The following is a 58809-nucleotide window of genomic DNA, read 5'->3' as shown; positions in this document are numbered from 1 at the left end:
CAGGGACCAGGCCGTAAATGTCCTAAAATATCTTAAGGGTGTAAGAGTTTAGGTTTTATCCTGTAGATAACAACAAGCCACCAGTGGTCTTCGAATAGAGGACCACTATGGAAAGATGTATGCTTTGGAAATATTTCCAGGTGGCAGAATCTCTCACTATAACCCAACTCCCTGTAAATAGGCCCTAGTAGAGACAAAAATGGTAACCAACAAGGATCAGACTTCCATGACCCAACCATATACAGATATAGCAAAAGGACAGGAGTAAGAGAAAAGATGAACTCTCCTGGAGCACATTCAATTCTTCCTCAGGCAAATATGGAAAAGTAAATCCACATTTGCAGCCCTTTGAGGTACTTCTAGCTCCTTACCTCTCTAGGAAGACCTTAATAACCAGACACCATCATTATCTCAACCACTCTTCATATGTCATATTACCTCCTCGTATTAGCTTTTCCTTACCCTACAACTGATCACAAGACCACAACTGACATTTACAACTCCTTCTTCCACAACTATTCCATGTACCCTTTTACATAACTTCAGCTAGATTCAACCCACATTCCTTGTGAGTCTGAATCCTCAGTGTTACTGTTTTTCTTGGGTTGCTATAATAGTGTTCCATTAACTTTTACTAAGTGACAGCCAAAAGAATCCCCTGCATATCAGATATGGTCTTCCCTCTCCTCATTATGCAGAGAAACGCAATTTTCCATTGTTAACTGGGATTGAAGTATCCCAGGCAGTACAGTCAACTCCTTTTTTGCCTACTGATTCAGAAACATAAAGAACCAAAATTGCCAAATGGCAGTCTTAACTTTCAGTAGAATGGAAGCACTTCAGGTAAAACATTCCTTCCTTAAGAATTGTATCAGACACTTCTTGTCTACCACTTCAAATCCTCTCAGCCGTCTTCTCTTATTCCAGCCACGGTGGCAATAACCAATTCTGCGCATACTTTGACCAGCTTCACATAGATTCAGTCTGACAGTATTACCTCAGGCCTATTCCATCTGCTTCTTGTGCCCTGCCATAAGGTTCCTCTGATTCCATGGAGTAGAAAATCATGGAAAAACAGGCCAATGCTTACACATACATACACAACCAGAAAGTACAAGGCCATTGTTGCCGTGTTGGTCAACCCTTAAATACAGGTGCTGGGAGCTTATGCATATATGCCTTAGTCCCTCCTAGTGGTTGCCAACTCAATAAGCCATCCTAGTAACTGGTATCCCCTCTTCCCTATTTAACACCCCCTCTATTCCTTACTTCTTCGCATGAGGTAAAATTCTCAAATAAACTACTTACAAATAAGACTTTTTCGAAAGTAAGAACCGTTAATCAACAGAGCCCAAAACTGTGGGGGTAGGGAGAAAAAGTTCCGTGGGTACATTAGTTGCTCTAATAATGAGGAAGTCAGCCCTGCTACCACTCCTTGATTTCCAGACTCGTGAATCATGGTTATGGGAGAAACATGATGATATATGGGTTCCTGGTTCAAAGCACACCAACATTTCTGGTACCCCTAATTTTTGTTACTTTGTGAGCTACTTTGTCTCTATCATTTGCAACAATGCCTGGCACAAAGCAGATTTTCATTAAATATTTGAAGTAATTAAATGAATCCCACAGACTAGCAGTTCCAGAACAATGCTTAATAATAATATTGACAGTGGGCACACTTGTCTTTTTCCTGATAATGCAAACACCTCTAAAATACCTCTAATATTTCCCCCTTAAGCCCAATGTCGGTTTTTGAGCTAATTCAGATGTATTATTATCCCATATTAAATAAGCATCATCTATTCCTGTTATAGTGAGTATTTTTATCTAGGATGGTTGTGAATTTTAGCAAATATATCATTTTAATAAAAACATTAAAATTACACTGCAAAAACTCCACGTTTAAAAGAATTCAAATACTTTAATTCAACAAGTGAAATACAAGAAAACAGTAGCTATAAAACTATGGAGATGGTAAATTAAGTAATAACAGAAAACTGCTATAATTTATGCTATTTAAACTTCCTTTTATCACTTTAAGTTTCATTCATCACATTAATATAATACCGCATCTCAACATCTGCAATTTTGACAAATGCCTGGAATGATTTTTGTTCAGAAACAGATGCCGGTCTGACAGAAACACATTTGAAAATGTTATTTTTCTGGTCATAGTTGCCAACACATCTATGAACTCGGCCTCTAATCAGTCTTGGAAGTTCACGATCCTGTTTTTCAAAAAATAAATATCAAAAAATTAGTTATTACTTCATCTGAATTTCAATTTTTTAAATATTTATATTATCAACTAAACACGTGTCATCTCAAAATGCTGTAAAAATTCCTTCATGTGAGTCAGGGCCCCACTGCTAACAAGACAATGATAGTTATTCACCTGGTGCCCTGAAACAGATGAAAGACCCTCAGTTGGTAGGGCTCTTACAAGCTAGCAAGTTGTTGCTCCTTCAAAGACTGAATGACACATGAAATTACCCACTCTTTTATCAGATTCCCAGGGTTCTACTTTCAGTAGGCAGCAGACTGGGTGATTCAAAACAGCTCATCAGATGACAATTAGGATAGCTGGATGAAATGTTTTGTGACGAGTTGATGGGTGCAGCACACCAACATGGCACAAGTATACATACGTAACAAACCTGCACGTTATGCACATGTATCCTAGAACTTAAAGTATAATAATAATAAAAAAAAATCTCCTCGTAAGCATCAGAGAGATATCAAGACAGTGAGGAATTACAGAGAACCCCCAGCCCTCATCTAGGATAGTATGGGAGTCTCAGATGAAACCTGATTTAGGGGGTACTTTCTCCCTGAGATGTCTGCAAATTACAGAAAGGCAATTCAGAGTCAAAGAAACTGAGCAGAGCTTTCACAGACTTGTATAGTTGGGAAACAAAAAAATGGAATCTTAGGCCCCCAAGGAAAAGAGATTCTAGTAATCATCCCCACTCTGACCTGAAGCTTAAGTTGAGACCCAAAAGTGCGATGCCTTTAGAGACAAATCAGAAAAAGATCAGCAATCTCCAAATCTTCTCAATTATGAATAAAATTAAAGCATTCTGAAATTGCTTTCACTAAATAGTCACAAAAAGCACTAATTATAAGGGGAAAGACTAATTATTGATAAAAGGATTATATGAAAATGAAAAACTTCTCTTTATCAAAAGCCATCATTATTAAGTGGGAAAAAGCAAACCATCGATATGAGAAAATATTTGCAATGCACATAATGGACAGAAAACTGATTCCCAGAATAGTTTTTTTAATTCCTAGAATCAGTAAGAAAAAGACAAATAACTCAAGAAGAAAACAGCAAGATGCCTGAACAGACTTTACAAAAAAGATATCTAAATAGCATATGAAAAGGTACTCAACCTCATTACTCACCAGGGAATTGTAAAGAAATGACATAACACTAAACTGACTCATCAGAATGGTTATAATAAAAAAGATGGACAATACTAAGTGTTGGTAAGAATGCAGAGCAACCACAACTCTCCTACACTGCCTGTGAGTACTTAAATTGACACAATCCTTTGAAAAATTATTTGGCAATAACTAATGTATTTGAATATACACGTGCTCTATGACCCAGCAATTTTACTTCTGGGTATATATCAAACAGAAATACATGCAAATGCATAAGAGACATAGATAAGAATGTTCATAGAACATTATGCATAACAGCCAAAAATCCAGAAACCCAAATGCCCAACAACAGTGAAATAGAAAACTGTGGTATATTCATGCAACACAATGTTATACAAAGCAATATAAATGAGTGAGCTACAGCTACACACAACAATATAGATGAATCTTACAAACATTTTGTCAAATAAAGGAAATCACATATTTAAAAAGACATACTGTGTGATGCTGTTTTTATAAAGTTCAAAAACAGGCAGAATTAATTGATGACATTGAAAGTCTGGTTAGTGGTTACTTGCAATTAGAAGACAAGAGGCAGTGAATGGGAAGAAGCACAAAGGTATTTGGGGGGTGATGGCAATGTTCTATTTCTTAACCTAGGTGGCATTCACTTTGTGATACTTCATCAAACTGTACGGTTATGACTTTACACTTTTCTGTACATGACAATAACAAAGTTTTTTTTAAAAAATCAGACTAGATAAAAATAATACACATTCAACATATTACAGGAATTGACAATTTTCTTGATCACCTACTATGTGTCATGCACTGTATATTCATGTTTCTTCATTTAATCTCCTTAACAACCTTTCAAAGTAGGAATTTGTCTCCCCATTTTATAGATTTTTTTAAAAATCTGAAGTTCAGGCCGGGCGCGGTGGCTCAAGTCTGTAATCCCAGCACTTTGGGAGGCCGAGACGGGTGGATCACGAGGTCAGGAGATCGAGACCATCCTGGCTAACACGGTGAAACCCCGTCTCTACTAAAAAAATATAAAAAAAAAATTAGCCGGGCGATGTGGCGGGCGCCTGTAGTCCCAGCTACTCGGGAGGCTGAGGCGAGAGAATGGCATAAACCCGGGAGGCGGAGCTTGCAGTGAGCTGAGATCCGGCCACTGCACTCCAGCCTGGGCGACAGAGCGAGACTCCGTCTCAAAAAAAAAAAAAAAAAAAAAAAAATCTGAAGTTCAAGTAATTTAAGCAGCTTACTTAAGTCATAAAACTAGAAAATGTTGGAGTAAATGCTGGAATCCAAGTCTGATTTCAGAATTGAGGCCAATGTCAGAATTAAGGTCAAACTTTATAAAGTTTATGTAGCTCTTATACAGCCTCAATGTGTGTAGGTCTATAGCCTCCTTTGCAAACTCCAGACTTCTTTGTCACCAAGCCTCTTCCTTATATCCCAGCCCACTATGCTTTCCCCCAATTTCAGAACCACTACCCTTACCCCCATCAGTTCCTAACTCTTCACTTTGGTAATTTATAACTACTTTCAGTTCCCTGAACAAGTGAAGCTCTCTCTTAGCTTCAAGTCTATGCATATGCTGCTCCCTCACCTTAAACCATATCCTTCTTTCCCTCGCCAACATATTTTGGCTTAGTTGCTTCTTATTGGCCCTTAAAGATCTAGGATAAGTTACCAACTTCTCTGAAAATCCTTCCCTGATCTGCCCCTTCCTTCTTACCTACTTCTCTAGCACCCTGCACATACCCAGCTCCACCATGCTGTTCACCATACCACAGCGTAACATTTCTGTACCATTCTACTTGGGATTACAAACTCTTTGAGAGAAAGAGCCATTTACCGTTTATATTCCACTTTATATCCCTCACACCTGGCACATAGTAGGCTCTTCATATTATACAAATAAACAACTTTCATATCAGAACTAAAACCAAACAAAGTGTTAAAAGTACTAAATTGTTAACAGAATTCCTAGTTCAACTGAATTACAGCCTGTATGTTTATATTCTGTTGACGTACGCTTTGCGAAGAATACTTTAAAAATACTCACGATTTCATAAAAGACACAAGGCAGAGTATTTTTCCCATCCCTCATAAGAAAAGTCTTCGAATAATATGGGCCAGGTGTAACAGCTGAATCAAGAACAGCTAAGCAATATTGAAATGGGAGAAAAAACAAATGTTGGTAAACTGCAAATAAAATTTAACAAAGAGAAGATGATGTTTAAATAACTATTCATATCAACCTCTCATAGTTCTATTTATACAGTAATAAAGAAGACATTTTAAGAAGAGAAGATATTTCTCAAGCAGTTTTACAGGCAGGAAAACAAAACTTCTGACTCTCTCCAACTTAGGAACAGATTATATGTCAAGCTCATATAATTGACAATAAATGACCACCTGAAACTCTTTCCTTAGAATGTGTAGTATAGAGTGGTTAAATCCCCAGAACAGTCTACAACATTACAATAATAAACTGCACATGTGTAACAAATAAGCATTATAATTTAATGAAAAAAGAAACATTGAATTAGAATCAGGAGTCATGCATTCAAGTCCCAGGTACTTCAACTTACAAATATTTTGTGACTTTCAGCAAACTGGGTTTTTATTTTTTATTATATACGTTTAAGGTATACAGCATATTTTCATATATATACAACATATTTTCATATACATATAGTGAAATCATTTCTACAGCGAGCAAGTTAACATACCCATCACCTTCCATAATTATCCTTTTTGTGTGTGACAAGAGTACCTACAATCTACTCTTAGCAAACTTTTAATATACAATAATTTTAACTACAGACCTCCTCTGTGCATTAAGTCTCTAGACTTATTCATCCTCCATAATTGCAAGTTTGTACCCTTTGACCTACATCTCCCTATTCCCTCGAGTAAATTGTTTAACCACTTTCAAATCTGTTTCTTCACCTATAAAGCGCAAATTGTAATTCATGTTTATCTCAAGAAACTATTATCAAGTGACAGCATTATTCATTTATTTAATAACTACTGAGTACTGGTAGTGGACATTTGTTATTTTGAGGCTGGCCTCCATTTCTGCTAAAAAGACCCAGATTATCCTTTAGGAAAATTCCATTTTTAGCCATATTATATGGATAGGATTTGTCCCCATCCCCAGATCCAGAAGTGAACTGTAACTGACTTAATCCAATCAGCATATTTTATTGCTCAACTACATAGTTCAGGATTTCTGCAATGGGCATGTCACCCAGTCAGAAATGGTTATACGCAAAGACTCATTTGTTAATTTTTAGGAAAGAGCAATCAGAAGAAAAATCTAAGAATATGACAGTGTGGTATAAGAATGTAGAGTCTACAGAAATTTAATAATCAACTTGCTACCATAAGGGGGGAGTCAGAAGCTTCTGAAGAGACTATAGTGTGGAGCCTTAAGATGAAGCCAACACTATGACAGGCCAGGATGGAGAGAAATCACTGTGTCATCTCTTGAGCAGCTAGATCAGATCAAGCTTTGCCTGAAGTCAGAAACCTAGCCACTTTTCAGCTGTGTCAATAATTCTCTATTAGTATTTAAAAATCCACTAAAGTTTTTTTTTTTTTTTTTTGCGGGGGGGGGGTGGTTGCAACTGAAAGGGACTTCCTATATACCGTGCAGTGTGCTAGACACTAAAGTGCAGTAAAATGAAGTATCTGCCTTTGATAAGTTTAGAGTCTAGCCTAGGAGCTCAGGATTATCATAGCACTATGAAAGCTCACCATCACATATAAAAGCATGGACCCCCTTCATTTCTTGACAAGAATGTCTATTGGCGTTTATACTGAGTATTGTGATATTCTTAAAAGGATATTCTGGAGTGAACCTGAACAATTCACCAAAGAGAACCTGGGGAAATGAATGGAATTAGCATAACCTGTGCCTTTTAGTAGGCACAGGTTATTTTTAATATTTATATTCTGTAAATGAGGTGAGAGCCAAAGGCATCCTTCACACAGGAAAAAGCAATTTAGTGGGAAGTCCAACAGCGTTTAAGATCTTTGAAATAAGATGTTCTACCTCTGACAGTATTCTAGCTCTGACAGAAAACTGACATGAAATAGAATACCATCTGCTATTGCAGTTACATGGCTACTGGTAAGAACTGAACAAAATAAGAGCTAAGTCAAGCTTCAACATAGAGTAGTAACAGCCATGCCAACCAGCTAAGAGATATGCTTCAAGCAACCTGAGTAGGACTTGATGAAGAATCCCTGAAGTATATGGGATTCTGCATCAAGTCCTACTGGAACCCCTCATGGGGGTTCCAGAGGCCAGAGGCATGGAAACCTCCGAAAAGCCAAAAATGAAAACTGAACAAAACCAGCCCAGCCAACACCTTGATTTTAGCACTGTGATACCGAGTATAGAATGCAGTCAAGTCCACATGGACTTCTGATCTACAAAACTTAAGAAGTGGGTGTGGTTTTTAGCTGCTAAGTTTCCCTTACTTTGTTACGCAGCAATTGAAAATGTGGCCGGGCGCGGTGGCTCAAGCCTGTAATCCCAGCACTTTGGGAGGCCGAGACGGGCGGATCACGAGGTCAGGAGTTTGAGACCATCCTGGCTAACATGGTGAAACCCCGTCTCTACTAGAAAATACAAAAGATTAGCCAGGCGAGGTGGCGGGCGCCTGTAGTCCCAGCTACTCGGGAGGCTGAGGCAGGAGAATGGCGTGAACCTGGGAGGCGGAGCTTGCAGTGAGCTGAGATCCGGCCACTGCACTCCAGCCCGGGCGACAGAGCAAGACTCCGTCTCAAAAAAAACAAGAAAAAAAAAAAAAAGAAAATGAATACAGTGCGCTTTACTCAAAAGGTCTGAGTCTCTACTGAATCCAATGTCACTTTATATAATAAAGTTTCTTCCTTAATGGTAACGAGAGAAACTGGAATCATTTTTAGGTGAAAGTTAAACATGTGAAATGAGTGCACTGATGGAAATCTACATCTATATATACACATATTTATATTTACATTTATTTCTATTCATATATATATATATGTAACAGGACAAAAGGAAAAGGAAGAGGCTGTATCAGTTTCCTATTGCTGCTTACAAATTACCACAAACTTAGTGGTTGGCTTAAAACAACACAAAAGCATTATCTTAATAGTTATGGAGGTCAGAAGTCTATAATGAGTCATCAAAGCTGTGTTCCTCTTGGAGGCTCTAGAATAGAATCTACTTCCTTAACTTTTCCAGCTTCTCGAAGACACCTGCATTATTTGGCTCATGGCCCCTTCCTCCATCTTCAAAGTCAGCAAGGTAGCATCTTTCAATGCTTTCCTTGTATAAGGGACCCTTGTGATTACATTGAACCCACCCAAATAATACAAGATAATCTTCCCATTTCAAGATCACTAACTTAATTACATCTGCAAAGTCTCTTTTGCCCTATAAGGCAGCATTCACAGGTTTTGGTAATTAGAATGTAGACATTTTTAGGGAGCATTATTCTATCTACCACAGGGACTATTATTAAATTTCAGTTCTTTGAATACACTTTAGGGAGTAGCAAAAATCAGACTTTTATTTGGAAGGAAAAGGACTAATCAGACATTAAAACCTGTTGTCCAAAGAGTATTACTCAAGCATTTCTGAAGTATTTTACCTACCTAATACTTCAAAAAGAAGTACAGTTTTCTGTGCATGTTCACGCCAATACTTCATGCTTTCAATAACTGCAGAAATAATTCTTAAAGAATTAGCTTTTTCCTTAAACTGTAACTGAAACAATGAGGTTTCCTTTTGAAAAAATAAGAAACATGGCATTAGAAAAAATTTTTTTCATCATACTCATTTACCTTCTATGTAAAAATTCTAAGTCCTTACAACGGACAAGTGTGTAAAAAGAACTACTGAAAATTTTCCTATAGCTACTTCCCTTAAATAAGGCCATCATTACTATATTACCGATGGAGAGAAACCAGGGTGCACTTAGAGACAATCAAGAGGAGAATTATTTATATAGGTATTCATTCACTCATTCATTCACTGAATATTTTAAAGCATCATATGCCAGATCCTGTGACAAATATAGGTAAGGCCATTTCTTTCCCTAATGCATTCACACTCTAGGGGCCTCTAGGGAAGGAGCCAGACATATTCATTCATTCATTTGTTTCAAAAGTGTTTACTGGGCACCTACTACATGCCAAACATAGCTATTAAGGAAACATTCATGTACATAACAGTCAAGATACCTGCTCTTTATAAATAAACCTATAACAGAATGTCAGGAAATGTACTTTTTTTAAGGAAAAAACACACAAGGTAAATGGAAAGAAAGAGAGATGGGGGTTATTATTTTAAGTGAGTTGTTGAATGAGGACAGTGGGAACAGCAAGTATAAAAGCCCTGAGCTGGAAATGTTCTTAGCATTTTTGAAGATCAACTAAGAATACAGTGTGTCAAAATACTAATTTTCAAAGGCAGGGGAACACTTTCCTTTGTGAGGGTGAGGGTTGTGAAGAGCAAATGATGGGATTTTTTTCAAAATACAAGTAGTTTCTTCCCTCCTCCCCCTCCTAACCAAGATTCTAACATGCCTCCTGTTGATGATTATGGCCACAGTAAACCACGGTTACTAAGGTGATTCTGTCGTATAATTTTGAGTACAAGGAAACATAAGATTGAGGACCACTGTGAAACATGCTTTATTAATCTTATTTCCAACAAAAAACAAAACTTGGAAAAACAAATTTTACCCCGATGGCTTACTGAAAAGATTGCTTTTTCAGACATATGGGCAGAACAAAAACGAATAACTGTAAGAAGTTGTTATCATTCCTAGGCTGGAAGGACAAGAGGAGAAAATAAAAGTATCAAGCCCAGGAAAGCTATACTCGTGAAGGGGCTACATCATGCAGTGACACAGCCACTGCTGGTGATGTAACATTTAAGACAGGAGAAAGCGAGAAAACCCAACTTTTCCTCCCACCCTGTGATGTCGTACCAGTGACTCCTACTGGCTGACCTCTAGCAAAAGCCAGGAAGTAAACAATCTCAGGATGGTGCACTACATAGGACAATTCAGCCTTCCAGAACACAGAGAGGGGCAGGCGAAGAGTCAAGTGGGCGAGGGGCCAGGGAGCAGAGATGAGGAATAACCAGCACACATAATCTATAAATAATATTTACAAAGAACAATTAGAGCACTGAGCATGGAGAGGAACTACAGCTGAGATACAGGTATAGGGAAGAATATAAATCAAAGCACAGAGTGTATGCTATGTTTAGAGAACTGTGACGAGTCTGAAGTGTCTAGAGCATTGGACAATTAGTAGACTATGAAATATGAGGCTACAAAGGTAAAAGAGGATAAGATCATAAAGCAAAGGTCATGATAAGTTGATCATAAAGAAAACTATGGCCTGCAGTGCAAATCTAACCTGCCATCTGTGTAAACGTTTGTTGGAGGACAGCCGTGCCCATTCATTTATGTATTGTTTATGGCTGCTTCCAAGCTACAGTGGCAGAGTTGAGTAGTATTGTTGAGTAGCTGTAACAGAGACAGTATGACCCATAAAGCCAAAAATACTATCTGGCCCTTTATAGAAAATACTTGCTGACCTCTGTTGAAAAATACTTAGAATGACATATGAAGAGCCTGGGTAACTTCACAAACAATGGATAAACTCATTATCCTTAAAATGAGTGTAAAGTGAAAGTCAGAATTGAGTAGAAAACTCTAAAGTTTTAAAGGAAAAGGAGCAGCCATTCACACCCTGTAAGAAAATATTTCGGAAACTAACCTTCATCCACTTCAATGGAACTTAATATTTATGCTAATCAAGTAATGTATGTCATGGAATTTATTTCACGTGCTCTTATCTCTGTAATTTTCTAAATATTTACCTCATATATTTTAAAACGTAAATAAGTCATTAATTGATATTTAAACATTTACCTTCAGAGTGTTGTCTTCTGGAATATCATCCAACATTTGTTTCTTATATTGATTTTGTTGAAAATTGGGCTTAAATGTCTGCAATGCACTGTTTTTGTCTACCCCTCTCATTGTGGAGCCAGATATTTTTGATGAAGGTGTTTGTCTGAGTAGCTCAGTTTCTTTGTTGCGAGGTAAGTTAGGAGGTTCGGGTATTCCCAATTGTTTTTGTTGTTGAGCTCCCGAACTCATTGGACAAGAATTTTTTCCATCATTTGCCACTAAGTTTGTTCGTTTACATTGAGGCTTAAAATCACTTTTATTCCAAGTTTTCAAGCTGGTATTTTTGTTGTCATCTCTGTAGCTGTAATAGTGCCAAAAAAAAAAAAAAGCATTTGTTTCTATATGGTTTCTTAATTACAAGAAAAATTGATAATGAAAAATTCATTTATATAGCAATTTATGATTTAGAAAGCACTTCATTACTAACTACTTAGAAATTCCAAATACATCACAACAACCCTACAATGTATTATTACCCTCTTTCCAGATGAGAAGACTGATCCTTAATGAGGAATTAACTTGTCCAAAGTCATACAGGAAATTACCCACAAGTCTAGAACCCAGGAAATACAAGATCTCCCAACTCAGAGTCTAGTACTACAAAGTATATTTTTAAATGATAGCATCCTTCATATGATAGTAGTTGTATCCAAGTGGTAAGATTTTGAAGGCATTTGCATGCTTCTTTATATATTCAATTTAAAAATTTTCTACAAAGTAAAATTTTAAGAAGTTAAACTGTGGCTTGGAATTGATTTTAAATCACAAGGAGAATACATAAAAGCAGGATAGATAGCTATTAATATTTGATTAGAAATTCTGTGGTTTTAATGCATACCTTAAAAGCCCTACTACAATGAATCTGGTACAACATTTGCCAGCAACATTAGGTGTGTTATATCAGTTGACCAGAACATTATGCTAGATGCTAATGAGGCCAAAATCAAAAGCATAATTTCTGAGCAGCCTAGTTAGGAGTTCCACAGGAAACAAAACTAGCCCAAATCACAAATCACAAATTCTTTTTTTATTTTTCTTTTTTCTTGGAAACAGGGTCTCGCTCTGTCACCCAGGCTGGAGTGTAATGGCGAGAACACAGCTCACTCTAGCATCAACCTCCCAAGCTCAAGCGATCCTCCCACCTCAGCCTCCTGAGTAGCTGGAACTACAGGTGAGTGCCACTATGCCCAGCTAATTTTTGTTATTTTTTGTACAGACAGGGTTTCACCATGTTGTCCAAGCTGGCCACAAACTCGTGAGCTCAAGTGATCCACCTCCTTGGCCTCCCAAAGTGCTGGGACTAGAGGCGTAAGCCACCATTCTCAGCCCACAAATTCTTAATTCTCAGGAATTTTCCTGGAAATACCACAAGTATCACAAGAGGGTAACCAATAAAACCTATCCCTTTTTTAGGTAAATAATCCAAAAAGAGGTCTGGGTGCACTACTGACCAGGAACAAATCCAAGTTTTATGAGGCCTGAAGCTTGTATAATTTGGGAAACACTGTTAATTGGGTACAAAGTTAGTATAAAATAATGAGAAAAGCAAGCACAATTACAACAATTTAAATTACAAACACCACAAACATCACAATACCCAGAAAAAAAAATGAGAATTATTAACTGCCTGATACTCCTTTATAGAAATTTTTTCCTACACTGAACACTTCTTCATACAACAATAATTTTGTAATTTTTTTTGGACTCAGGCCAGTCTCAAACCCATGGGCACAAGTGATTCTTCTGCCTCAACCTCCAAAGTAGTTGGCACTACAGGTATGTATCATCATACACAACAATTTTGTAATTTTATTTTCAATAAAGAGAACAGAAACACAATTTTGTCTTTCCTCTCTCTCATGGTTATAGAAATTACTTTTATTATTCATAGTCTAGAAAAATCTATTTCAGCTTTACAACTCTCTATTGGTAACAGCACATTTGTAATAACGCCAAAGATCACTGATCACAGATCACCATAACAGATATAATAATAATGAAAAAGTCTGAAATATTGCAAGAAATACCAAAATGTGACATAGAAACATGAAGCGAGCACATGCTGTTGGAAAAATGGCACCAATCGACTTGCTCAATGCAGGGTTACCACAAACCTTCGACTTGTAAAGAATGCAGTATCTGTGAAAAGCAATAAAGCAAAGTGCAATATATGAGGTATGCCTGTATGAAGAGTGGCTGAGTGGATTAAAGATCCAACTATATGCTGTCTACAATGAACACAGTTTACATTCAAAGACACATAAAAGCTGAGAATAAAGGGATGGAAAAACATACTCCATGCAAACGGCAACCACAAGAAAACAGGGCTGGCTAGGTTGATGTCAGACAAAATACACTTTAAGTTAAAAGTTGTCTCTAAAAACAAAGAAGGTCACTATATAATGTTAAATGAGTAAATTCAATAGCAAGATATAAAAATTGTGAATATATATACATCCAACATCAGAGCACCTAAATATATAAATACTGACAAATCTAAAAGGAAAAATTGACAGCAACATAATAAAAAGAAAGCTCAATATTCCACTTTTTATAATAGATAAATCATCCAGACAGAAAAATCAACAAACACTGAACTTGAACAATACTATGGATCAAATGGACCCAAAAGACATATATAGAATTTGCCAACCAACAACAGAAGACCACACATTCTTCTCAAGCACAGATGGAACGTTCTCAAGGATAACTCACATGTTAGGTCACAAAATCAGACTTAACACATTTAAGAAGATCAAAATCATACCGAGTATCTTTTCTGACCATAATGGTATAAAACTAGAAATCAATAACAGCTAGAAAATGGAAAAACTGGCCGGGCATGGTGGCTTACGCCTGTAATCCCAGCACTTTGGGAGGCCAAGGCAGGCAGATCACAAGGCCAAGAGAATGAGACCGTCCTGGCTAACACAGTGAAATCCTGTCTCTACTAAAAATACAAAAATTAGCTGGGTGTGGAGGCACGCACCTGTAGTCCTAGCTACTTGGGAGACTGAGGCAGGAGAATCACTTGAACCCAGGAGGCAGAGATCGCAAGTGAGCCGAGATCACGTCACTGAACTCCAGCCTGGGCAACAGAGTGAGACTCCATTTCAATTTAAAAAGAAAAGAAAAGAAAATGGAAAAATTCACAAGTACAACAACACGCTCTTGAACAACCATTGATCAAAGAGGAAATTTAAAAAGGAAATTTTAAAATTATCTTGAGACAGAAACAAAGCATAACATACCAAAACTTATGGGAAAGCAAAAGCAGTACTAAGGGCAGCTTATAGCAATAAATGTGTAAGTGGAAATAAAAAGATCTCAAATAAGCATCCTAACTTCACACTTAAAGGAATTGGAAAAAGAATAACAAACTAAGCCCAAAATAAGCACATAAAGGAAATAATAAGACTACAGTAGAAATAAATAAAGTAGAGAATAAAAAAAAAAAAAGCAAAACTGGGACCAGGAGAGGTGGCTTACGCCTGTAATCCCAGCACTTTGGGAGGCTGAGGCGGGCGGATCACAAGTCCAAGAGATCGAGACCATCCTGGCCAACATGGTGAAACCCCATCTCTACTAAAAATATAAAAATTAGCTGGGCATGGTGGCACAGGCCTGTAGTCCTAGCTACTCAGGAGGCTGAGACAGGAGAATTGCCTGAACCCGGGAGGCGGAGGTTGCAGTGAGCCGAGATCCTGCCACTGCACTCCAGCCTGGCAACAGAGTGAGACTCCATCTCAAAAAGAAAAAAAGAAAGAAAGAAAAAGAAAAAAAAAGAAAAACTAAGAGCTTATTTTTTTGAAAAGATAAAGTCGATAGCCCCTTACATAGACTAAAAAAAGAAAAAATTTAAATAAATGAAAGAGGAGACACAAAATGGATTTCTCAAAAATAGTAAGGGACTATTATGAACATTATATGACAACAAATTGGATAACAGAAGAAATGGATAAATACCTAGAAATAAGCAACTTACCAAGATTGAATCAAGAAGAGGTAGAAAGCCTAAACAGACCAATAATAAGGAAATTAAAGAAGTAATCAAAAACCTCTCAACAAAGAAAAGCCCAGGACCAGATGACTTCACAGTGAATTCTATCAAACATTCAAAGAGAAATTAATACCAATCTTCTTAAATTCTTTCATAAAACAAGAGGGGGCCGGGCGCGGTGGCTCAAGCCTGTAATCCCAGCACTTTGGGAGGCCGAGACGGGCGGATCACGAGGTCAGGAGATCGAGACCATCCTGGCTAATACGGTGAAACCTCGTCTCTACTAAAAAATACAAAAAAAACTAGCTGGGCGAGGTGGCGGGCGCCTGTAGTCCCAGCTGCTCGGGAGGCTGAGGCAGGAGAATGGCGTAAACCCGGGAGGCAGACCTTGCAGTGAGCTGAGATCCGGCCACTGCACTCCAGCCTGGGTGACAGAGCGAGACTCCGTCTCAAAAAAAAAAAAAAAAAACAAGAGGGAATACTTCCAAATTCATTTTGTGAGACTAGCATCACTCATATCAAAATCAAACAAAGACACTGCTAGAAAACTACAGGCCAGTATCACTAAAGAACACAGATGCAAAAATCCTCAATAAAATACTACCAAGGCAAATTCAACAGCACATCAAAAAATCACCTATCAAGAACTCTGCTCACTACATGGGTGAGGTGATAGGATCCATACTTCAAACCTTAGCATCACACAATATTCCCATGTAACAAATCTGCACATGTAACCCCTATATTTAAAGTGAAAGTTGAAATCTTTTTTTAAAAAAAATTATACACCATGATCAACTGGGACTTATTTCTGGGATGCAAGGTTGCTTTAACATACACAAATCAATCAATGTTATACACCACAGTAGCAGAATTAAAGATAAAAATAGATGCAGAAAAAGCATCTGACAAAGTTCAACATCCATTCAGTTTACTCTAAAAAACATAAGTATAGAAGGAATATACTCCAACACAATAAAGGTCATCTGCAAAATTCCCACAGCTAACATCACAATGGGGGAAAACCAAAAGGTTTTTTTCAAAGATCCAGTACAAGGCAAGGATGCCCACTCTTACCACTTCTATTCAAACATAGTTACAGGCTGGGCATTCTAAATGTGAAAATCCAAAACTCAAAATGCTCCAAAATTTGAAACTTTTTAAGCAACAACATGATGCCCAATGGAAATGATCATTAAAGCATTTCAGATTTTGAATTTTCAGATTTAGGATACTCAACTGGTAGGTATTCTGCAAATACTCCGAACCCCAAAAAAATCTGAAACATTTCTGATCCCAAATATTTCAGATAAGGAGTACTCAACTAGTCTTGGAAGTCCTCACCAATCAATTAGTCAAGAAAAGGAAACAAAAGGAGTGCAAATTGGAAAGGACGAAGTAAATGTCTCTGTTTGCAGATGACATGATCCTGTATGTAGACAACCCTAAAAACTCCATTAAAAAACTGTTAGAACTAAAAAATGAATTCAGTAAAGTTGCAGGATACAAAACCAACATACAAAAATCAGGAGCATTTCTTTACACCAATAATAGATATCCCAAAAGGAAACCAAGCGAACGATCCCATTTACAATAACACCAAAAAGAATAAAATACTTAGGAATAAATAACCAAGGTGGAAAAAGGTCTATACACTAAAAAGTATAAAACACTGATTAAAAAAAAAAAAAAAAAAAAAAAAAACACTGAAGACAAAATAAATGAAAAATCCTGTGTCATGGATTTGAAGATTTGATACTGTTAAATGTCCAAACTACCCAAAGTGATCTACAGACTCAATACAATCCCTATCAACATTTCAACGATATTTTTCACAGAAATAGAAAAAACAATCCTAAAATTCATATGGACCCACAAAAGACTCAGAATAGCTAAAACAATCTTGAGAAAGAACAAAGCTGCATCCATCACACTTCCTGATTTCAAGTTATACTGAAAAGCTATAGTAATCAAAACAGTATGGTACTGGTATTAAAACAGGCACACAGACCAACAGAACAGAGTAGAGAGCCCAGAAATAAACCCATACATTTACATTTAATTGATTTTCAACAAAAGTGAGAAGAACACACAATGGGAAAAAAGTCTCTGCCATAAATAGTATTGGAAAAACTGGATATCCAGATGCAGAAGAATGGAACTGGACCCTTACCTTACACCATATACAAAAATCAACTCAACATGGATTAAAGACTTAAACCAAGTAGGACCTGAAACCATAAAACTCTTCGGAAAAAAACGTAGGGAACAAATTCCTTGACATTGGTCTTGCAAATGACTTCTTTCAACATGACACCAAAAGCACAGTCAACAAAAGCAAAAATAAATATTTGAGAACTACATCAAACTAAAAAGCTTCTGCACAGTAAAGGAAATAATCAACAGAGTGAAAAAGCAATCTATAGCATGGGAGGAAATGTTGGTAAACTATATAACTGATAAGTAGTTAACATCCAAAATATTTAAGGAGAGAACTCATAACAAAAAACAACACAATTTAAAGATGGGCAAAGAACCTAAATAGACATTTTTCTAAAGAAGACACACAGATGGCCAATGGGTATATAAAAAGGTGCACAACATCACTAATCATCAGGAAAATGCAAATCAAAACTACAAGGATATATTATCAACTCACACTTGTTAGGACAGCTGTCATCAAAAATTCAAAAGATAACAAACGTTGGCAAGGGTGCAGAAAAAAGGCAATTCTTGTATACTCTTGGTGGAAATGTAACTTGGTAGAGCCATTATGAAAAACAGCATGGAAGTTCCTCAAAAAAATTAAAAACAGAACTACTATATAATCTAACAATCCCACTTCTGGATATATATCCAAAGGAAATGAAATTAGTATCTCAAAGAGGTATCTCCATTTCCAGATTCACTGCAGTATTATTCACAATAGCCAAGAGGGCTAGGCACGGTGGCTTACACCTGTAATCCCAGCACTTTGGGAGGCTGAGGCAGGTGGATCACCTGAGGTCAGGAGTTCGAGACCAGCCTGGCCAACATGGTGAAAACCCGTTTCTACTAAAATACAAAATTAGCCAGGCATAGTGGCACATGCCTATAATCCCAGCTACTCAAGAGGCTGAGGCAGAAGAATCACTTGATCCCAGGAGGCGGAGGTTTCAGTGAGCTGAGACCACACCATTGCACTCACATTGTCCTGTTGCCATTGCCTGGGCAACAAGAGGGAAACTTCGCCCAAAAAAAAAAAAAAAAAAAAAAAAATTTCCAAGATATGTAACAACGTAAGTGACAGATAAATGGACTAAAAAATGTATCACGAAGAGATAACGGAACACTATTCAGACATTAAAAAGAAGTAAATCCTGCCATTTGTGACAACATGGATGAACCGAGAGGATGTTATGCTAAGTGAAATAAGTCAGACACAGAAAGAAAAATACTATATGTGCTTACTTATATGTGGGATCTTTACAAATCAAACTCATAGAAGCAGAGAGTAGAACAGTGGTTACCAGGGGTGAAGAGGCGGGAGAAATAAGGTGATGTCAGTCAAAGGGTACAAAGTTTCAGTTACGTAGAATGAGTAAATTCTAGAGATCTAATGTAGAGCACGAGGACTATAGTTAATAATACTGTGTTATACAGATGAAAATTGCTTAGAAGGTAGATCTTAAGTGTTCTCACTACAAGAAAAAAATGGTAATTATGCGAAGAGATGGATATGTTAATTAGCCTGACTGAAATCAGGTCACTATGTATATGCATATTAAAATATCAGGTTGTATCCCTTAAATATATATAATTTTAATTTTAAAAAAACACAAAACACTTTTTTTGAAACACGGTCTCACTTTGTCACCCAGGCTGGAGTGCAGTGGCAGGATCTCAGCTCACTGCAACCTCTGCCTCCCAGGTTCCAGTGATTCTCCTGCCTCAGCCTCCCAAGTAGCTGGGATTACAGGCATGTGCCACCACACCTGGCTAATTTTTGCATCTTTTTGGTAGAGACGGGGTTTCACCACGTTGGCCAGGCTGGTCTCAAACTCCCGACCTCAAGTGATCCGTCCACCTCTGACTCCCAAATTGCTGGGATTACAAGTGTGAGCCACCGCATCCGGCTCTAATTAAAACTTTTTTAAGATAACAATAGAAATACAATATTCAACTGCAGTCAGAACTGTAACAAGGATGAGATTGTCAAGAGAGTGTTCCAGATGCAAACAGAGTCCAAAAGAAAATATTCCTCATATCTTTGGCCATCCTGAGCAAGTTGAAGGAGATCTAAAAGTTTTAAAATTTAGTTATATGGATACTGGGGGCCTGCCACCTCCTTTTATGAATTACTGACTTAAGTTATATACTATTTTAGATTATTAAACTTTTACAATAGGTCTGTGTAACAAGAATGGTTGAAAGACATGATGTGTAATAAAACAATTCTAGTTGTATCAGAGCAATAGGCATTCTAAGTATTCCACACACAAGCACGTTAGATAAATTCATATATTTGTAAAATCCTTAATTAAGGGTTTTCGTGGTAGTGATAGACAAGTCAGCACAAAGTTACATAAATACATCAGAACTGTATGTTTTATGCACAATATATATTGAGTACTGAAGGAACCTCAGATATCATCTAGTTCAACTTTTTTCCCATGGATAAAGACATAAGACTCAAAAAAGATGAAATGGTTTGTTTTTTTCTGTTCAAAAATATATTAATGGTTAACTCTGGATCAGTGTAACTATGAATAATTTTCTTTTTCCTTTTTTTCTAGAATTATTCTATTATTTTCATAATGAGAATAGTAAGTTATTTTAGAAAAAAAAATCCTTATCTTCCCTTAAAATTTATGCATTTACCTGAACCTGTTTGCCAGGTTGTGTTCAGTTCTCAGTTTGTAAAGCCTTCATCTCACCAAGCACAATAGCGTATGCCTGTAATCCCAGCACTTTGGAAGGCTGAGGTGAGGGAATCACTTGAGCCCAGGAGTTCAAGACCAGCCTAGGCAACATAGCAAGACCTAATCTCTACTAAAAATTTAAAAATTAGCCAGGCATGGTGGTGCAAACCAATAGTCAGCCCCAGCTACTCAGGAGGCTGAGGTGGGAGGATTGTTTAAGCCCAGGAGTTCAAAGTTGCAATGAGCTATGATCATGCCACTGCACTCCAGCCTAGGCAACATGGCAAGATCCAGTCTCAAAAAAAAAAAGATTTAAAATGTTAAAAGTCCTCGTATCACCTCAGCTCCTCAACTGAGATGTCTTAACTACTAAGTAAGTACAAGCTCAATGTCTCCTTGGAGTCTAAAGCCAATTGCAGGAGCTTTGGCAAAGAAACTCATCCTTACTAATCTTACTAATTGTCCATATCCTAATTCTGGTGAATGAAATATATACTGATAATGTATCTAATAACACAGTATCGATAAGAATAGGAGTGTACTTTGCTCTTGAAAACTCCATGTCCCAAGAAAGTCTAGACTAGGCTGCCAGAAACAACATAGGATGGCCACTTAAACCTGAATTTCAAATAAGTAACAAATTTTTGGTATAAGTATGTCCCAAATATTGGCTGTGACACATACTAAAAAAATTCCTGATTACCTGAAATTCAAATTTAACTGGGCATCCTTTATTTTTATTTGCTAAATCTGGCAACTCTACCTGGACTCTAAACCTGAGCTTAGTCCTTTAACTGGTTCAAAAAATCTTCAGCAGATTACCAACTGCCTTTATGAATTTTTAAATGTTCTCTACTCCTGGATTTCCTGTTGCATTCCAACAGTCTGACAGATCATGTATTAATTCAAATCGTAATATCCAATACTGACTGTCTGTCCAGATTACAATCTGTTACCTAATTCTCTAATGCTTGTCAGAATGGATTTTCTTCTAGCACCTGCAGTTGGAACCATGTCTCCAAGAACCATCCCAAACAACTGAACAGGCCTAGTTTTAAGGCCTTGTTATGAAGAAACTAATGGACTGGTCCTGGGGAAACTAGCATGAATAATAAAATCAAAACTAATTTTTAAATCAAGACATTATTTCAATGTATTTATTAACAACTATAAAAAAGCTTCCCCTTTTTAAAAAAATGTTATCTTTATATAATAAAAATGAGAATAGTATTAACTTCATATGGTTGTTGTAAGGATTATTGAAATAACATATCAAAGCCCTTAACAGTGACTGATTTAGTGTTGTTTTCCCAGCACTTTATTTCCAAAATTATTTCCTTCAATATTGCCATTTATCCAAGGCTACTAAAATCCAACCAAGAAAAATCCATGTTCTTTTTCTATCAATTTTTTCATACTATTTAAACATTAAACTTTGGTACTTATGGCAAGAACCCTCACATCTTTCTGACTATCTCCTTCATTTCTTGAGCCCCTATTATTACAGATGCATGTGCATCTCAGCCGCCACGTTCCCTTCTCCTTCCATTCTGTGTACTTTGAAGCTAACTGTCTTACAGGATATGACTGAGCACTCTAATTGGTTCTCAATTCCTAAATATGACCAATACTAAGATATGATTCCTGTCTATCTATTGTCAATTAAATCATTAATAACCCATAAGCAAAATCATAAATTCATAGCAATGAATATTATCAGAAATTTCATTATCACATTAAGAATCTTTTGAAGCATAATCACTGTGAAATTTGCATATTTTTAAGTTTTACATGCGTGTTCTCTTAAGTTCTTTCATAAAACATAATACTGCCATAGTTATTATTTATAGAAATTTCCTAAATATAATTCTGTCTGAGAAACAAAGAAGTGAAGGAGGAGGGAAGGATGAAGAAGACAGGAAAATGAGAAGGAACAGAAGAAAGAAATTTCAAGTAGACTCACCTCCAACCACCGTGACTTCTTTCAGTATTTGATTGAATAGAGTTAAAGATAGAATCTTGACTTCTCAGAGGACGAGAAACTGAATGTGGTATTTGCCTTTCAAGGGAATATGTCTTGTTAAATATTAACAGTTTGCTTTCAAATTGAGAAATTAAGATATACATAGAAGAATAACATCAGTCAGTAACAGACACACATCCAATGGTTTATATTTCTTCACATACCCAGTGTCCATTGTTTTCATTACAGGAGCCAACTCTGCATTCATAGCTTCCCAGGCCCAATCTCAAAAGATATAAGTAACATAGATAAAAGTAAGATACGTAGTATTTTTCAAAATGATAACTTCATACTTATTTAATTTTGGGGGTTTAAAAACTTGAAGAAGAAAAAACTTGAATATATGGACTTCTTCGACAATACTTTGTTGGAAAACCTGTCACAGCCTGCTTTATTAATTTTTATAGATGTCTTTCTTATTCATTGTATTTTAAGCAAAGATAATTTAATCTGTACCTTTTCTACAATCACTTCTAGTATAGTATCTTTAACTTTGTAACATAAATTTCATCTAATCCAATGTTTATTGAACTTTTTAAATCCCACCCACAGAAAGAAATACATCGTAACTCAGAACATGTATATGCATGACATATGTGTGAGATACAAACAGAGAGACAGAGAAAGGAGGAAAAAGAATATAAAACTTCACCATCAAATCTTATCCTTAATATCTGTGATACACTCTGACACAGGCATGTGTCACTTAATGACAGGAATACATTCTAAGAAATGTGTTGTGAGGTGATTTTGTTTTGCAAACATCATAGAGTGTACTTACACAAAGCTGGAGAGTACAGCTTGCTACACACCTAGGCTACATGTTACAGCCTATTGCTCCTAGGCTACAAACTTGTGCAACATGTTACTGTACTCAATACCATAGGCAATTGTAACATAATAGTATTTGTGTATCTAAACATATCTAAACATAGAAAAGGTACAGTAAAAATATAAAAGATAAAAACCAATACACCCAAGAGGGCACATACCATAAATGGAGATTGCAGGACTGAAAGTTGCTCTGGGTGAGTTAGTGATTAAGTGGTGAGTGAATATGAAGGCCTAGGACATTACCGTACACTACTGTAGACTAAACAAACCATACATTTAGGCTATTATATATATATTATATTGTAGCCTACTGTAGCCAATTTTATAAATTATATTTATTAAAAAAAAACCGTGCTATGACATTATGACAGCTACTACCTTATGTCACTAGGAAATAGAAATGTTTCAGCTCCATTATATTTGTAGTGGCACCACCATCACACAGGTGGTGTGACTGACCAAAACATTGTTATGCAGGGCATGGCTGTTATTTTCTATTCTACTCTACTTTATTCTCTTCTATTTCTTTTTTCAAAGATCGAGTATATCCCAGACCGACTAATGAATCAAGACAAAAATTTTCTAAAAAAAACACTGATAAGATCCTATCTCTTACACAATACAGGAAAATTACTATTTCTGACAAATAGTAACCCTGGTTAGAGCTTGAAGTACTTCAGGAGGACACACATTTCCTTACGGAGTAGCTCAGTTTTTCAAGGTCAACATTCATGCTACTTATAAAAATATTTTAAATTATGGAATATTTTTTAAATGGCGGAATATGACCAGATAAATGCCCAGTTGTGCATATCCATGTGAATTTATCATTTTTATACACAAAAATTGGAAACATATGAACTTCACACCTAAAATTCTTCAAATATATCTTTTATATATTTTGTTTTCTTTAAACAAAATAATTACAGATTTAGAAGTATATTAAAGTCTATGGGAGCACACTGGATGAAATTAACAGTACAAGTATTGCCATGTAAGAGATATTTTTAAATTCTAGCTGTATAAGATCCTATTAATGATTTTTTAAATGTGCCCCCAAAATGTAAATGTATATAACCAGCATGTACCACGTATATTTCAGAATGTCTGCCTGCCCATTCCTCTTCTAGAGGAAAGTAAAAAGTCAACAACAACCATTAAGACTTCCCAGCACCCACTAATCCTCAGCTAACTGGTTCAGAGGTAAGAGGCCTAACCTAAACCTAAGCCAGGATTTCAGTGGCCTTACTTAAAAGATGAACTGAATTGGCTGGGCGCGGTGGCTCAAGCCTGTAATCCCAGCACTTTGGGAGGCCGAGACGGGCGGATCACGAGGTCAGGAGATCGAGACCATCCTGGCTAACACGGTGAAACCCCGTCTCTACCAAAAAAAATACAAAAAGCTAGCCGGGCGAGGTGGCCGGCGCCTGTGGTCCCAGCTGCTCGTGAGGCTGAGGCAGGAGAATGGCGTGAACCCGGGAGGCGGAACTTGCAGTGAGCTGAGATCCGGCCACTGCACTCCAGCCTGGGCCACAGAGCGAGACTCCGTCTCAAAAAAATAAAAAAATAAAAAAGATGAACTGACTCACAAGCTGTCTCTAGGATTTGAATCAAGAGACACAGAGAGCAGTCTACCGATGATGACCTCTGAGAACTAGAACTAAAAGGTTATGCAAACTCCCAGCAAGGGCTACTTAGTTCACGTGCCAGTTGAAGCTATAAAGCAACTGGATGAAGGTGTGTTTTAGTCCGTTTGGACTACTATAACAAAATACTTTAGAATGGGTTATTTATAAATATGATAAATGTATTTCTCAGTTTTGGAGGCTGGGAAGTTAAGGCTTCTTACTGTGTCCTCACACGACAGGATGGAAAAGCTCCCTCACACCTTTTATAATGTCACTAATCTCATTCACAAGGGCTCTGCCTTCATGACTTAATTACCTCCGAAAGGCCCCACATCTTAATACTATCACATCAGCAATTAAGTTTCAACATATAAATTGGGGGGGGGGTCACATTTGGACCATAAACAGCTAACAAATGAATGAAGGCAAAAAATGCCATAAAAAGAGAAAAAGACTACAGCCAGGCACCAGATATTTCCAGGCATCTGCACTTCCTAAAATCTTTTTTTCCATTTTTCCTGTGTTCCCATGCACACTTATCCCCACTCCTGATGCAATTCAAGTGTTTCCATTCTTCACCACCAAATGTATAGGCTATAATACAATATCCACATGTATTTTGAGAAAGGAAAAATATTTTTCCCAATATATGTTACTACTTTATTAGAACAAAGGCTCCAAATCTAAGATACTCCATTTAAATGCTAAGCCACCCTTGTAGGTAAGGAAACTCAAACTCCTGACCTGGAATGTTCAGAAAGTGCCATGTAATTTCTGTATGTGGATAACGGAAAGAAGAAAAAATAAATTTTCTATTTTCATTATAAATTACAATTTTCTATAATCCTAGTTTGTATTTCCTGAAAAATTTTACCTTATTAATTTTCTTACCTGTAGGTAGAGGAGGAAAATCATAATTGTCAGAAGGGGTACTGATACCTGGATCGTCTTTAAGTGGATTAGAAGTTAATGGCTGTCTGTTCCTCTTTTTCTGATTGAACAATGGAACAGGCAAACAGCCTAAATTGAATTACTAATAAGTTAGTACATAATAGACAAATAAGCAGATCTAGTAGTAAAATAATTACTAGTATATAATAATACACACTTTAAATATATCTGCTTCTATATGCTAATATAGATTTCTATAACCTTGGATCGATTTTTCTATTCTTTTTAAGATCCTCAATAGCCTAATTTGTTTCTTCAAAAGCCTTTTCTTATTCTACCCTAACAGTTTTAATTCCTCTCGTATGGAAGTAATTCCCATCTCCTCCCTCATCCCTCAGTCTTTCCAAATCCACTTTTTTTTTTTTTTTTTTTTTTTGAGACGGAGTCTCACTCTGTCGCCGGGGCTGGAGTGCAGTGGCCGGATCTCAGCTCACTACAAGCTCCGCCTCCCGGGTTCACGCCATTCTCCTGCCTCAGCCTCCCGAGTAGCTGGGACTACAGGCGCCCGCCACCTCGCCCGGCTAGTTTTTTGTATTTTTTAGTAGAGACGGGGTTTCACAGTGTTAGCCAGGATGGTCTGGATCTCCTGACCTCGTGATCCGCCCGTCTCGGCCTCCCAAAGTGCTGGGATTACAGGCCTGAGCCACTGCGCCCGGCCCAAATCCACTTTTTTTTTTTCCTTATCCCCCTCCTGTGCTTGCCTGTTACTGTATCAACTGCGGGGGACCTTTGGAGTACAACAGAGGTGAGGAAGAACCAAACTCTGAACCATTCTTTGGACAATAGTAGCACACCCTTTTGGGCCTTGGTTCTCAAAGTTTCACTGGACTAAGATTTATCTGGAATGCTACTTAATGTGTAGGTTCCTAGACTTCACTCTCATAGACTTTATTTCAATAGATTTAGCCTGGAATTCAAAACTCTGCAATTTTAATAAGCACCCCAGGTGTCTGTAATTATGTATTTTGTGGCTCATTTTGAGAATGCCTTAGAGAGTAATAATATCCAGTCCAAATGAGAATAAATACTACTACCAATTCCTCCAGATGGTGGATCTAGGATCTCAATTCAGGCCAAAAGTCACAAAATATAAACTTTAAAACTTAGGGAACTCGAAGGGAAAAGAAGTTCAAATAGCTTGTGCATTGCTATAGAGTAAGTCAGTGGAAGAATCTAGATAGGACCCAAGATTCCTAAATATCAGTTCAGATCTCTTGCCACTGTACCATTCTCTAACTGGTCATCATTAATGTTCTACAGGCAAACACAGACTCTGTGAAAACTCTCTGATTAAAGGCTGGGAGAATTATGTGGGCTCTGGAATCAGACCGCCTGGGTCTGAATTATGACTTCGAAGTAGGTTTGAATTACAATTTCAGAGTATGATCTTGAGCAATTTCCCTAAACTCTTTGTGCCAATATGACATACACTGATAGCATAATGATTAAGAGCAGGGACTAAAGGCCAGATTCCTAGGTTCAAATTCTGATTCTGCTACTTCATGGATTGCTTTTTTAACCTCTTTTAGCCTTGGTTTTCTCATCTGAAGAACAGAAATGATTATAATAACCTATCTCAGAGTATTGGTGTAAAGATTAAATAAATTAATATATATAATTAATGTCTTGAATACAGTTAATCCACCATAAATAATAGTTACTATTATCTTCATTATTCATCATCATTCCCCTGGTTCTCATCATCCTTGCCCTCTGTCTTTATACTAATAAATTGGGAAAGCAAAAATGATAGGACAAGCTATAAGAAAGACAGAAGTGCTTCTGGAAATATTTTTTAACAAGTCACAAACACAAACAAAAACAGATCTATTTCTCTGTTTTCAGTTGTAAAGCACAGAATAACTCAAGCACATCGAATTTGTAGAAAGAACATCAAAATAAATCTAAGAAAGTTTGATCTTACTCCACCTCTACCACTAAATGTTTTGTCTTAAGTTGTTTTACTTCCTTGGACCTACAAAGAGGCTAGATTAACTGTTCAATCTATTTTAAATTTATTTCCAATGTTATATCTATAAACTATACAAGCTTTACATGCTATACAGAAAATATAGAAAATTTAAAAATAAAAAGTTGTTCAATACCTGCTGTACTTCGAGCTGAATTTTCATTCAGGCTTCGCTTCATTTCCTTCAATATCAATATCTATAATTTTCTCTTCAGTATTCCAAATTTATAATATGACATTGTCCCACCAGACCTACAAAGAAAGAAACTTATAACTCATATTGTCTCAACTACAAAACCAAATCTTCAGCCCAGTGATTACTGAAATTATGGTTTTAAACTACTTTCAAACCTGATCATGTAAACACTTTAGGGAGTCCTTTGCTTTCTAAGAGTTTACAACATAATCCACTTTTCCAACTCTGTTCCAATTAAGTTATGACTAGGGCAACTGTAACCTTGCTTCCTAAACATACGTGCAGTTTTTCACACAGTATATGTAATTTATTTCAGAATCCAGCACCCACAAAGAGAATTCTGAACCAGATCTATTAAGAAGAAAATGGACCACAGCGTTGACAAACATACATGCTTCCAACGCCAGGGAGGAAACACAGTATTTAGCCACTGGGAACTTCCTCCATGCCCTACTTCAAGGCATTGTGCAGGTCATCTGCCTTTGCATCAGTTTGAAACTCCTGGATTACATAATACCAAAGACTAAGTCTTCCTGAGGTCAGGAGTTGAAGACCAGCCTGGCCAACATGCAGAAAGCCCATCTCTACTAAATATACAAAATTAGCCGGGAGTGGTGGCAGGTGCCTGTAATCCCAGCTACTCGGGAGGCTGAGGCAGGAGAATCGCTTGAGCCCTAGAGGCCGAAGTTGCAGTGAGCCAAGATTGTGCCACTGCACTCCAGCCTGGGCAACAAGAGCTAGACTCCATTTCAAAAAAAAAAACAAAAAAAGAAAGACTAAACCCTCCCTTCATATCCAGAATAAGTGTAATGACAAGTTTCCACTCCATTTCCACAACTTCAACAAGTGAAACAAGGTTTTCCTTAGTTTTCTTCTTTTACAACAGAATTTCTCCTGTAATTTTGCATGTTTAGCCCCTCACACATTTCAACCCCAATCTAATTCAACAAACACTTGCCCACTGCGTGAAGAGGTAAGATACAAACCCAAACCAGGTAACTTCTGTTCTAAATTCACGACCCAGTGAGACAGAGAGACGGACACATACACAACTAAGCAATAATGCAAGTCAGGCCAAGGTGCTAATTTTCTTTTTTTTTTTTTTTTGAGACGGAGTCTTGCTCTGTCGCCCGGACTGGAGTGCAGTGGCCGGATCTCAGCTCACTGCAAGCTCCGCCTCCCGGGTTCCCGCCATTCTCCTGCCTCAGCCTCCCGAGTAGCTGGGTCTACAGGCGCCCGCCACCTCGTCCGGCTAGGTTTTTTTTGTATTTTTAGTAGAGACGGGGTTTCACCGTGTTAGCCAGGATGGTCTCGATCTCCTGACCTCGTGATCCGCCCGTCTCGGCCTCCCAAAGTGCTGGGATGACAGGCTTGAGCCACCGCGCCCGGCCAAGGTGCTAATTTTCAAATATCGTTGGTAAAAATAAAACTTGGGAAACAGGCCGGGCGCGGTTTCCCAAGTTTTATTTATTCCCAGGAAGATCGAGACCATCCTGGCTAACACAGTGAAACCCCGTCTTTACTAAAAAATACAAAAAAATGAGCCGGGCGCGGTGGCGGCGCCTGTAGTCCCAGCTACTCGGGAGGCTGAGGCAGGAGAATGGCGTGAACCCGGGAGGCGGAGCTTGCAGGGAGCCGCGATCACGCCACTGCACTCCAGCCTGGGGCACAGAGCAAGACTCCGTCTAGGAAAAAAATGGAGGGAGGGAGGGAACGGAAGGGGAAGGAAAGGAAAATATTCTTGGTGCCAGCCTAGGAGCCACAACAGAGATTCTGCCACTTTCTCTTCCAGTGCCAACTCACATCCTATATTTAGAGGCTTATGAGGGCTATTATGTTTCTTAGGATCAAGCAAACTGAATGCACAACAACAAAAAAGTTTTTAAGTGTCACATTCTCCCCGCGGGACCATTTATCCTGAAGGCGGGGACCTTCATCTACCCGCAACCCCAGCTTCCGAATGGACCTAAGTGGCGTCAGTAATGGGGCTGGTGGTATTCGTGTGCAAAAAGTGTGCTCCATCTGCACACACGCACACCACCACCACCCACACCACCCACAACAGCCACAACAGCCATGGCCTCAAATGGCGGCCTGTTTTGGCTCCTGACGGGGGCGCGAGAGAAGAGGCTCTAGTCAAGTTCAGACGCTCTTCCAAAGGTCTCTCCTGACCCGCCCACGGAGTGGGGGCGGTTTGGTATCAACACAGCCTTTCTCCTCTAGGCCCTCCTGCCAACACGACGCACAACTTTCGCCCTCAGTTTCCCTCGCCTTCGTCAACCGTCGTCCAGGAAGCCCCGTCAGCAACGGCCAGTTCTTCCCGCCTGCGCAGAAACCGCGAGCATCAGGCTGCGCGCAGGCGCCGCGGACCGCGCAGGCGCAGTGGCCGCCTCCTGGGTGCGATGGCGTCGTCGCGGCCTCCCTGGCTGCGTTTGGCCGGGGGCGATGACGTTAACGCGCTTCCTTGGCGTTCTCACGCTGTGGACGCAGGGATGGCTCCAACTCCTTACAGTTTGGCCCAGAGAGGAAAGGAGACTGTCCCGTGACTGGAGAGACGGGCCGATCCTGCCCAACCGGCCTCAGCCCCAGCATCGTCCAAAAAGTGTGCCCCGCTTCCCCGCACCCCCTGGCCCTTTCTGAAGGTCCAGACATCCGTTTGTTAGATGCTGGTGGCCACCCAGAGTGTGCCCAGAGATTGCCTCGAAGGCCACCCGAGGGGTCTGTCTCCGTTTCTGGTTCGGATCAGGGTCAGGGGCTCTGAGTCCCCAGGAGGCTGGGGACAGAGCTGAAGCCCGGGTTCAGATGGCGGCCATGGAAGGCAGAGAGCAGTCAGCGAGGCAGGGCCGGGGCTGCGGGAGCTTGCGGAAGGGAAGCGCCGGTGAGCCGCAGAGACGCTCTGCAGGGGGAGCCGCGTGGTGTGCCACCTTGGGCGTTGAGCTCCAGGCTTCCTGGCAAAGAAGACTGTGGATTCCTGGCCCTGTGACCTTGGGCAAGTTCCTTACTGAACACCCTCAGGACCTACCAGTAAAAATACAATAACAACAATCACCCTAAAAATACTAAAAGAGGAAATAGACAATCCTGGCACACAGTAAATGCCCAGTAAATGTTAGCCCTTATGTAATACGAATAACAGTAGCTGTCATTTATCCGGAATTTACTATGGGCCAGGTAGTAGATTGTAGTTCTGAGTTCAAAGACCATGTTTTGCTGTTACCGTATCTTCTAACCATTTGAAGACTGGGATAGGGAAGGGCTCGGAGATGAAAGGAAGATTTGTTAGGAAAGGCCTAGGCCTGTAAGACCATGGATATTTTAGTAGTTGCTTTGAAAACTAAAGAAGAGTGTTACAAAATAGGCCGGGCACGGTGGCTCACGCCTATAATCCCAGCACTTTGGGAGGCCGAGGCGGGCAGATCATGAGGTCAGGAGATCGAGACCATCCTGGCCAACACGGTGAAACCCCATCTCTACTAACAAAAAATACAAAAAAAAAAAAATTAGCCTGGCGTGGTGGTGGGCGCCCGTAGTCCCAGCTACTCAGGAAGCTGAGGCAGGAGAATGGCGTGAACCGGGCAGGCGGAGCTTACAGTGAGCCAAGATCACGCCACTGCACTCCAGCCTGGGCAACAGAGCGAGACTCTCTCTCAAAAAATTTTTAAAAAAAATTAAAAAAAAAAAGGAGAGTGTTAGAAAATAATAAAAGAAGTAGACCGAGACCAGATAATAGCAGACCTTGAATGCCAGATTAAGGAATAGCTTTCAAGGAATAGCTTTCAAGGAATAGGGTCATGTTTTGGGAAGAAGACTTGAAACAATAAAAATAAAACTTGTTATTTATTATGGTTCCAGAGAGGAGTTACCCAAAACATGAATAGAAGCTTCAGAGAAGCAGATCTTGACTTGATATCTACATACATATGTGCATACATTTACAACATTCCCCTACCCACCCCCAAAGTAGATTTTTCATTAAAAAAAAAAAAAAAAAAAACCTTAAGCCAGTTACTTCTGTAAGAACTGCAGAAGTGAGCAATATACAATCTTTGCCAGCAGTTTATAAACTTAATCTATTTTATACTTGTCTTGTTCTGGTTATCATTTATTTCCACCTGGAAAGTTCGTCAGGATGGGCCACAGGGAAGGAGAAGTAGTAAAAGTAGTTTGATTACATACCTATTGAACATCATATTATGTATGAGACATCTTAAGTATAATATTTAACAAAAAACCCTTCTTATCCCCCAATCATACTATTAGGAAACAACCCACCTTAAATTTGTCTCCTACAAAATTTCTGGCAGTGATCTACTGGACAGCCATGACTGTGAAGTAAAACTTTGCTCTCCTTTTGTTTTGTTTTTGAGACGGAGTTTCGCTCTTGTTCCCCAGGTTGGAGTGCAATGGCACAATCTCGGCTCACTGCAACCTCCGCCTTCCAGGTTCAAGGGATTCTCCTGCCTCAGCCTCCTGAGTAGCCAGGATTACATGCACCTGCCACCACGCCCAGGTAATTTTGTATTTTTAGTAGGAACGGGATTTCACCATGTTGGCCAGGATGGTCTCGAACTCCTGACCTCAGGTGATCCGCCCGCCTCGGCCTCCCAAAGTGCTGGGATTACAAGCGTGAGACCACGTCCGGCCTCCTTTTGTTTTAAACTATATTATTTTATTAATACATCAGGCAACTCTAACCCACAAAAATTTGTAATGCTGGAAGTTATGCTTACTCTTTTAAGTACTTCAGCATAGATATTCAACTTTATAATGCGATAGTGACAACTCGAAAGGGTTTCACTTCGTACACCATCAGTTCGCTGAGAACTAATAAAAAAGTGTGGCTTTTATGGGTCATCCCGAAAATCAAGTACACTTTGGGAAACAGGGAGTTAAAAATCTTTCGGAAGTTAACTTGGTATAAGAGTATGAAAAGCCTCTGTTGCTCTAGTTCTGAGGAAATGCGCTCCTTTTTCCTAATAAAGCTTTCCACCGAAGACAAACTCTGTACACAATAAACAAGGTAAGTATGGGAAATAATTGCTGCAATTCATTAACTCTCAAAAAAGTGATTCATTTTGACATGTAAGAGAAACTTTATTTATGAATGTGAAATGTGCTTCGAAGTGCTGATCTGTTAAAATTCCATAAAACAAGCTTCAAAATGCAAGTAATTTGTGCCAGCTACGAGTAAACTGAAGCAGCATTTCCAGAGAGACTAGGGCAAAGGACAGAACAAACTGCAAATCAGCAGAAAAGAAACCAAGCATAGTAGAGTGTTAATAATTCACCACAGTTACTGCTCTTAATACCAAAGCAACTAAACAACTGTCATCTGTTTACTTTCACGTGTATTTTCATCATCTCTACACCGTCTGAAGTGTTCAGTGTACATGGATGTGGACAGACAGTCAAAGGCTACAGGAGCTTTTTTTTTTTTCTATTAGAACAGTCATTTTAATGTGTAGATTTGATTTGGTTATTTTGCTTTCTCTATCTCTGCATTTTAAGCTCTTAAAGGAAGAATATTCAATTGGGTTTATTAAATATTAGGAAGCATTCGTATTTTATTTTTCCACCATGTATTTTGTTTGTATGCATGTTTGTTTTCTGAACACACTGTAATGGCTGTTTATGTGAATTCTGAAAGAGCAAAACTAGAACTGTGAAGAAGACCAAAAATAACAGAGAGGCATCCTATTGTCCTGTAGAAAAACACTAGACTTGGCATGAGACCCATGGGTCTCAGGCCTAGTTTCTCCTACATCCCTGCAGAACCTTCACTGTGTTACTTAACCTCTCTTTCATTTACCCCTGCAGCGGGGATGTCAACACCGAACCCACCCTATCGTATAAAATTAATGTATGAATAAACGGAGTGGAAGAACATTATAAATTAAACTACTGTGCAATTGTAACCAATTACTCTTATTGTACCCTCTATCACACAACCTGGCATTACTAGTACATGGTATTTCCAGTACTTGAACATATTTGACTTTCTGGGTGATGGAGCATAAAATCAAATCAGATTTGGCTCAGAGTCATTTCTCCAAAGGGATGTAATCATCTTAGTATTCTGGATAATTTCCCCTAATAAGACCCCCTTTCGAGTAACACAGTCCAGTGGAGAGTCCCTGCTGACAGCGAATTAGGCTGTGTCTATATGAGCTCGCATGATGCGGCTAGCACACGCAGTATGTCCCAAGACATTTGCAGGCATCACAAAGACTTGAAAATGACTAACAGCTGTCTTTCCTTTGGTATTTAGGCAAAAAAAATGAGGAAGAATCATAAGTAAGTTAACACAGAGTTACCAAAAATTTCATGAGAAAGAAATGAAGGGATGTTTCAGGGTAGTTTTTCAAGTCCCAAGTGATCACTGATTTGGCCCCTCTGTTTCTGATTGTGAAAAAGCATTCTGAAAGAACAGGTGCCGGTTCAAGAGGAGGTCTCTGAGGGTCAGCCTTTGGCTGTTCATAGTGGTGAGATTCAAATGCCCTCAGATCATGAAATGTGCTTGAACTCATTTCAGAGAAGAAAGGTTTTGAAATGCCTGTGGAAATACTGAGTGGGCCACTTTTTTTATTTTTTGAGATTAGAAATGTATAAACTATTTCTATTATGACAAGATAATTGTGAAAGCCTCACTGGACAACATCCTAGCTGAGGAAAAGAACAGAATTTTTGCATTAGTATGAAATGCGAATTTATTACTGTATTTAGATCTACTGACCATCTGAGGGAGTTAGAAGTTAAAGTAAACCGCTGTATCTCTAGTTGATCTTTGCATATTTTAATCCAAATATGGTAAAGGGCAGGGCTAAAGAAGGCAGTGTCCATAAACAGGGCTCAGAACTTGTAACAGAAAATTAAAATATACTCCACTCAAGGGAATTCTGTACTTTGCCCTTTGGGTAAAGTCTCATTTTGATGTAAATTTCTAAACCTTTCTTAAGAAAATCACATTTCCTTTGATCTCTCTTCTGAATTGCAGAAATCAGATAAAAAACTACTTGGTGAAATGACTTCTTGTCACCTTGCTGAAGCTCCTATAAAAAAGGTTGCTATCTTTGGAGGAACCCATGGGAATGAGCTAACTGGAGTATTTCTGGTGAAGCACTGGCTAGAGAATGGCGCTGAGATTCAGAGACCAGGGCTGGAGGTAAAACCATTTATTACTAACCCCAGCGCAGTGAAGAAGTGTACCAGATATACTGACTGTGACCTGAATCGCATTTTTGACCTTGAAAATCTTGGGTAAGACTGTTTTGTATTGTACATGTATGTCTGTTGTGTGAAAAGTGGTGGGTGTGTGAAAGAGAACACATATATGTATATGCAGATGATAATTCATGTCCATACGTGCAATCGCTATGTTGAATAAGATCACTTTCACTTTTAATTATACTGCATTGTGAATTACACAATTATCTGAACTAGGCATTCACTTGCTCTTTTATAAACTTTCTTAAGCATCGGATTATTAAGTTTTCTTTTCAAATGTATACAGAGTGAGACAATACATAGAAAAGGGTTTTGTTTTTAAATCATACTCTGAAAGAAACAGATTTAATAATCCTTTGCACTGAGTTAGCGTTTGGCTGCTATGCTTGCATACATAATTGTTAGCTTTTTAGGAAATTCATTACTATGTTTTCAAGCAACTATGTTTACGGTAATACATAAAGTTCTAGTTCAAAACATGTAATGTTTCTAGTAATATTTGTTGAAAGAAAGAGTGATTAAATATCTTTTGCCGGAAGACATCAGACTACCCTGTGATCCGCACCAGCAGACATACTTAACTTCTGCGATGGATTGTCGTAGATGGGATGCCAGAGATAAGAACTCAAGACACTTCACCCGAATTTTCAGTGTTTAAATTTTGCTGATTTATAATATGTTGCACACAACGTATGCAGTCATAACATGCTAGGTTAGGTCCTTATTAATTGTTTTTGCCTTTGTTTACATCATCATAGCTGCCACTGTAGATATAATTAATATGCCTCCACATATTTGCTTTTTACCACTTCTTTCTTTTTTTTCTCTTTTTGAGATGGAGTTTCCCTCTTGTCGCCCAGGCTGGAGTACAATGGCGCAATCTCGGCTCACTGCAGCCTCCACCTCCAGGTTCAAGTGATTCTCCTGCCTCAGCCTCCCGAGTAGCTGGGATTGCAGGCACCTGCCACCACGTCCGGGTGATTTTTTGTATTTTTAGTAGAGACAGGGTTTCGCCGTGTTGGCCAGGCTGGTCTCAAACTCCTGGCCTCAGGTGATGTGCCTGCCTCAGCCTCCCAAAGTGCTGGGATTATAGGCGTGAGCTACTGCGCCCGGCCGCTTTCTTTCTTTTACTAAAAAATATCATGAAACATCTGTTTTTCTCAGGACACTGTGCCAGGTACTGGGGGAGTGCACAGATCTGTACAACATGGTTTCTACCCCTCAAGGAGTTGGTAGACTACTAGCTAAGATATAAGATACGCACAGGCACAACTAGCCACTCTGTTCTATGTGCTTGTTTTCTGATCAACTCTAATTTGAGTTAGATCATTCCTTAGGTTTAGTCTCACCACAGATCAAAAGATGGACACTACTCTTAGGAGAAACATGCCTCGCTTTATGGAACAGATGTTTTTCAGGGCACTTATACAGCAGCCATCCTGTTTGTATCAAATCATATTTTTGCTAGCATAAATTTTAATTGGAGAAATGCTTTATCTTCATGACTGAGGTTATATCAATACAATTCATGCTTCTCTATTGACCTAAGATAGCTGTTAACTAACTTTTATATTACAAGTAAGAATTTGTTGAAGAATAACTTTTAGTCGCCATATTAACTTCCCAAATAGCTGTGGAATGGACTGGGGTGAGTTTATGAGCACCCAGTAGTATGCATTTCAGCGAGCACAGTCTTCTCAGTTAAATTCACTTTCTACTCCTTACTGTTAACACTGTTCAGAGACTAGACTGTCCCCAGGGTGGTTAAAAAATTATAAAATAGATAAACTCATTAACTTCTTCCATCTACCTCTCCCAAATTTATTCATTTTCCTGTATTCCTCATCTCAGTGGTAGCATCATTCTCCACCAAGTCCCCTACGAAAATCACCCTAGAACCTTCCCAGTGCTTCATCTCCCACGTCTAGCGGGTCACTAAGTCCTCCCAATTATTCCTTGCAAGTACTTCACAAATCCAGCCTTCCTCTCCAGTTTTACTACCTTAGTTGATTTCCTCTGTAGATAGTCAGAAGAGCCTCCTAAAGGGTCTCTCTGCATCCAGACTTGCTGCAGTCTTCCTGCCATCTATTTTCCATCTGATACCTCTAGGACTCATCCTAATATGCAAATCTGATCATGTCTCTCCCTGCTGAGGATTATTTAAAGTTTATCCAGAATAGATTTCATCAACTTAGTACGGCTAATGCCCTTCAGAATCTCACTCTTCCCTGTTCTTCAGCCTTTGGGACTCTTCCCATGGGAGCTCAACTGCAGGCATGAGAAGTGTCCATCATTTTTCAAAGCTTCCCAGACTTGACTCTGAGCAACTGGGTAGATACTAGCACCAGGTACTCAAATGGGAAAGAATGATAAAGAACCAAAATCGTTGGGGGCAACCTCAGGGGGTTATTTCATGAATTAACTTTTAAAATGTATAAAAATCCATTAGGCTTGGTTTGCATATAATAAGAACCTGAGAACAGTGGTTTAAACAAATAAGGGTTCTTGTTCACAAATAATAAATCCAGAGCTAGGCAGTCCAGGGTTCGCGCAGCAGTCACATGATATCATCAATGCCAAAGGCTCCCTCTACCTTCCCACTGCACTGTCTCAACGTGCCAGCTTTGTCCTCATGGTTTTTGCTTCAAAGTCAGAAAATAACTACTCCACCTTCCTGATCGCATTCCGGGCAGGAATTACTCCGTTGTACACAGTAGGTCCCCTGAAGATACGAGCAAAAATAACCAAGGAATACAAATAGATGCAATTTTAAGAAAATGTGGTCGAATGGTTTAATGAGGAAAAGTCCATTTAAAACATTATATCTAGGAAAAAAATGTATCCTAACCATTGTGGGAAGTGGGGGAGAGGATAGAGGCCCATTTGAGAATGGAAGAAAAACTACTGGCCCTTGTGCCAGAAAAAATACATGTATCTGTACCTGCAAACTTGTGGCCCTTGTGGAGAGGTTACGGACTCTGAAAATTCTGTCCCTGGACTTCTAGTGGTTCCTGGACCTCAATTAAGAATCTCTAATTAGGCCAGGTGTGGCTGCTCAGGCTTGTAATTCCAGCACTTTGAGAGGCCAAGAAAGGGGGATTGCCTGAGGCCAACACTTCTGTAACCACCCAGCAAGTTCTCCTTGTCCGCTGACCAGACAGAGCTGATCTATCAAGACAAGGGAATTGCAATAAAGAGTTTAATTCACGCAGAGCCGGCTGTACAGAAGGCCAAAGTTTTATTATTACTCAAATCAGTCTCCCTGAAAATTCAGAGATTGGAATTTTTAGGGATAATTTAGTGGGTAGGGGCCAGTGAGTCGGGAGTGCTGATTGCTCAGATTAGAGTAAAATCATAGGGAGTTGGAGCTCTCCTCTTACGCTGAATCAGTTCCTGGGTGGGGACCACAAAACCAGATAAGCCCGTTTATCCATCTGGGTGGTGCTAGCTGATCTATCAATTCAGGGTTTACAAAATATCTCAAGCCCTGATCTTAGGTTTTACAATAGTGGTGTTATCCCCAGGAGCAATTTCAGAAGGTTCAGAATCTTGCGGCCTCCAGCTGCATGACTCCTAAGCCATAATTTCTAATCTTGTGGCTAATCTGTTAGTCCTGCAAAGGCAGTCTAGTCCCCAGGAAGGAAGGGGGTTTGTTTTGGGAAACGGCTGTCATCGTCTTTGTTTCAAAGTTAAACTATAAGTTCCTCCCAAAGTTAGTTCAGTTTACACCCAGGCATGAACAAGGATAGCTTGGAGATGAGAAGCAAGATGGAGTCAGATTAGATCTCTTTCACTGTAATAACTGTCTCAGTTATAAAAAAAAGTATAACTGCAAAGGCTGTTTTAGTTCAAGACCAGCCTGGGCAACATAGCAAGACTCCATCTCCACAAAAGATAAGATTAGCGGGGCATGGTGGCGCACACCTGTAGTTTCAGCTACTCGGGAGGCTGAGATAGAAGGATTGCTTGAGCCCAGGAGTTTGAGGGTACAGTGAGCCATGATTGGGCCACTGCACTCCAGCATGGGCAACAGAGCAAGATTCTGTCTCAAAAAGTTGAAAGGATCTCTACTTAGATTATGTGAGCCCCTAAGTGACTGCATTTGTGCACTAGAATTAGCTAAAGTGGGGTGAAAAAAGATGCATTTGATGGTCTAGTCCCATAATAAATAACCCAGTGTACCATAACTACTAAGAAACTGTTCATTAAATTAATGGATATGTCGTGTTCAAGATTGAAATCAAATGATAAATTGTTTGATATGTCCTATTCATGACCAACCGCATAAATGAACATATTACTTTGCAAGCATGCATTAGTTACATGGAATCAAATGAAGAAAAAGAATGTAATTTTTCATATATAAACATTTCTGGTAAGTTTTTACTTCCCACACAGATTTTTCATATTAAAGATTTGGCAACGGGTTCTTTTTACACTGTGTTCTTATTATATGTTTATATTATCTCAGGCACAGATGTTGGTAATCTTTTCCTTTCTGCTTATAACAGCAAAAAAATGTCAGAAGATTTGCCATATGAAGTGAGAAGGGCTCAAGAAATATATCATTTATTTGGTCCCAAAGATGGTGAAGATTCCTATGACATTATTTTTGACCTTCACAACACCACTTCTAACATGGGGTGCACTCTTATTCTTGAAGATTCCAGGAATAACTTTTTAATTCAGATGTTTCATTATATTAAGGTAAGGTTAATGTTATTAATTTACAAGTTAGCCAAGGACTCGTACTTTTACGTCAACTATGGATGTGAAACAATCAGAAAACAGTTACAAGGGAAGGTGCAAGAGAAATGGGATTTATTCCACAGCCAGGCTTGTGGTTGGGGGAAAGGGTGCTGCCAGAACACAGAGGCAGTGGCGAGAGGAAGGAGAAAAAGAGAGGAAATAAATAAAATAATAAACACAATTAACAAAGTACTAAAACACTTGTGGATTCTTGGGTCTATAAAATTACACATTTTATCCAGACAGCCATCAGATCTTGGGCTATTAGTTAAAACCAAGTAAAATTCGTATTAAAAATGTAAATGGTATGGTCAATTTGTCAAAACCAAGTAAAATTAACATTAAAACTTTAAATGGTGTGGCATCTCAATTACAAGGTTTTAGGAAACGTAAGAAATAGCCCTTCAATGTCGATTAAAGCCCAGTGATAAAAAGATTGCCTCCCATCAGTCCTGCCCTCGTCCCCATTTGATTTAGACACCCCAGAACACATCTAATCTTTCAGTGCTTCATATAGTCGATCATTTTAAGGCTCAGAAATCTCAGAGAAAATGTGCTAGAAAATAGCAACCAACCAGAAACACACATAAGGAACTGTATGCTTATTTCTGTGTACTAGCCTTCCTTCCTGAGAGTGAGGATGATGGAGAGGAAAGAGTGTGGCCTGTGCTCAGATCCTCACTTTCTCCTTCACTAACCTTATGTAGCAGGACCAGTGGCCGACAAAACTCCTCAGACACCGACTTACAGAAGGAAGGGGTTTATTCGGCCGGAGGCATCGGCAAGACTTCTGTCTCAAGAGCCGAGCTCCCCGAGTGAGCAATTTAAGGGCTCCCAACTCTAAGGGGGTGCGTGTGAGAGGGTCATGATTGACTGGGCAAGCAGGGGGTACGTGACTGGGGGCTGCATGCACCGGTAATTAGATGGAAACAAAACAAGATAGGGATTTTCACAGTGCATTCCTATACAATGCCTGTAATCTATAGATAACAGAACCAGTTAGGTCAGGGGTTAGGCCCAGGGCGCGGCACGGCACCGGGCTGTCTGCCCGTGGATTTCATTTCTGCCTTTTAGTTTTTACTTCTTCGTTCTTTGGAGGCAGAAATTGGGCATAAGATGATATGGGAGGTGGTCTCCTCCCTTACTTAGACAAAACGCACCATTCCCAAAACCTTGCCGCCTTCATTTTATAAAATTGGTGTCATGACAACACTTACCCATAAGGGTACTCAAAGCCTTCAATGACAAAGTATTTAAAGCATTTAGCCTGATACCTAGCCTATAGTAAAGATTGTTAGTTTTGTTTCCCTTAAGTTTTGGACAATAACTGGGTAGTGGTCCTGGTAGATCATAATGCAGCTATTCTTCGTTGCCTGTTGAAGAGAGAGCTGAATGCTTTGGTTGCCAGACATGGAAGCAGTACCGCTGACACTTTCGTATCCAAACAAAGAGGCCTGTCTTCCGTTTTCATGCAGATGAGCAGGAGGACAGGAATCACCCAACATCTGCAGAGAGCCAGACCACAGGAAGAGAAACAGGATTTTTTTTTGTTTTTTTGTTTTTTTGTTTTTGAGACGGAGTCTCGCTCTGTTGCCCAGGCTGGAGTGCAGTGGCCGGATCTCAGCTCACTGCAAGCTCCACCTCCCGGGTTCACGCCATTCTCCTGCCTCAGCCTCCCAAGTAGCTGGGACGACAGGCGCCCGCCACGTCGCCCGGCTAGTTTTTTTTGTATTTTTTAGTAGAGACGGGGTTTCACCGTGTTAGCCAGGATGGTCTCGATCTCCTGACCTCGTGATCTGCCCGTCTCAGCCTCCCAAAGTGCTGGGATTACAGGCTTGAGCCACCGCGCCCGGCCGAAACACGATTGTTTTAAGAAACAAATACGAAGCTGAATAGTTAGTGTAACCCGTGATGAAACAAAAATCCCCACATCCATTCAGAAAGAACATTTATTTCATGCGTTTTGATCATGGTTCTGGAGAACTATTTAATGTACATTTTACCTGGAAAGACATTGGATAATTCAATTTTATATGAATTTTATATTGTATAATTTATTTGTATCTTTTCAAAGCTATAACAACGTTGGGTTTTAAAGGGTTTCACAAAGCTGTTTTACCAATCTTAGTTGATGAAGTAAAACGTACTGAAGGTATTATTGACCCCGTTGAAGCAAAGAGAACAAAACACACGGTTTTTACATAATAAGAAAGACGTTTTCCATTTTTTTCAGACTTCTTTGGCTCCACTCCCCTGCTATGTTTACCTTATTGAGCATCCTTCCCTCAAATATGCGACCACCCGTTCTATAGCCAAGTATCCTGTGGGTAAGTCATAGTTCCCATTGTCATAACTCAATAAAATATGTCCTAGCTGAAACTCAGAGAAATTTTTTTTTTTTTTTTTTTTTTTTTTGAGACAGAGTCTTGCTCTGTCACCCAGGCTGGAGTCCAATGGCATGATCTCAGCTCACTGCAACCTCCACCTCCCCGGTTCAAGTGATTCTCCTGCCTCAAGCTCCCTAGTAGCTGGGATTACAGGTGCCGGCCACCACACCAGGCTCATTTTTGTATTTTTAGTAGAAATGGGGTTTCACCATGTTGGCCAGGGCTGGCCTCAAACTCCTGACCTCAGGTGATCCACCCGCCTCAGCCTCCCAAAGTGCTGGGATTACAGGTGTGAGCCACTGTGTCCGGCCGAGAAAATTATTTTTAAACAAACATTTACAGCTACCTTCCATATCCTTAGGCTTATAATTGTCAAGTAACAAGAGTTTAGCTCCAGGCAGGCTCTAACTGTACCGAATTTCCCCAGTTTCACTGAGCAGCTTTCTGCTTTTGCTCATGTTCCCTTTGCTGTAATGCTTGGCCCTTCTATTTAGTCTGGCACAATTCTTCTCATTCTCCAGATTCAGTTCACCTGTCACCTCCTATAGACCTTTCCCTGACCCCACTCTACAGCATTCATTACTCCAGAAATGTGTACATTTGACTAATATTTATAGTGTGCCTACCAGAGACCAACCCTGTGCTAGGTTCGGGGGACAGAACAATGAGCAAGACACACAGTCTCCCCTCAAAGAGCTTCGTATCTGATGAGGAGACAGACAGGTAAATAATCACTGCACAGAGTGATAAATGCTAAACAGGGGCAATTACAGAAGACTGGAAGAGCAGGAAAGACCTGACCCAGTCTTGATGGATCACAGAAGGCCCGAAGAAGTGGGATCCATTTTGAGGTTGTGTGTGTATCTGTGTTTGGGGGAGGAAAGGAAAAAAAATTGAGAGCAGGCAACAGGATTCTAGACAAGTGTCTTGAAATTATCTGTGATGAAAGGCCATTGTTTATTTCCAATCTGCTATAGAGCAATACTTTTGTAAAATATAATTTAAAAATGAATTTCTAGAAAAACGATCACATACTTGAATGTTGCAGCAATGTCAAATTGCTATAAAAGTTTCTAAACACTTACTTTAACATCTGTACTTATCTTGCCTGGGACTAGTAGCCGACAATTGGTGGACCAGTCCTGGTCCTCAGACAACACTTTAAGGAAAACAGAATATCATATACAAAGGCCTGAAACCCCTAACTGATGACATGCCGTGCTTGATACACTGTGTTCTCCATTTATCTTAGCACTCTCTGTTCCCTATCCGCTTCTGTGGGCTAATAATATATGTTTATTAAATATTAGCTCAAATTACCAGTAAGTACACAATTACACATACACACACACACACAATCATTCACAGTTGTTGTTGTTGTTGTTTTTTCTGGGAAAGGTTCTCAATCCGTTGCCCAGGCTGAGTGCAGTGGCATGATCACAGTTCATTGCAGCCTTGACCTCCCGGGCTCAGGCAGTCCTCCCATCTCAGCCTCCCGAGTAGCTCAAACTACAGGCACGTGCCACCACATTCAGCTAATTTTTTATTTTTTGTAGAGATAGGATCTCGGTATGATGCCCAGGCTGGTCTCAAACTCCTGACTCAAGCGATCCTCCCACCTTGGCCTCCCAAAGTGCTGGGATTACAAGCATGAGCCATCACGCCTGTACCTCATTCACAGTTTTAATCACACATATCCCACACAGACTCATACAAACTTATCCATTCCTTCCCACACAGGTTCTATAACTGTAACCATGTATAAAATACTAGCCAACCAGAGAATGGCTCGAACCCCGGAGGTGGAGGCTGCAGTGAGCCGAGATCGTGCCGTTGCACTCCAGCTGGGGCAACAAAAGTGAAACTCCATCTCAAAAAAAACAAAAACAAAAAAAATACTAGCCATCCAACACTGGTAATACATACATTCATGAGCTTGTCCGGAGTGGTCAGATTTGACTGGATCAGAAAGGCAAGGGATCTGTTTCTCCAAAGCACTTGTGCTACCAGTGACCTACTCCAGGTTGTTTTCTGACCCTCTCCTTATCAAGACCTGTCAAAGATCTGAGAATTTTACCCGACTTACAAGCTAACCATTAGCCTAGCACCTCTGAGTGGATGCCAGCAGAAGACACAAGACTCCTAAAACAGAGACAGAATAGATTATTGACAGTAGTAAGAGCAGAGTGTCAGCATTTCTGCACCATTCCCCAAGCTCCAGTTCCCACAGGGTGACATGTAGAGAGCCAGATGGCAGCTATCCATGCCAGTGGTTGCATTCTAGGAGAGAAACGCTGAGCTGAGGGAACCTTCATTTTTTTTTTTTTAGACAGAGTTTCGCTCTTGTTGCCCAGGCTGGAGTGCAGTGGCGTGATCTCGGCTCACTGCAACCTCTGCCTCCTGGGTTTAAGTGATTCTTCTGACTCAGCATCCCGAGTAGCTGGGATTACAGGTGCCCACCACCAAACCCAGCAAATTTTTTGCATTTTTAGTAGAGACAGGGTTTCACCATGTTGGCCAGGCTGGTCTCGAACTTCTGACCTCAAGTGATCTACCCGCCTCGGCCTCCCAAAGTGCTGGGATTACAGGCGTGAGCCACCACATCCAGCTGCGAACCTTCATTTTTATAATGGGCAGTAGGCACGAGTGTCCTTTGCCCCAAGGAAGACCCCATCCCTAACTTCCAAGGCTGTTCACTATACAGACATCCTTGAAAAGATCATCTGGAACAAAAAGAGTCCATGTCTTGCTCACGAGACTTGCAGAAATGCAGAAGATCCATGAAGAATCCTCTCTCCACATCCCTCTTACCACCTGCTTTGCAATAGACGTTTCACTAGCTGTTCGCCATCTATTCACTTGTTTATCCTGCCAGTTACTAGGCTGTGACTTCATCTTTACCTTCTGGTAACTTCCAGCATGCAGCCCCACACTCTCATACACCCTCTCATACACCCTCTCATACACTCTCTTTCTTCTCTATTCCATTCTCTTTCCTGAGCGTCCCATTAGCATAATTATCGGCCGACTACGCTACAATTAAAATTACCACGGAAAATATGTTTTGTTAAATCTCAGATGGTTTAGCCAAGAGTAATTTAATTGAAAAGCAGGTTGGCAAACAATATAAACAGATAAAAATCTAAACTTAGTTTAGATGTTCAAGTATTGATACTTTGTGCATCATAAAGGGAACTTTATACGGCCATCTTCGGTGGTCCTACAGTCCGAACCAAAAATTACCTTTTCGATACAAGATCTCCTATCACAGCAGCATATTTAGATTGTAAGACGTGGCTACGGCAGTCAGGGTGGAACTGAATGAACAATAATTATACAAATAACTTTTCTAAGTCTCAAATGAGACCACGGTTAATCTGAGAAAGTTAGGAGAAAGCTGTGTCCAGTCACTCTCTCGTATTTTTGTGTGTGTGTGTGTGTGTGTGTGTGTGTGTGTGTGTGTGGATGATCATAAGAGTGGCTGCAGCAAACTACTTCTTTCCAGAATAAGGTTTACCTAGAATGATCCTGTCATATGTCTTCTGCCTTGGTAACAGAGTACAAAGGTGGTCCTTGTAGGTGCCTACTAGAAGTTAAAGCAAAATTTGTACGCAGTAATATTCTTAGTGTATTATAAAATGTTGACTCAGAAAGATTGTCTAATGTTAAACATGCTTTTTTCCAATGAGTGCATGACATAAAAATATTCCCAATAAAACAGCAAAGTTGGAAGGAGAACATATCACATTTCTAATTATTTACAATGAGCTTAAGATTCCCTCCTCTTGAAATATTTTAAAGAGTTGGCTTAACCTGTAAGGGCCAAACATGCGAGCAGATGTTTGTTCTGGCTAAGAGTAGCATTGCCTACAAATATCATAGCCCAAGATTGATATTTGAAAATTTGGAAATCTTAAGCTTTTATTTGGTGTCACAGAGAAACAGGATCTGTATCTCTTATTGCTAAGCCTTTGATTCGTTTCAGCTAATAGCCTATATTTGGATATTTAGCTTACTCCAATTCCTTACTTCAAGTATTGATACTTTTGTGCATAATAAAGATTCCTTTATTCTTAAATCATTGACTAGGGGATTACTATGATTGACTTAAACTATTCAACATTTACTCCTGAACTGGAGAAAAATTTACCTACCTGGAAGACTGGAAGCCCAACTAAAATCAGGATTCTATTAGAAAAAGGAGGAAGGTGAAATGGATTTGGGGTAGGCAAACAACAATATATTCTATAGTATTCCTACAGACATATCTACAAACACACTTTTTCACATTTGTATACGTCATTTATTTCCAGATGCATACCTTAGCCACATTTACGACACCGTATACTTAAATATATGTTCATACATATCTGCAAGAAACCTAAGCACAACAAATAAAAAATGATGCAAGAGAATATAAGATTTTGTGTAGCAGCAAATAACAGAAGCGGGTGAAAACAAGATGAGTGTAAAAGAAAGCAGTATGTTAATGGGTGGAAGAGAATGAGGGTAGTGCAGTTGGTAAATGGTTTGACAAATGGAGAAGGTGGTGACTGGGGAGATGACTTTGTGGGAGACTTGAACAGGAAGGAAGGGTCTATAAAAGTAGTTTAAAGAAAGAGTGTTTTGTAGGTATAAGGATGAATGCTTAACAGCCATACAAAGTAGACCGAATAGTACAGGCATCATTTCATATGAGTTAGAAGAAATGAACACAAGTTTTTTCTGCATAAAATTAAAACTGCCGGGCGCGGTGGCTCAGGCCTGTAATCCCAGCACTTTGGGAGGCCGAGACGGGCGGATCACGAGGTCAGGAGATCGAGACCATCCTGGCGAACATGGTGAAACCCCGTCTCTACTAAAAAATACAAAAAACTAGCCGGGCGAGGTGGTGGGCGCCTGTAGTCCCAGCTACTCACGAGGCTGAGGCAGGAGAATCGCTTGAACCTGGGGGGCAGAGGTTGTGGTGAGCAGAAATTACACCACTGCACTCCAGCCTGGGTAACAGAGTCTCAAAAAAAGAAAAAGAAAAATTAAAACCATTGCACTATTGTGTTAGGATGGATTGTTATGTTAAGGGCAAAATAGTTGCTCAAGGGTCACATAGATTGTCATATTGACTGAAATCCATGATTCATCTAGTCTGGATTTCTGTGAAATCTATAAAAATAGATGTCCTTCCTCCCGTCACAGCTAAATGTTAGATCTTAACAGTTTCTCTTCAGGTCCACCTATTATTTTGTCAGCATAAACTTGTTCACCTCTTTTACTATGTTATGACTTTTAAATATTTTAGCAATACTGAAGGAAATTTAAAGAAAAAAGACCAAAAGAGTTTCCTATTTCTAACATCACTGATTTTTTCCATGTTCTTTCCCAGTCTTTATTCACTGTACATCTAACTTGAACATGTAGATGTTCAGCTTTACATTTTGCCTCAAATATTATGTCTCAAATATTTTCCATAATGCTACATGGTTTGCCTTTTTAATAATTTTAATAACATAATTCTAAGTTTTGATACATTAAAATGCTTAGTTTTATATTTTAATACTTATATAAATGGGACTATCTCTCCTTCTGTACCTAGGTATAGAAGTTGGTCCTCAGCCTCAAGGGGTTCTGAGAGCTGATATCTTGGATCAAATGAGAAAAATGATTAAACATGCTCTCGATTTTATACATCATTTCAATGAAGGTAAGTAAGTAATGAAGGTATCGTCATCAAACTTAACCACCAAACATTTAAATAACAGTTGGAGCCTGGGTCAAATTTGCCATGCTAATGATATGAACTGCTTTTTAAAATTTGTATTCACTTCAGCTATTCCTCAATGGCCAGAATAGACACATTCAAGAAAAGCAGCTGCCAAATAAAGACTCCACTTTAAATCCTTATTTCCTGTTCATCTCCATTTTAAAAAGAAAAGAAAGATGAGAAAATACAAATGCCCAATAAACATATGAAAAGATGTTCAACATCACTCGTAATTAGAGAAATGCAAATTAAAATAAGAAATCATTTCCCCCATTAGGTTGGGAAAATATTAAAGTCTGCCAATATCAAGCATTGGTAAATGTGTAGGAAAAGGGGATACTCTCATTACCTGCTGGTGAACATATAAGTGAACATAGAAGTTGGTAAAGACATTTTAGAGGATAATTTTACAGCATCCACTTCTTAAAACACACCAATCTTATTACCCAGCAATTCCACATCTCAAAGAAACACAAGCACAAGCAACATGTTGTTTACAAAGATTGTTATCGTGCATCACTGATAACAGCAAAAGAATGGAAACAGCACGAATGTCCACCTATTGGTGGACAGTTAAATAAACTCACATGGAAGAATCTTCTAAACACACTGGTAATTAGCAGAAAGCACACTGCAGACTAAGACATTCAGTACACCAACTGGCTTTAAAATAATAATCATCATCACCTTCTAGGATACATATGTATGTTAACATATCACAGGAAAAGTCCTAGAAGAAAACACACCAAACTGATAACAGTGGTTACCGGGGAGGGGAGGGAAAACCCAGGCTAATTTTGTCTTAATTATATTCAATAAGAACAATGTATTTATGTATTATTTCTGTAATTAAAAATTAATTAAATGGGGACTGGTGGACGAGGTGGGTATGTGGAGCTCTATGTACTATCTGCTCATTTATTTGATAAATCTAAAACTGCACTAAAAAGTCTATTAATTTATAAAAAATAAGTTTACTTAAAATGGAAAATAAGTGCTTAAAATCAAAGAGGCATTCTATGTAAACAGTTATTCCAACAGACTGAGTTGAAATTGTTGTTGAGGAATGGGCAATTATAGTAACAGAGCTGGTGTGCACTCCGGTGTCTGTGGGGAGTAAATTCCTTAACCTCAGATTGTACATCCTACTGCGATCACAGACATTCCTTTTGTGCTTGGGAATCCTTTGAGTCCAAAATCATGAAAACTGAAAGTTTGCTTTTTACCCTCTTTGTCTGAGGTCAGGTTCTATACTGTCTAATGGAACTGGTTTTGAAAAGATCACAACGTATTTACAATAAACCCTTTGAATAGTAAGTGTAGGACTACAATATGTTAAGAAGTGATACGTTCAGATAGAAGGCCACAAATCTGGGTGAAAACACAGTTTTCAGATCATGGTCCGTAGAACCCTATCACAAGGGTGGAGAAAAGCAGTTCCTAGAACACCCTACCCCTTATCTCTGCTTCAACCAGAGCTCTTCTGTATGTTAGAGCTCTTCTGTGTAACATTTCATGTAAGCAAAGGATTCTGCAACTCAGAAATTGTCAACCATGATTAACTTAGACTATCCAGCTTGGTGGATTTTCAACTGCACACTCGTATCCAAAGAATGCTGACAAATGAATCATTGCCACCATGTGAAAAGTCTCAAGAAGTGTGTAGAAGGGCTTCATTCTTGACTCTGTGCTACTCAGAATTGTAGTTAGTGACTTGGATAAAGACATATGTGACATGCTTACCTAAGTGACAGGTCGCAGGAAGATAGCAGGAAAACATCCTGGTTGAGAAGGCAGACCCAAGAAGTCCTGACAATCTTTAACAATTGTTTAAACCAAGTATTTAAGGTTAACAACATCAGGGACAAAGTTTTGTTCTTATGTTTAAAAAAAATCCCAGAATAAGGGAGGTAATGGTCTTTTTTTCTGCCTTGAATAAACAACACTTGAGAACCGTACATAAATTCTGAATCCATAATCCAGGAGAAACATCTATAAAGAGGAACTTAGCCAAGGAGAGCATTGAGAATGTCGAAGAGCTTGAAAACCATATTGAGAATAATTCCTGGCCAGGCGCAGTGGTTCAGGCCTGTCATCTCTGCACTTTGGGAGGCCAAGGCGGGTGGATCACCTGAGGTCAGGAATTCGAGACCAGTCTGGGCAACATGTGGAAACCTCGTCTCTACTAAAAATGTAAAAATTAGCTGGATGTGGTGGCATGCACCTATAATTCCGGCTACTCCGAAGGCTGAGGCATGAGAATCGCTTGAACCCAGGAGGCAGAGGGTGCAGTGAGCCAAGATCACATCACTGCACTCCAGCCTTGGTGACAAAGTGAGACTGTCTCAAAAAAAAAAAAAAAAAAAAGGAAAGAAAAGAAAGAAGTCTGCATTGGAAAGAAATTCGACATATTTTCTGTGATCCAGAGGGCAGAAGGGAATCAATGAGATAAAGTTACCTAGAGACAGAATTTTTTTTTTTTTTTTTTTTTTTTTGAGACAGGGTCTCACTCTGTTGCCCAGACTGGAGTGCAGTAGTGCAATGATGGCTCACTGGAGCCTCAAGTCCCTGGGCTCAAGCAATCCTCCCACCCAGCCTCCTGAGTTGCTGGGACTACAGGCGTGCGCCACCACACCCAGCTAGTTTTTGTGGTTTTTGTAGAGATGGGGTTTTGCCATGTTGCCCAGGCTGGTCTCAAACTCCTGAGCTCAAGCAATCTGCCTGCCTCCGCTTCCCAAAGCACTGGGGTTACAGGCCTGCGCCCGGCGAAACAGAAATTTCTTACTAACAAAGCTGAGCAGCAATGAAACGGGCCACACTTTGTGAGGCTGTAAGAAGTCATCTTACTTCTGCGTCTGTAAGATGGCCAGAATGATACGGAGAATACTCAAGCATAGATGGAAGTTAGGTTTTCAAGACTCCTTCCAACTGTAAGTAGCAAAAACATACTCCTTTGTGTTCTCTCAGTTTTTACTTTCTTCCTGTCGAACTTTCTGAATTAAAGAAATGAGATCTGGTAAGTTCCCATCTTCATCTCGGAAGGTGTGGTAGATTTTAATTCTTCCCTTTCCTGCATCCACATCCTGACAGTGTGATGTTTCATATCCTTCTGTTCAGACAGAGAGTCTATTTTTCCACTCCTGGAATAGCTGGCTTGCCCACATGACTTGTTTTGTGCCATAGAAGAGGCTTGAAAAGCACTTGCACGTTGGAGCTTGCTTTCTTCCTGCTCTTGGAAACCCTGTACATGTACCATTATGTGCCACAGCCCACACTGGCCTGCTGGATAGTGAAAGCCTTTGAGGTGGAAAACTCAGGCACCCTAACAGACAGTCATGCAACTCCAGCTGACAGACATAAGAGTGAGGCCATCCCATAGGATCCAGCCTCCAGGTGGGCTGTCAGCTTACCACAAAGGCAGAAGCAAAATAATCAAAAATCCACAAAGGCAGTGTAGACGGAAGAAACTTTCCAACCAACCCACAGAATCATGAACTAAATTAAGAGGTAGTTGTTTGAAGCCACTAAATTCTGGGGTAGTATGTTACGCAGCAGAAGCTAACTGATACAGAAGTGATCACTGGGTATCTCCATTCTAACTCTGCTCTAAAGGCAAAGGAAGGCTTTCCTTTGAGTTGTGACCATAACATGCTATGGGCCCTACATTGGACCAAAAGTTCATCCTGTTTGCTCAGAGACAGCCTGGTATATACGTAAACTACTCCTTTTCCAGGTTTCTAGGAATTGGGTTGTTTGATGTTGCTGCATCTTTGGAAGTTAGTGTCCTGCATCACAAGATCTCATTACTCAGGAGCTGTCCAAGTGTTTAATGTACTTAGTTAAGAAAAAGAGGTCAGGCGCGGTGGCTCACACCTGTAATCCCACCACTTTGGGAGGCTGAGGCGGGAAGATCACAAGGTCAAGAAATCGAGACCATCCTGGCCAACATGGTGAAACCCCATCTCTACTAAAAATACAAAAATCAGCCAGGTGTGGTGGCGGGCGCCTGTAGTCCCAGCTACTCAGGAGGCTGAGGTGGGAGAATCGCTTGAACCCAGGAGGTGGAGGTTGCAGTGAGCTGAGATCACGCCACTGTACTCCAGCCTGGGCGACAGAGCGAGATTCCCTCTCAAAAAAAAAAAAAAAAGATGAAAAAGAAAAGAAAGAAAAAGAGCACGAGGCTGAAGCACCTAAGCTGCTGGAACTCCTCCTGAAAATATGCAGTCATAAAAAACATCATAGCTGGAAGAGTCCTCCAAGATAAACTGATCCAAGACCTTCATTTGATAGGTCAAGAAAGGGAGCCTCAAGAAGTGAAGCATCTTGTTCAAGGCCACATAGCCAGGGGATTAGAGCCCAGGTCTCCTGACCACCAGACCCAGATTCTTTTTCTCCCCAACTGGCTTTTTCAGTTCTGTTTTCTGCCTCTGTCTTCAGCGTGTTTGTGGACAGGGTGCTGCCAGGAATCATTCAAGGACATCTTTTGACCTGGTACCATTTATGAACATCCTTAACTAAACGTTATCTGTTCTCCCCATCGCTGTCTTCATTTTGTTACTGTTGTTGTTGTTATTATTGTTTCTTCCTTACATTATCAACTTCCCTTTCTCCAGAATTTTTTTTTTTTTTTGAGACAGAGTTTTGCTCTTGTTGCCCAGGTTGGAGTGCAATGGCTCACTGCAACCTCCACCTCCCAGGTTCAAGACATTCTCCTGCCTCAGCCTCCCGAGTAGTTAGGATAATCCCAACCCGGGTATTTTTAGTAAAAACGAGGTTTCACCATGTTGGTCAGGCTGGTCTCGAACTCCCGACCTCAGGTGATCCACCCGCCTTGGTCCCCCAACGTGCTGGGATTACAGGCATGAGCCACCGCGGCCAGCCCAGAGATTTTTTTTTTAGTTGGCATTGATACATATTGTTTTTGTCATAGGAAAAGAATTTCCTCCCTGTGCCATTGAGGTCTACAAAATTATAGAGAAAGTTGATTATCCCAGGGATGCAAATGGAGAGATTGCTGCTGTCATCCATCCCAATCTGCAGGTAACATTTGTTCTTTCTTTAAAGTGTTGAAAGTAACAATGCTGCAATTTTGAATGGAAGTTTACAGCTCACACAGCACTTGGCGCACATTCACCGATTTGATGCTCTCAAAAGACACTGAGCGTAGTAGGCAGGGAAGATGTTCGGACAGTCGCTCCATAAACACTGATGAAGTGTAACCTGTGCTGGCTGTGTGGACACATCAGTGTAGGTATGGTCTACACTCGCAATGGAATTTCTAGTGTAGGTACACGAAAGTCTAAGTTGCAGTCTAGAAATGAAGATAGCCAGATGCAATGACAGAATAACGAGGTGGAAGAGGATTGCTCAGACAAGGCTGCTTAGAGAAAGTGAAATTCCTACCCACATTCAATGGGTAGGAATTATGATGTCTATTTTAATATAAGGAAATACAGGGCCGGAAGTGAGACCCTTCCCATAGCCATGTAGCTATCAATGACAGATCCCGAGTTAGTGCTCTTTGCAGTTAGCCACATTGCATGCTACCTCCCTGTGACAGAATAAGTTAGAGAAAAACAACTGTAACCTCTTTCTGCTGCCACCATTCCCCGACTCTCCTCAGAACCCCAGAATCTACTCCTTGCCTAGTTTTATCAATAATGACATAGTGAAGAAGGAAAAAAAAAAGGCTCTTGAGAGAACGTAGGAGGTTTAAATCCAGAAAAGGCAAAGGGAAAAGGAGAGAAGAACAGATTTCCAAAGCCGAAGTATCCATTCCCCAGTGCGAGTGCCCTGCACACTCTCAGACCTCAGAGATGGAGGAGAACCTGGTGGATTATCCAGTCTGGGGCTTTCAACCCTGACTAACCTTTACGTAGAGAGCATTTAAAAAACATAATAATAGCAATGGCAGGACTCCACTCTGAGATATTCTGATCTTTCTGGCTTGGATAATCAGGGTTGAAAAGCACTTATTGATCCAGTTCCTATCCCTGTTTAGTGACTCCAATAGTCATCCAGACTTGCAACTGAATGGAGTGGCCTCTGCCCAGTAATACAGACGAGTGAAGCAAATCCTGCTTTGTGGCTTAATGGGACCCAGGTAGAAACCTGAAGAAGGAGCCTAGGCAGCGTTTGCTTTTGTTTTTTGAGACAGAGTCTCACTCTGTCACCCAGGCTGGAGTACAGTAGCGCCATCTCGGCTCACTGCAAGCTCTGCCTCCTGGGTTCAAGTGATTCTCCTGCCTCAGCCTCCCGAGTAGCTGGGATTACAGGCTCATGTCACCATGCCTGGCTAAGTTTTGTATTTTTAGTAGAGAAGGGGTTTCACCATTTTGGCCAGGATGGTCTCGAACCTGACCTCGTGATCCTCCCGCCTTGGCCTCCCAAAGTCCTGGGATTACAGGCGTCAGCCACTGCGCCCACCCTTAGGCAATGTTTTAAAGGAAAGGTAAAGACTGGGGAAGAGAAAGGAAGAAAGCACTACTGGTGACAAAAATATCAAGTACAAGAAGCAGAGGCCAGGGTGATGATGTCATGGCAGGCTAAAACAGGATTTTTCAGGTTTTAGGATACTCTTGAGGAGTACAAAAATAATCCCAGGCAGGTGGAGAAGTGAGATGAATGAGATCAGTAGCAAACTGGGCTAGTGGTAGGTCTTGAAAGTTAGGAAGAATGGTTTTGATTTGACAGACAATAAGGAATGGCTGGGTACTCTACAGGAGGGATTGACTGGTTAATTCTTCCAAGAAACATTTTTGAATGACAACTAAGCTCATTCTGCGCCCTGAGATTCAAGATAGGGAAGGTTCCTCATGGAGCTTCCATCCCAATGGGTGAGGAAAACTGACCATGAATAAGTAAACAGTATGTAAACCAAATCATTTCAAACTGTAATAAGTGCTATAAAAGAAATAATATAAAAGAATAATATAGCAGAGGGTATAACAAAGGGTTCCAGTGGAGTGGTCACAAAGTGCCATCTCAGAGATGGTGGCACTGAAGTTGGAACCTAGAAGATGAGAAGCCAGCCATGTGGAAGGCTAGTGAAAGGGCCTGAGGCTGGAACAAACTTGGAGCATTTCAGGAACAGCAAGAAGACCCATGTCCCTGGAGAGTAGGAGTGAGCAGAGGACGGCAGAGCCTGGAGAAAATACACAGTCTGAGACCCGGTTATGAGTCTAGATTTTGTCCTAAGAGTGATAGTTCTTACTAAGGGATGCTCATCGGAATCACGTAGGGGACCCCCTCCCAATGCCTAGAACCCACCACAAACTACTAACGTAGCACTTCTCAAACTCGAGCCACATGACAATTACCTGGGGAGCTTTTTTTTTTTTTTTTTTTTTCCTGGGGAGCTTTTTTAAAATGCTGATTCCTGGCCAGGAGCAGTGGCTCGTGCCTGTAATCCCAGTGCTTTTGGAGGCCAAGGTGGGCAGATCATGAGGTTAGGAGATCGAGACCATCCTGGCTAACACAGTGAAACCCCGTCTCTACTAAAAATATAAAAAATAAACCGGGCGTGGTGGCGGGCGCCTGTAGTCCCAGCTACTCAGGAGCCTGAGGCAGGAGAATTGCTTGAACTCGAGAGGCGAAAGTTGCAGTGAGCCGAGATTGTGCCACTGCACTCCAGCCTGGACAGAGTTGAGACTACGTCTGAAAAAAAAAAAAAAAAATGCTGATTCCTGAGTCCTATTCCCAGAGGCTCTGATCTAATTCATCAGGGTGTAGACAGGGAATCAGTTGAGTTCACCAGATGATTTTCATGTGGCTCAGGTCTGGGTAGCACTGCACAACATCAGGATCTCCGCAGGTGGGGCTAGCCAGACGTGTGCTGAAGAGGTTCCTTTAGTGACTCTGGGGCAAGTCTCTCTGCCTGAAAACCACCGGTTCAGAGAAACAGGTCTCAGCCGAGCCACCCTGTAAATCATCTGGGGCCCAAATACAATAAACACAGAAAACAGTGAACTATGAATGGGTAGCATGAGGGATTCGAGGAGGTGGGTGAAAGAAGTCCGTATCTGGCCGGGCGCGGTGGCTCAAGCCTGTAATCCCAGCACTTTGGGAGGCCGAGACGGGCGGATCACGAGGTCAGGAGATCGAGACCATCCTGGCTAATACGGTGAAACCCCGTCTCTACTAAAAAATACAAAAAACTAGCCGGGCGAGGTGGTGGGCGCCTGTAGTCCCAGCTACTTGGGAGGCTGAGGCAGGAGAATGGCATAAACCCGGGAGGCGGAGCTTGCAGTGAGCTGAGATCCGGCCACTGCACTCGAGCCCGGGCGACAGAGCAAGACTCCGTCTCAAAAAAAAAAAAAAAAATAGAAGTCCGTATCCTGATGGCATGGTTGCAGGTTGTATGACTGCATGCTCTGCATTATGTCCAAACTCACAGATCTGTACACAAGAATGAGTGAATTTCACTGTATGTAAATTTTAAAAGAAAATTTAAAAAGAATGCTGCCTAGGCCCTCCTCAGAGATTCTGATTTGATTGATCTGAAACGGGCCGGCCTCTCCCTGTATATGTGTATTTAACACCCCAGGCGATGATAACGTGCCACCAGGATGGAGAACACTGCTGTGGTGCGGCACTTCTCCAACGTGAATGTTGTACACGCGAATGTCGGGGACCTGTTAACCTGAAGATTTCGATTGGGCAGGTCCGCCGCGCCTAACGAAATCCTGCTTTTCTAACAAGCTCCTGGGTGATGCGGATGCTGCTGGGAAATGTTGGAAATGCAGAATCCCAGGCCTCCCCTCGACCTACAGAATCAGAATCTTCATCTTAACACAATCCCCAAGATGATTTGCAAGCACCTCAAAGTTTGAGAAGAACTGTTCTGGGGTTCCTGTGGTGTGACAGCCACGGTGCTTGAGGGCGCAGAGGTCCAAATACCTGGTGCAGGACCGTTGAGGGAACTCAGACGTGACCCTAATACAGGACACATTTGGAATACACCCACCTTGTCTCAGACTCTCCCCAGCCCAGCACCACCTTCTCTCACCAATCCCTATCAGAATAGAATCTCCTTGCATGCAGGTACGACATGGCTCATTTTTACATTTCCCAACAGTAGAACATCTTGCACACAGAAGACTCTTAATGGATATTTCCTAAATTTTGCTGAACAGAATTTAAATTGAGCTGGCAACAGGCAGACTATGCACTTAGGTACACACGCATTTAGTTTTGCCTTTTAATATTATAAATCTCTTCGGCTACATTCAAGGTAAACCTGGTATTGAAGCAAACTACTTTTTATTTTTTTTAGACGCAGGGTCTCGCTCTGTCACCCAGGCTGGAGTGCAGTGGTGTGAACACAGCTCACTGCAGCCTCGACCTCTGGGGGCTTGAGCATTCCTCCCACCTCAGCCTCCTGAGTATCTGGGACTACAGGCATGCATCACCACACACAGTTACTTTTTTGTATTTTTTCTAGAGATAGGATCTCTATGTTGCCCAGGCTGGTCTTGAACTCCTAGGCTCAAGCGATCCGCCCACATCGGCCTCCCCAAGTGCTGGGATTACAGCCGAGAGCCACTGCACCTGGCTGAAGCAAATGTTAATTACATGTGTCAATTATACAAATTCAAAGGGGAACTCTTAAAACTACTGCCAAAATTCATGACCCAATTTCAGCGCAGTCAGATCCCTTGCCGGCATCTCGATGCCTCGCTCAAGTACCTCTTTTAAAACAACAGAATAATTAATTTGTTAGTTGTCTAGAGTCTGACATACATTTTTAGAGGAGAAAAACCAAATAAAACATGTGTATTTTGATTGTTTCCTGAGAGGATCAAGACTGGAAACCACTGCATCCTGGGGATCCCATGTTTTTAACTCTCGATGGGAAGACGATGCCATTGGGCGGAGACCGTACCGTGTACCCCGTGTTTGTGAACGAGGCCGCGTATTACGAAAAGAAAGAAGCTTTTGCAAAGACAACTAAACTAACGCTCAATGCAAAAGGTATTCGCTGCTCTGTACGTTAGAAATCACTTCTAGCTCACATCTTACACAGTGTCTTACAAATTCTGCTAGTTTGTAAGCTCCTCAAGAGCAGATTGTGCCTTATTCCGCTGCATTCATAGCTCCTAGCACAGTGCCTTATTCGGTAGGCATCCAAGCAAATTTCTTAAATTAACTCATATATCTTAAAGGTACCATATTTTATGTATGTAGCTTATTCACAGAAGTGTTTCCTATTTCTGTATAGTTTATTATACATTATACTTGGGTAGCTCAACATTCTTAATCAACAGCCTTTGTATTCAGAATATAAAATTGAAATAAAGTTATTTTATTGTGCTTTGCTTTATTGCACTTCACAGATAACTGTCTTTTTTTTACAAATGGAAGGTTTTGGGCAACCCTGTGTCTAGAAAGTCTAACAGTGCCATGTTTCCAACAGCATGTACTCACTCCTTGTCTCCTTGATAACAGCTTGATGATATTTCAAGCTTTTTTTATGACTTCTTACATCCGCTATGGTGATCTGCAATCGGTGGCCTTTGATGTTACTGTTGTTAAGTGTTTTGGAGGCACCATGAATCGTGCCCGTGTGAGACTGTGAACTTAGTGAAGGTTGTGTATGTTCTAACTGCTCTATTGACCGGCCACTTCCTTGTCTCTCTCCCCGTCCTCCGGCCTCCCTGTTCCTTGAGACACAATAATCAATAACTCTACAACAGGCTCTATGTGTTCCAGTGAAAGAAAGGGTCATGCTTGTAGAAATTAAGCTTAGTGAGGAAGGCATGTCAAAAGCTAAGACAGGCGGAAAGCTAGGC

At 40.1% G+C, this 58809-nt stretch overlaps 2 protein-coding genes across 5 annotated transcripts; one reads left to right on the top strand and one right to left on the bottom strand.

Annotated features, from left to right (window-relative positions):
• Positions 1-1898: 1898 nt before the first annotated feature.
• SPATA22 (spermatogenesis associated 22) lies at positions 1899-30779 on the bottom strand. Of its 2 annotated transcripts, none has more exons than XM_033185099.1 (9): positions 30148-30779; positions 27842-27957; positions 25677-25805; positions 22488-22548; positions 22264-22359; positions 11358-11700; positions 9064-9193; positions 5471-5568; positions 1899-2231 (listed from the first exon to the last, which is right to left on the bottom strand). In XM_033185099.1, the coding sequence occupies exons 2-9, from the start codon at positions 27882-27884 to the stop codon at positions 2040-2042; spliced, it is 1092 nt and encodes a 363-aa protein (XP_033040990.1). In that variant the 5' UTR covers positions 27885-27957; positions 30148-30779; the 3' UTR covers positions 1899-2039. The 2 variants fall into 2 exon arrangements, with proteins under 2 accessions (XP_033040990.1, XP_033040988.1); XM_033185097.1 differs by having other exon boundaries at positions 30173-30779.
• A 2020-nt stretch (positions 30780-32799) lies between these two features.
• Positions 32800-58321, top strand: ASPA (aspartoacylase). Of its 3 annotated transcripts, XM_033185095.1 has the most exons (7): positions 32800-32921; positions 34896-35158; positions 39637-39832; positions 42108-42201; positions 47852-47959; positions 52950-53059; positions 57817-58299. In XM_033185095.1, the coding sequence occupies exons 2-7, from the start codon at positions 34923-34925 to the stop codon at positions 58012-58014; spliced, it is 942 nt and encodes a 313-aa protein (XP_033040986.1). In that variant the 5' UTR covers positions 32800-32921; positions 34896-34922; the 3' UTR covers positions 58015-58299. The 3 variants fall into 3 exon arrangements, with proteins under 3 accessions (XP_033040986.1, XP_033040987.1, XP_033040985.1); XM_033185096.1 differs by lacking the exon at positions 32800-32921 and having other exon boundaries at positions 34741-35158; positions 57824-58321; XM_033185094.1 differs by lacking the exon at positions 32800-32921 and having other exon boundaries at positions 34741-35158; positions 57817-58321.
• Positions 58322-58809: the final 488 nt, after the last annotated feature.

The sequence above is a fragment of the Trachypithecus francoisi genome, unplaced genomic scaffold (genome assembly GCF_009764315.1).
Source record: "Trachypithecus francoisi isolate TF-2019V2 unplaced genomic scaffold, Tfra_2.0 Lachesis_group20, whole genome shotgun sequence".
NCBI lineage: Eukaryota > Metazoa > Chordata > Mammalia > Primates > Cercopithecidae > Trachypithecus > Trachypithecus francoisi.
Note: the sequence above shows the minus strand (reverse complement) of the source record. Positions and strands in the feature narration are given on the sequence as shown.

Coding starts and splice junctions, on each gene's coding strand:
- SPATA22 (XM_033185099.1), bottom strand. CDS start 27,884: ATGAAGCGAAGCCTGAATGAAAATTCAGCTCGAAGTACAGCAG. Junction 9,194..11,357: donor CAGAAGACAACACTCTGAAG/GTAAATGTTTAA, acceptor TTTTTTCAAAAG/GAAACCTCATTGTTTCAGTT. Junction 2,232..5,470: donor CTTGTGTCTTTTATGAAATC/GTGAGTATTTTT, acceptor TTTGAAAAACAG/GATCGTGAACTTCCAAGACT.
- ASPA (XM_033185094.1), top strand. CDS start 34,923: ATGACTTCTTGTCACCTTGCTGAAGCTCCTATAAAAAAGGTTGCTATC. Junction 39,833..42,107: donor AGATGTTTCATTATATTAAG/GTAAGGTTAATG, acceptor CATTTTTTTCAG/ACTTCTTTGGCTCCACTCCC. Junction 42,202..47,851: donor TATAGCCAAGTATCCTGTGG/GTAAGTCATAGT, acceptor TTCTGTACCTAG/GTATAGAAGTTGGTCCTCAG.